At 37.4% G+C, this 72,089-nt stretch overlaps 2 protein-coding genes across 3 annotated transcripts; one reads left to right on the forward strand and one right to left on the reverse strand.

The window, feature by feature from the left end:
• Nucleotides 1-15,624: 15,624 nt before the first annotated feature.
• On the reverse strand, nt 15,625-23,831 carry LOC122006903 (methylthioribose-1-phosphate isomerase-like). Its single transcript, XM_042562594.1, has 9 exons — nt 23,619-23,831; nt 23,459-23,514; nt 22,124-22,279; nt 21,943-22,042; nt 16,951-17,093; nt 16,761-16,866; nt 16,507-16,645; nt 16,113-16,381; nt 15,625-15,935 (listed from the first exon to the last, which is right to left on the reverse strand). The coding sequence occupies exons 1-9, from the start codon at nt 23,712-23,714 to the stop codon at nt 15,870-15,872; spliced, it is 1,131 nt and encodes a 376-aa protein (XP_042418528.1). The 5' UTR covers nt 23,715-23,831; the 3' UTR covers nt 15,625-15,869.
• A 212-nt stretch (nt 23,832-24,043) lies between these two features.
• On the forward strand, nt 24,044-28,677 carry LOC122006905 (uncharacterized protein C57A10.07-like). 2 transcript variants are annotated; one of them, XM_042562596.1, is made up of 4 exons: nt 24,044-24,213; nt 24,314-24,983; nt 26,912-27,036; nt 28,275-28,677. In XM_042562596.1, the coding sequence occupies exons 2-4, from the start codon at nt 24,380-24,382 to the stop codon at nt 28,593-28,595; spliced, it is 1,050 nt and encodes a 349-aa protein (XP_042418530.1). In that variant the 5' UTR covers nt 24,044-24,213; nt 24,314-24,379; the 3' UTR covers nt 28,596-28,677. The 2 variants fall into 2 exon arrangements, with proteins under 2 accessions (XP_042418530.1, XP_042418529.1); XM_042562595.1 differs by having other exon boundaries at nt 24,044-24,983.
• The last annotated feature ends 43,412 nt before the right edge of the window (nt 28,678-72,089 follow it).

Here is a 72,089-nt window from a genome sequence, read left to right on the forward strand (position 1 = left end):
TATCAAGTCTGTGCCAAAGAATCTCACTTGATTGCAGTTAAGAGAATTCTGAGATACCTTAAAGGCACAATTAGAGTAGGTCTTTGGTACCCACGTACTGAGTCTTTTGACTTGATAGGTTATACCGACTTCGATTATGCTGGGTGCAAATTGGATCGAAAAAGTACTAGTGGGGGCTGCCAATTTTTAGGTTCATCTTTAGTTAGTTGGTCGAGTCGGAAGCAACATTGTGCTGCTCTCTCCACGACCGAGGCCGAATATATTGCCATGGGAGAGAGTGTATCACAGTTGTTGTGGATGATACACACCCTAGAGGATTATGGACTTTCTTATAAGGGTGTACAAGTGCTATGTGACAACATTAGCACGATCAACCTAACTAAAAATCCAGTCCATCATTCGAGAACCAAACACATTGAAGTGCGTCATCACTTCATAAGAGATCACGTAGCTAGGGGAGACATTGCACTCACATATGTTGAGTCAAAGTCAAATATAGCTGATATTTTCACCAAACCCCTTCCGGAGAATGAATTTAGTCATTTAAGGAGGGAGTTGGGAATGTGTTTGGCTCCTTAGGTCCTTAGGACTTCATCATGATCAATAAGGACAAATTAAAATGACAAGAGAAATTGGGAATGATTTTGGGCAACTTGGGAACATCTCACACAAACTATAAGGTTTAACAAAATATTTTTGTTTGCTAGAAATGGGGTAAGATGCTAGGATCAACCAAATTATTCAAAATGTATCATGCATCCCTTGAATAATTAGGTTGAAGAGATATAGATTGAGTATGGGGAAGACCTTTACACAATTCATGTGTAATTGGTTCCTAGATCTTACTCATATATTCCAACCAAGGAATCTTGGTTGGACCTATGTCTAGAAATTCTCTAACCTTGTTGTGTTGATTGATACCATTGCTTGATACCTTCCTGTTTGAATTTAGGACAAGTTGGTACAATAAAAAAAAATATATTTTGACAAACTTGGAACTACTCATAACAAGGAGATATTTTGAACCGATAGCCTGAGTACTTGTTTCACTATAAATCATAGTTTCAACAAACAAGCAAACAAAGTAAACTCTTTCAGCACATCTGTTATGATGTGTCTGAAAAAGTTTCGAGCCCTAATAATTCCAAACCATTAGAGCTCATCATTAGAAAATATTCATTGGTATCACTGAATCTGTTCTGTGGGCTCTCCGGATCCTAAGTTCTGAACTTGGAAGCTGTTAAACCAAAATTTCAGAGCTTTTGATAAGAATTTCAGAGGCTGAAATCGCTGACAATCAGACATTGATCGGTCCAGGGACTGATCAGGATGATATCTGATCGGTCTCTACGACCGATCAGGGGCGTATGCTCAGTTACTGATCGACCTCTGATCGGTCCAGGGACCGATCAGGAGGCTCCCTGATCGGTCTCCACGACCAATCAGGAGGATATGGCACGCGAGGCTCCCTGATCGGTCTCAACGACCGATCCGGGAATTCCCTGGCCGATCAGGACGTTCCCTGATCGGTCAGGATTTCTCCTGATCGGACAGCCGTCCGATCTTCTGATCTTCTGATCTTCTGACCCTCTTTTTTAACTTCTCCCCATCCCTCTCCCTATCATTTCACGCCAAAACCCTAGCCGAACCCCTCCTCAGTCCCGACTCTTTTCTTCATCCTCTCCGAAAACCTCAAATGGCGCCCAGGTAACTCTCTTTCTTCCCTAGATTTGTTCATTCTTAGCATTTTAGCTTCTTTTCACAGTTTCTCTATGTGTGTTGTCTCGGTTCTCTCTGTGTGGCTCCCGTGGACTCCCATTTGCCCCGACCGTGTCCAAATCTTTATCTATTTAGGAAGAAAGCAGCCGGTGAGGGTTCTTCTAAGTCCCCAGCTGAGAAATCCAAGTCCCATGCACCCTCTCGACCCCAACCAGCTAGTTCCAGTAGATTCCCAAACCGCCAGTTTGAGCTAGCATTTCAACAGAGGACATTCAAGCTGCTTCCATGTCGATCTGTGGATCGAAAGTGGATGGATGAATTTTGTCCCTCTGTATCAGAAACCCTAGCCTATTATAAACTTGATTCGGTAGTCTACCTAGAAAGGGACATCAATCTTGACCTAATCTCTGAATTCTATAACAACCTTCATCAAAACCATGATGGTGTTTATAACACTCGAGTCGCTAAAAGAAGTATCGATTTCTCCATCAGAGAATTCTTTGGGTATCTAGGTTGCCGTATGTGTTCAGGAGATCCTTTTCCCTTGTATCCTGATTTACCAGAGTCACTACCTCCTCCACTTGATGTATCACCTGACAATATTTATGAGTACTTCTTCAGGCAACCTAGACCGGATGGACTAGATGAGCTAGATGTTGACTTCCCTACTTTTGCAGCCTTGAGATTATCTCCTCAAGACTACATTCTTTTTAAGATTGTCACGAACTGTCTTCTACCTATCACATCTAAACCATTATCTGAGATCCGATCATATCATTGTCTTATGCTTTATGGTTTGCGTCGACGTCTCGATTTTGAAATCATGTCGAGCATCTACTCCTCGATCATATTATATTCTAAGCCTAGCGGCTCCACTATTTATATGCCTTATGGGAATATAATTACTGATTGGCTCGAGACCCTTCAGGTTGATGTCTCTAAGGGTAGAATAGTCAAAATGGTCAGGCAGGATTGCCGACTTGGGAAACGGGCATTTTCCAAGTCTGGCATCATAGGGCAAAATGGGGATGTTCGGTGGAAGGATGGGAGAGCACTGGGTGAGTTACCACGGGGACCTCCACGACAGGTTGCTCCTGTTGCTGCTCCTCCTGCTGCTGACGATGGAGAGGCCGATCCTGATCTGCGCTGGCAGATCGCCGAGCTGGAGAGCCGCTTTGATCGGCACGATGAGATGATATCTGCTGAGCTGGATGGCCTGCGTATTCGGATAGACCAGCGCTACGATGACCTGCGCGGGCATATTGACCAGCGCTTCGATGATATGCGCAGTCATCAGGTGGTGACACAGCAGTTGCTACTCGGATGGATGGCACGCTACCCGCCTCCGCAGTCTTACCCAGGCTATCCATCCTCCAGCGTGCCGCCTCAGGATTTCACCCCTCCTGCCGATGATGATGATGCTCCTCATGTTGAGGACGTTGATTGATATAGTCTGTGTGTCACCTTGTCTGTCTGTATTTTGGATGTTATTTGTTAGTCTTTATGTCTGACCTGGATGTTTGCACTTCTGATGCTACTCATGTATTTATGCTACTCAGTTTTATATTTGCTTGCTCTTTATTATGTTTCATTTTCTATCCGTTATTAATATGCTGTTCACTTGCATGTCTTGTTTGTCCTTTATTTCCTTATTACTGTCTTATAATACACTTAGAGGGAATTCTAAGTGCTTTAAGAAACAGACAGTAAGGGTTAAGGGGGAGTTCTTTAAGTTATCTTACCTTATTCGCACCTTTTCGGTGTTTGACAAAGGGGGAGAGGATACCTAAGTTTAATGTATGAAAGCTTGATTTTAGGGGAGAGGATAACGGGAAGGATCTTGATTCCCGTCATTGACTTGGTGGTGTATCCGTCTTAGGGGGAGGATCCTGATTTCTCTAAAAATTATGGGTATATGGGCATTTCTGATCTAAACTTAAATCGTGTTGTCAAACAACAAAAAGGGGGAGATTGTTGATACAGTCTGACCTGGATGTTGTTTTGCTGTTAACACTGATTTAAGTTTGTATCAGATATTTAACTCAGATTGATTACTAATCTAGGTTGACTTGGTTGACCTGATTGAGAAAGTCCTAGCTGAGATGTTAGGCAGTTGGAAAGTCCTGGTGAGTGAAGCCAGGCAGATTGGAAATCCTGGTGAGTGAAGCCAGGTGAAAACCCTAGTGAGTGAAGCTAGGTGCAAGTCCTGGTGAGTGAAGCCAGGCAAGGGAAAATCCAGATGGATCAAGGGTGATCGGACATCTGGTGTTGAAAAGTCCAAGAAGGAAACTTGGCATGCGAAGTCAGAGAGGGCTCGGTAGCTCGTTCTCTGGACCTGATGGACTCGGAGAGGGCACGGTAGCTCATTCTCCGGATTAGGTCAGAGAGGGTCCTAAGTGGACATTCCATGGCACATTGGATCGGTCGGTAGACCGATCCAATGACACATGAATCAGTGGATCGGTCGGCAGACCGATCCAGTGAAACTGAGTTCCATGGATCGGTCTGATGATCGATCAGATGACACTCAGTAGCACACTGAGTGAAATCTGATCGGTCTACAAACCGATCAGAAAACACTCAGTAGCACACTGAGTGCAATCTGATCGATCAGGGAGACCGATCAGGAGAAGAGCCTGCAGAAGAGAGAAAGGGGTGGATCGGTCTGTGGACCGATCCACACTCAATCTGATCGGTCGCTGCGACCGATCAGAATGGCCTCAGACCGATCAGGCTGTTGCCTGATCGGTCCAAGGCACTGTGATCGGTCTGGTGACCGATCCACACACTCTGATTTGTTCGCTGTATCAGCGATTCCTTCACTGCTTTTGATATACCTCATTCATTTATGTGATATAATCCTCTGTGCTGTTAGCTTTTGAGTTTGCAGATTAACAGGTATCATTCCAAGCCTAATTTCAAATTAAGTTCATAAGAGGAATGCGACAAATGGTCTTTCTGCTGGTTTCAGCGGCGCATGGTGCATTTCAGGCATCAACGGATACTGCTGTGATCTGGCTGCGATCTGCTTGACTCCTGAGGATTGGTTCGAGCTCAGAAGACGCCAGTGATGACTGTGATATCATTGGTGTGAGTTCAGAGAACCAGGTAAGGAGGAAGAGGGATTGGCTGCAGCGCTGATTTGCGCAGTTTTGGACCAGATCGGTGACAGCAGAGATCAGGTTTGAGAAGCAATAAAAACAGCGAGAGGAGAGAACAGAAAAACAACAAGAAAGCTTGAAAGAAAAGTGTGTGCTGTTGTGCGAAGCTCTTGCGCTCTCGGGTGAACTGCGATCTCTGTTCTGCTACTGAAACTCGCGTGGTTGTAAGCATTTTTATTCTCCTTTGCCACCGAGCTTCTGTAAGTCTCGTGCTTTAACTTAGATATTTCTTGAGACGTTGTGGGGAGGTTACTCCACCGAGAAGGAGGATTTGTAGCCGGAAGTTATCCGGGGTGCGATCTACCGAAGATCAAGGAGTCGTCCACCTTACGGACACGCCGAGGAGTAGGGGCAAGTTATCCCCGAACCTCGTAAATCCTAGTGTTAGTGTGCTTGTGTTTTTCTTTCCTTTAGTTGTCTAATTCCGCTGTGCTAACAATTATCTGTGTAGAAGTTTTCTTTAAGTTTTTAAAGGGCTATTCACCCCCCCTCTAGCCATCTAAGATCCCAACAATGTTTAGGTTTCGATATTTGACAATATGTGGATATTGCAGTTGTAATCGTTCGATTGGGGAGATTGTTGGTGCAATTTCCCTCTGGTCAAGGTTTGACCAGTTAGATATGAAGAAGAGTCAAGTAGGTCAAGGTTGACCGAATACTTGACTGAGAAAGTCCTAACTAGATATTAGGCAAAGATAAGTCCTAATGAGTGAAGCCAGACAGTTGGAAATCCTCGTGAGTGAAGCCAGGTGAAAAACCTAGTGAGTGAAGATAGCCAATTGTGAAATCCTGGTGAGTGAAGTCAGGCAAGTGAAAGTCCCGGTATGTGAAGTCGGACAGTGTGAAAATCCTGATGAGTGAAGCTAGGTGAAAATCTTAGTAAGTGAAACTAGGTGAAAGTCCTGGTGAGTGAAGCCAAGCGGATGAAAAGTCCTAGTGAGTGAAACTAGGCAGATGGAAAGTCTTGGTGAGTGAAGCCAGACATGTGGAAATCCAAGTGGATCAAGGTTGATCGGACATCTGATGTTAGGAAGTCCAAGTAGCCCAAAGGAGTGACCGAATACTTGACACAAGAAAATTCAGATGAGTCAAAAGTGATCGAACATCTAGTGAAAAGAAGTATAAGTTGTTGGAACCCCAAGATTGTTTTGGTGTGATCAACAAGTTAAGTTAGGTCATGTGTGTTTTTAACCTTGTGTCTAAGTGTGCAGAAGCTTAGGAGCACAGGTAGTCGAGCGGAAGACGCAACTAGCGAGAAGGACGACACGCGGTGCATCCGAGGGACAAGGCGCTGCGGAAGAGTACACCGGAGGACGAGAAGGAAGCGTGCGGTGGTTCCGAGAGACGAGAAGCCGGAGCGGAAGACTGCTCGAGGAGCAAGAGACGCAACTAGCGAGAAGGTCGGCACGGGATGCGACCGAGGGACGAAGACTGCGGATGAGTACGCTGGCGGACGAGAAGGAATTACGCGGCGATTCCGAGGGACGAGAAGCCGGAGTGGAAGTCTGCTCAAGAAGATCGGAAGTTGGGTTCGGGTGAGCCCTATTCCGGATGGCAGAGATCACCCAAGCGAGCAGAAGACTCGGTCTGAGGCGAACGGAGCTGGAGCAGAAGAACCGGGCTGAAAAAAGTCAACGAGGTTGACTTTCCCAGCCGAGGCGCCCAGAACTGTCCGGGGTGCCCGGAACATTCCGGGACTCCCAGATCCCTCCGAGGCACCCGGAACCCTTCCAGGCGCCCGGAGTTGATTTTTTGAGAAATGAGAAATGAAGTAGATATTATGGTAGATAGTTTGTTAATGGATGAAATAGGAGTGGTTGAGAAGGAAGATTAGATTATAACCCTCAAGACATTGGTAGTAAAAAAACTATTAATGTAATTAGCATATATGCACTTCAAGTAGGATTAAATAAAACATCAAACATCGGATTGGGAAGACTTAGACAAGATAGTACACAATTTTTTTATAAACGAAATAATTTTAATTCGAAGAGATCTAAATAAACAAACATGTAGGAGTAAGAAATAAGGAATATGATAGGGTGCATGAAGGCTATGATTTTGTACTAAGAAATGAAAAAAGAAAAACTATATTAGATTTCACGATTGCATTTAAACTCATAATAGTTAATACGTTTTTTAAGAAAAAAGAAGAACACCTGACTACATTCAAAAGTGAGAACAATAAGTCGCAAATTGATTTTTTTTTATGGTCGGGAAAATGAATAGAAAAATTTATAAAGATTGTAAAGTCATCCTTATAGAAAACTTAATCACTTAACATAAGTTAGTGGTGTTAGATACACTCCTCAAGTATAATATCAATAGAAGTAAAACATGTATGACTCCCAAGATTAAGTAGTAGAAGTTAAAGGATGGGAAACATAATGTTTTTAAGGAGAGGGTAGGAGCACAAGTATTAGGATAAATACATGCCGAGTATATACTTGTAAGAATGAAAAAAAACTTTAAAAAACATGCAGTGGCTAAGAAAGAGGCTAAGAAGCAGTGAGTGAAGCCAAGAATGAGGCTTTCGTACACTTGTATAACAACTTGATATAAGAAGAGGAAAGGGATATCTATAAAATAGTTAAAGTGAGAGCGAGAGTAAAATAAGGGATCTTACTCAAATAAGATGCATAAAAAATGAATTGAAAAAAATATTAGTGAAGGATGAGGAAATAAAAGAGCAATGGAAGAAGTGTTTTTATCAATTTTTTAGTAAAGATTTAGGCAACCAACTTAGTTTAGGAAATTTAAGTAGGTTAGACAAAATGTTATTTCAATAGAGGTATGGAAGTGTCTAGGGAAGTAAAGTTTGAATGACTTATGAAGTTATTTAATCTAATATTGAAAATAACGAAAATGCGTGATGAATAGATGGTAAGTACTCTAATCCCCTTAATAAAAACAAAAGAGATGATTAAAATTGTACGAATTATAGGGGCATTGGCTAATGAGTCATATTATGAAACTTTATAAAAAAGTGATACAAAAATAGTAAGGAGATCAATGTGATCAAAAATTAATTTAGATTTATCCATAAAAGGTTGACTATAAAAGTTATTTATACATCTCCGATAATCGACAATTGATTGAAAAATATTTAATATTCATGGATCTAGAAAAAACTTATGACAGAATTTCGAAGGAAATTATATAGAGAATTCTAGAAAAGAAATAATTAAGAATATGTACAAGGGCATAGACTTCAAGAGGATTAACTGAAGTAATTTCTATAAAGGTAGAGCTAAATCAAAGATCAACTTTAAGTCCATATCGTTTTACGCTAATCATGCATGAACTTATTGGACACATCCAAGGCATGTTACAATGATGTATTATTTTTTTTTTTGACCCCTCGGATGGGTCTAGTAGCTAGCGCATGAGGTGTTGTTACAATGAGGTCTGGGGTTTGAATCTCGGCAAAGTCGAGGTAAATACCTCTCTTATGTGCTAGTCACTATTCCAAAGGCTAGTAGCCGCCCATGATTTACCTTATCCGTGTTGGCCTTGGGACGGGTTGGCGGGGGCGCTGGGGGCAAGTGTATTCGTCTTTTGCCACAATGATGCATTATTTTTGCACATGACATTGTTTTGGTTGATGAGACACATAAATGAGTAAATGTTAAGCTCGAATCTTGATAGGAAATACTAGAAGTAAAAGATTTTAGGCTTAGTAAAGTAAAGACAAAATATATGAAATTTAAGTTTAGTAGTATTAGGCGTAGCAATATAATTATCAAGGTAGAAGATGACGAGTTACTTGTAATTGAGAGTTTTAAGTATTTAAGATTCTTTTTGCAAAAAAATAAAAGGGGTTGATAGAGATGTTTTACGTAAGATACAAATAAGATGGTTGAAATGGAGCATGATGTTAGATGCTCTTTGTGATTGTAAAGTACTTCTAAAGTTTAAAGGGAAGTTTTACAAAATGATGGTTAGACCTTTTATATTATATGAAAATGTTGGTTATGGATGTGATGACTTACAAAGATGGACAAGATCAGAAACGAGAACATTAGAGAGAGTCAGGCTGTGCTTATTATGAGAGAACTCTGAGAAACGTGTTTAAGGTGGTACAACCAAGTACTTAAACGTCCAATAAATATCTCAAATTTGTGATGTGAGACTATCACAAATATACACAGTAATAAAGGAAGAGACATTAATAAAAAGGAAGAGGGACATCAAAGAAAACTTGATTAGCAATGATAAAATAAGATAAAATTCACTTAAATGTAGATGGTGATATAGTAGGGGTCGCGCCCAATGGTGTATGATGATCCATATTAGTTGACCTTACTTGGTGGGATAAATACTTGATTGGTGTTATTGTATCTAGTTCCCTCTGTTAAAACTTCTGTACACTTCAGTTACACCTTAGCACACATTATCGCCTCCCACTCTTGCAAATTCCTCTGACTTTCTTATCAAGGTGTGCCCTTGCACCCACCATTTATTCCTGTTCTTCATGAAAACCTTCATGCTGCAGGCCAACCCTCCCAGTTATTTCCTGCAATCACACATAATCTAATTGCTATTTCAATCTCCTCACATTCAACGGCTGAGATTGTAGAAGGCTCCAAAAGTATACCTATGACAACAAGCTATAGCAGAGCGAGTGATAGTCCTGCTGTGTAACTGGGAACAAGAGGTGGAAGTAGGGTCATGACAAAAGGTTAAATGCAGTGAGTTGGTATTCTAGGAACACCTCTCTTCAACAAGGAGGTTCCTTCAAGTGTCAGTGACAGGTTGAACCAACTGATGATTCCATGCATGCGACATGTGGAGAACAATATAATTTATTGGTGCATAGAGTACTAGACGATAGAACATATATTTTAATAATGGAAAGAAATTCAAAGTTAAGCTGTCTTATGATCTAACAAGTGTGACTAAATTTGTAAGAAAATCCTAAGTGATCTTAGGCAAAGAAAAGTTATAGTTGAGGTTAGGTAGGTGGAAAGTCTTAACTACGGTTAGGCAACGAAATCCTAGTCCAGGGGACTGGGTGAAGTCTTGGCGGGTTGAAGACTTTGGGAGAAATCCTAGTCGAGGACTCTAGGTGAAAATCTTGAGGTCGCGGACACCAGGTGGAAGTCTAGATGAGTCGTGGAGCGAACGTTCAACATGAAGTTCTGGAGTCTCGGACGTTGAGCAAAAGTCCAGACAGTCTGCAAGATCGATCTGACAAAAAGTAATTTTTCCTAAAAGGTGTATGTGAGGACGCGTTCCCTGAAAAGAGAACAGTAGGTGTCGGTTGAACCTAAAGTTTCAGTGAAACTCAAAATCAGGCCAGACAGTCTGAAAGCTGTTAAAACTTATCATTCTTTAAATATTATTTGCCTGAACTAACCTTATTTTGTAGAAACAGAAGTTGGCAAAAAATGATGGTCCGAGCGCCCGGAGCTGCTCGGGCACCAGAGATGCCTTCACCGAGCAGCAGCCCAGGGCGAGGGTCGGGCACCCGGAGGTGCTTTGGGCGCCTGGATTGCCAAAACTCATCTTTTCGTCGAGCTGGAGCGTGAGGGTTGGTCTAGTCTACGTCACGGTCCGGACGCCCGGGGTCCGAGCCCCCAGAAGTGGATAACTTTGCTGGATCGAGTTTCGATAAATGTACACCACGTCAGCACAGTTCATGCGCCAGGAGGGGATCCAAGCACACAGAGTGGGGTATAAAAGGAGTATACGATCAGCACTTCAAACACAACATTCCGAACAACTTTCACTTCGTCGTGCTGCTCATAAAATGCCTCCTTGACGCCAGAAAGCTGCTCTGACGACGATTGCGCTGAAGATCTAATCCTCCAAGTCGTCGGTATTGTTTTTATTCAAATTATTTATGTTCAAATTGTAATCACCTATTGCAACTTTCCGATTGATTAGAATTTGCCTAACGAAAGCACTTCACATGCAGACCTGGGAGTAGGAATCGTCACAAGCTCCGAGCTAAATAAATCTTTGTCGAGTTAGCATTATTTCTATCTCTTTCTTTATTCCACTGTCTCGATCCTACACAACTTCCTACCAACTAAAATAATCTACCTCTCCGATTATTTTAAAATGAACGTGGAAATCACGAGCGCTATTCATCCCCCTTTCTAACGCATCTCGAACCTACACAACTTCCTGCTGTGTCTGTGGAGAAGTGCCACCAGAGACGTGCCGTTCAACTTCGATCAAGGACGTTGGCAGGAAAGTGTGGTAGTTTTGCTACTCCTGAAGCAATAACCAAAGGTACTTGTTGGTGAATGGTAGGGATTAGAGGTGTCAATAACTTGTGCCCAGACTGGATTAGTCCTAGCCTTGACCCAGCACTAGCTGGGGCCTGGCAGAGCCCAGGCTAGCTAAATAAAAAATATTCATCTATGATTTTTTTAAAAACTAATCTTACTTAAAATTTACACATTTTTTTATTAAAGAAGAAGTACATATGCAGGAATGATGGCTCAGGCTTGGATGAGTGCTAAAATAATGCTAGTGCTGCTGTGGATACCCACAGTCTATGGAATTTAATGTTGGAATCATGGAGCATGGCTGGTAGAGATGTAACGACCTTCTATATGTAGCAAAGGGCTATGCCATTTGTTTAGATATATCCTGGTTGTTTATAAAAGATCATTTATTAAAAAAAAAACCTTAATTGAGTAGATGTATCTCCCTCGCAGAGCCATCATCTAGTAGTCGGACATGGTCTAGCTCTAGAATAGGCATGAAAATAATGTCCCTAGAATTGGCATGCAAAGAATGTCCCTAATGTTGATATTTGAGGATACATGTAGACGTGCAACTATAGAGTGTAGTGCAGGTGCAACCTAAGGGCTTCACATGCTACAATTCTTTATGGTCCTCTTATTGTGGCCAATACACTCATAGAGCTGTAAACAAGGAGATAAGTTATGTTATTCAAATTTATTTGATAAGGTAATTCAGTTAAGTTAAGTCGAGCTTAAAATTAATCAAGCTGTTGAAAAGATTATTCAAGCTTGACTTGATTTCTTTTTTAATGATAAATCAAGTTTGGTGTGAACTTGGTTCATTTACCACCCTATATATTCTGAATTAGCAAAATATGAGAGAATAAGGAAGAGGTGAATTAAGGAGTAGAAATGTAAAATATGAGATGGAGAATAAGAACTAGAATCATGAATTGGAATTTGAGTCAGAATGAGAGTGGAAAAATTGGAATTGAAGTTGGAGATTGAGCAGGAGGAGGTATTTAAAGAAGAATTCTATTGATTTTTAAATATCCTTTTGAACCATTTTAGTTATTTTAATGAAAAGGTAGGGCATTTTGGTTTGTTTTAAAGAAAAAGAGTCTAGCTAGACCAGCCTTGCCCAAAGATTGTGCTGGTCTGAGTTTAGATTGACTGATTGAGTATAGCTTGTGTTCTGAGCTAGGATTGATTTTGTGTTGTGCCCGACATGACTTGCTATCATGACGGGCTGAGCTTGCCATATGATACGATGAGTTGCCACCTAGCCTAGGTCTGAGCTGGTATCTTATCGGTCATGGCCCATCCTGCTTAAGAGTGGGGCTGTGTCCAACACGATTTGTTGTGTACCAGTCTAGGCTTTGTTATTGCAATAGGGTTAATTGTGGCTGCAGGTAGTTGTGCGGTTTGGATCAATTTCTGCTGGCTTGATGACCCTCACAGGCTGTATGCCATGAAGCCCCATTCTAGATTTGTTCATAGAAAGGATATTCCATCACCTACTTTTCGACTTCACAACTTCTTTTGTGATATGTTAACCTATAAGAGGAAGAAGCAGCAGCAGCAACGGGAGGAGCAGCAGCTCTCCTCGGCCTAGAGGTAAGTAACCACTTTGTTGCAGGGATTACTCGGGAACACCATGAAAGGTGAATGAGGCTGCTATCTACCTGAGATGCTTTTATGAGGGTTGAGCAATGGTGATGTTCACTTGTCATTCAATCTGATATGTTGTTCACTCTAGATACTTATTCGCGGATCCTATGTAGTTCAGTAGTTGTAACTTTCAGGCAATACTTAGGTGTACTGTTGAAAATGTTCAATAGCAGATTGTAGCAGCCATTTTTCTTTAGCATGAATTGTCGTTATGATGTTGAACCCGTACCCCCACTTGTGTGCCACTCTTTTAAAGTTGTTTTTGGTAATCGGCATCGCTTTGTTTTCATTTTGCCCAAAGCAAGAGGAGCTTGCAGTTGAAGAGATCATATTGTAGTTAGATCATTAAAGTATGGGTTGTTGACATGATGGAAAGAACTAGATGTTGAAGACATGTTTGGGCTTGTTTGCTACAGGGCAAGAAATCCGGATGAAAATAAGGTTGAAAAAAATTTGTCTAATGATTTTCAACTATCCATTAAATTTGATGCCTTGTTCAACAGTTCTATTCCCAATTATGATGTATTTGTAATGATTTTTTTTTTTTTTCCAAATGAGACTTGTAACTAAGGATGTTGAGCTTTTGGACCGTTCGTTGTAAGTGTTTCTCAATTTATTCTGATGACTGATGAGAAATTTTTTATAGGGTCGGATAGGTTATCTTAGGCTCAATGTTATTATTATTATTATAATATATATAGAGAGAAAACTATAGAACAGATTGATCTTGTTTTAGACTTCCAAGAGGCTTAAAAGGAGTACCATGATGTTATTATCTCAAACTCTCTTTGATGAACCATTTGCCCCTATTTTGATTACCAATTGACACTGTTCTTGAAAGGTTAAAGAGTAGTGTTACAACTCTTGTTGCTCAAAGTTTGCCAACAAAGAGATCTTGAGTCTATCAAAACATTTTTTTCTCTCAAAATGTTCAATCTTAAATAACATGTTTTTTTTTTCAGTAACATATTAATGAAACCTTAAGCTTTTGTTCCCCGTATCTTTAAAGGACATGCTACCTCAAGTGATCATTTAACATTTGATACTTAACAAAGAATCTTCTAATTTGCTATGGTCAATTGGCTAGAAAGTGCAATGTACCATAAAAATGAATACGAAGTATAATGAGAAGGATAATAATCGACAAATTTGGGAGACAAAGTCATCGGTTGTAACTTCTAAAGCGGGGAACGTTGGCTCTTGTGATGTCTCCTCTTTTTGAGACAAAGGAAGGATTTTTTTCTCCTTTTAAATTGCATCCAAAGCATATAATGCCCTCCTTGATACATAGATAATTCCTATTTAAGTATCCACTTTTATTGCAACCAAAGCACTTAGATTTTCTTTTTGTTGCTTCGTCCATCCTTGATTTCACAACTCTATGATGTTGGACTTGAGGGTATACATCTTGATCGTTCCTTCTTACGATGATTCAGATAGTATAATTTTGATAGACTCATTACTTGAGGATGAAAATGTGAGGCTTCATTCTCCAAGAATTCAAATGATGAAGATGGTCTCTTATCTTCATTATTAACCATCACATCCACAATTGAGTTTTTGTAGTCCATTACCTATTGAGCCACTGATAATTATTTTAGTTTATACTTAATGTTTTAATCCTCTAGTATATTTAAATTCATATTTATATCATATTTCACTCTTCATTTCAATCTCTCTCTATTCATTTCAATCTCTCTCTAATTGATAACATTATTTCTAAAATTGTTAGTGATCTTGTCTTATAGGATTATTAGAGGAGACGTCAACCAAAGTTCCAATAGCCCACATTGCCTGGCCATGTTCCCTGACACTGCCTGGACATGTTCTTTGGTACAACGTGACCCGAAGAGTCTCCGGCAGTAGTTCGGATCCTCTATCCCAAAACTTCTCTGTCCCCATGTCCCACTATCGATCGGACGGTCCAAATTACATCTCAAAGATGCCTTGCACATCACAAAGATACTGCACACATTTTAAAGATGTCATGATGCCTTAAGATGTAATCTGGACCGTCCGATCGACAGTGGGATATGGGGATAGAGAAGTTTCGGGACAGAGGATCCGAACTATTCCAGCAGGCCACAGGGCCTGGCCGTGTCCCCCCGTGTCTGGGGACACGGCCGTGGCGCGTGTGGCGTTGGGTCAACTTGAGAAGGCCGATTCACAAGCTAAAAAACAGTAGTTCGCATCCTCTGTCCTCGTGTCCCATTGCCGATCGGACGGATCAGATTAAATCTCAAGGCATCATTGCACATCACGAGGATACTGCACATATTTTAAAGATGTCATGATACTTTAAAATTTAATTTGATCCGTCCGATCGATAATGGGATATGGAGACAGAGAGAAATAGAGACAGAGGATCCGAACTAGGAAAACAGGCAGCCATTAGTGAAAAGGGATCTCATCTCCCTCTTTCCCCATCATTCCATCCTTCATCTGCAAGCTCTCAGCCGATTGGGAGAAGCGCTACCATCTCCATCCATCTCCATCACTGGAATCCTCCACCGACAAGCCCTCGATTCGATTGGTAGAGGCGCCAGCATCCACATCCCATGGAGCCACCGTCAATCGATCTCACGAAGAATTACAAACTCCATTAAAGATTGGAATTAAACCATTATTCATATTGTAAATAAGCCCACTATTATAGCCATCTACAAATTTAAATTCACTTGTAAAACAAACAATGATAAACAAATTACGATAAAAAGATGAAAACAATACAATATTCTATTTTCCTTTTCACCCTACATTTTTTTCTCAACATAGATATAAAGGCATGATAAATTTTCTTAAGATATAAAAAATTTATAATAAAGAAGAAAAATTAAAAGTAAGAACATTCACGAAACACTTTTTCTCAATCATACCAGTTCAACCCTCCAAATTCCTTTAATCTCATATTTCATTACATATGTTTGTAACTAACGGTGATTATTATCAGCCATAGATTTCTACAGACCAAACAACTAGAAAAAAAGTGAACAAACATCAAATTTCTAACTCGTTTATTTATTTGATCACACCATGAGAAAAACAAACATACAGTAAGCAAGCGAAGGAATAGGTTTACACTACATTGGTTGATGCATAAAACCAAGACAAGAACCACTCACTTTGCATTTTCTATGAAACCTTGAATATCAAAAGCATCTTCACTAGACTTTTTGATGACACCCTGAAAATTAACCAGCACAGATAAAATATTTATGTTATATTTTCATGGCATAAACTAAAGCATTAAATTTTTAAAAATAAGAAAATGACATCAAGTTGATATGAGTTGATGGTGGTTGTTTTTCTTTTTTACAATCTCTTTTCTTCTGTTGGGGGTGGATGGGATGAAATGAGATACCTTTTCAGTAATAATGGCGGTTATAAGTCTTGCTGGAGTAACATCAAAGGCTGGATTCCAAACTGAAATCCCAGAGGCAGCAACTTGCTTTCCACGTCCTCCGTCAGAATGTAACAACTCCTTTTCTGACCTTTCTTCTATAACTATTTGTTCTCCAGAAGAAATTGAGAGATCAATTGAAGTTATCGGAGCTGCAACATAGAATCGTATCCCATGGTGATATGCTGAAAGAGCAAGACTATAGGTCCCAATTTTGTTGGCAGTATCACCTACAAAAAAATATGCACACTATGAGTAGTAAACTCCACTTTCTCTAGGCAAATATGCACTACATTTGCATTAGAAACTTTAAGATTGGAACCAAAACGGTTCAGATCATATTGAACATTGATACCGTTTGCAGCAATACGATCAGCACCAACAACAACTGCATTCACACGGCCAGCTTTCATTAAAGCTGCCGCAGCAGAGTCAGCAATCAAAGTTGCAGGTATCTGCTCATGAACAAGTTCAAAGGCAGTGAGCCTGGAACCCTGCAACAAACAGAATCATTGATGATCATACTCAAGAGGATTAACAAAAACATTCAAACAAATGACAATAGTTCAACTATTTTGCTGCGATATGGTAAAAGGTTTTGTAACTCGCCTGGTTGAAAGGTCGTGTTTCAGTGCAGAAGGCTTTTTTTAACCATCCTTCAGTCTGAAGGGCACGGATAACACCCAGCGCAGTCCCATATCCAGCAGTAGCAAGACTGAGAGTTCAGAAAAAGAACAAATCTACACGTCACATCCTAGTAATCCCAATTAGCAGAAGAGCAAAGAGAGCACTTATTCACCTTCCTGTATTACAATGCGTTAAAACAGAAATTTTCTGCAAGTTTTCTAGGTGTGATCGGAGATGACTAGCTCCATGGAACCCAATTGCTTCATTAGCAGCAACATCGTCAACAAGCATAGTTTCAGCAGCATCAATATAAGCCTGGCAAGCAGCGTGTCAAGTCGAACTGTCAAAATGATAGCCTAAATTTTGCGTACATGTCAACATATTCAGATAATCATAAAAAAAAACCCAAAGAGTCAGAAACATTTGATCTTATTAAGTTTATAATTGAAAACCACAGTGTTTAAGTGTTAGTTTAACTTATAGAAGTAGTTATTATACAATTTCAAATAAGTTGTCGTTGAGGTATCTTGTAGCCAGTTGCTTCCTTAATTATATAAAACCACCATCAACTTATTTAATATAGTTGAAGATTAGCAACTGTGCCACTGCCTCCTAAATTGGCAATAATAAGTTAAATCATGGACTTTTATCATGAAAGAAGATGATCTTATCATGGTAGAAAAGTCAAAATATATGATAGATTGAATAAAGGTCACTTGAATAGGTGATACGAATACAACAATTTCCAATTGCAGGATGAATAAATATTTGTCTGTGTTTCCCAATACCAATACGAATGAACAAATTATCTATTAAGGAAGAGAAATAGAAGAATAAAGTTATGTTGTGAAGTAACAAAACATTAGCATGTCCAGAAGCTAATATGGATGCCAAATGAAAAAAAGAAGATAAACAACTGTAAGTATGCAGTAGGTTGATGGAAGTAGTTCTAACTATTGTGTGTAGCTTAACACTAGCTCAAACTGACCACATGTTAAAAAGAACATATACCTACATATAGCTCTTGATACATGCACGTCTTATATTCACTTTGTTTCCATTACGATATCCTTGACACAATCAGTCACACATGAGCACATACACTACTAACTTTAAGTTATTTGTGTTCTGTGTGAGGTTGAATCAACCCCTCACCCTGTAGCCAAACTGGCCATCTACATTAATTCACACCATATCACACATGTATCAACTAACAATACTCACAGCATATGTCTAATATGAGTCAGATAAATTAATCAGTCAGCCAATCTTTATATCTCCCATGATCTAGTAGAGTTCCTGCATTTTCTATAAGTTGATAATTTCTAATCAATTGGTGCTCTAGCAGGTTTATAACCAAGTAAAGCTGATCCAGTCGATAGGTCTAACATATACTTCCTCTATAACAAAAAAATGTTAGTGTGATGATCAAGTCACTTCAATTTCCAAGAAATACCTTATTCCACCTAGATCCTTTACCTCAAATATGTTTTTTAACTGATTCTTTAAATAGTTGTAAAGATGAACATTTGTAACACTTTTACCAGACAAGAAAATGATTCATTAGCTGTGTACTTTATATCTACCTGAAAATGGAACAAACGATACAAAAGTGCTTGGAGAAGCAGTCAAATGATTGGATGCATCAAATACAATAATCCGATAATCCAAGAAGTGAACTACATAAGATACTGGGCAATCCAATATGGAATTGAATAATGAAAATGATGTATTGAAGAGGGAGGATTAGGCTGATGTCAGCCAAAGCAATTACAACTTGGATGACAAAAGGGACCAAGTAAAAAGCCACAAAAGTGGTAAGGAATTGGGAAATAAGGATAGTCGATGAGATTAATTGTCAAAAATCACTCACCGAGGTAGAAAAATCACTCACGCTGCTAAGTGTGAAATAACTCACACGACCAAGACACAAGATTAAGGGAAATATGAAAATTTCTATTGCCAAGGAATTGACTTTCTTTTTCTCAGATTGCAGTTCATATAAAGGAGAACAGGAAGCCTAAGCTTCTTACAACGAAGTAAAGTTGGATTAAGCTAGGTAGTTGGAACAAAACATTAACTACTAAGAGGTAAAATATCTTTTAAATTGAAATGCCAACCACCTTTCCCTATCCTTCTTGGATTTTGCTTCTTTTTGCTCACTCCATCTTTTAATTGGGATTTTATCTTATAACTTGAGCTTTTGTGTTGATCCAAGCAAAGTGGGCCAAACTTGAGTTGCATCCTTCTCGAGTTACAAAGAATTCACACTCAAGTTAGACTCCAAATCCTTCAACAGGCTTTCGTTTAGTTTCCAAGTGTTGGTTGGAAACCCATGCATATTCTTCACTAGCAGACTTAATCTTCCAATGGACATTGTATTGGTGATAGGTTCCACACCTTGTAATGATGGTACCAATATCTAGTACATCAATCTCTTCCCTTGAATGCCCTTTTCTTCTAGCAACTTATCACCACGTTAGGAGCCATTTAAGCCTTAGTCATTCTAAGAGATTTTTTTTTTTTCAAAACCTATAGCATGTGAGTAGAAATAGCATTGAAATTTCAAATGAACTACTGATAAAAAGACTTCATGATGGTGAGTTGTTGACAATTCTTCTTAATCATGGTCTTGAGCATATCTGGCACATCGAGGGTTTCATGATGGAGAGTTTGTAAGCTTCCTCCTTGGAAGAGACTCCATCATTTCTTGCATAGTTTGGTTGGGAGTTCCTTAACAACTTGATCTCTATTTGAAGATCTTCATTCTGCACACACTGCCTCCATACTGGTTCACTACAAGGAAACTTTTTCTCTGATACCAATTTGATGTTGGCCAAGCTAATTGCAACTTGGATGAGAAAAGATAGTGGATAACACACCAAGAAAGTGGTAGTGATTAGGGAATTAGGGAATAGGAGGAAGTAGATAAAATATATTGTCAGAATAACTCACTGGGAAAGTGGAATTATCCCTATTACTAAGTGTGAAATCAATTACCCACAATTACCCACCCAAAACAATTGATTAATGGAAAGAAGAAAATTTCTATCGCTACGGAATTATCTTTTTCTCATGTTACATTTATATAGAGGAGCAAAGGAATTTAAGCTAGCTAGTTGGAACAAAACACTTGTTTGTAAGAAGTAAAATGTCTTTTGACTTGAAATGGCCAACCACCTCTCACTATCCTTCTAGGGTTTTACTTCTTTCAACCACTCCATATTTCAATTGAGCTCTCTCATGCAATGTCGGTTTTTAGGTTGATTCAAACAAAAAAGGTCTAACTTGAGTTGCATCAGTAGGGATGAAATGAAGCTCTAGTAGAGATTAGATATAACTTTGTCATAAACTGATTGAGAACTTGTAACCCATCAGGGGACAGAGATTTGGATCATCTTAACTAAATTCTTGTTGTCGATCTACTAGCTTAGCTTCTCCTAGATGAATCTTCTTTTAAGTGCTTGAATTTTCGTATCAAAATCCTAGCCATAAGACAATTTTTTGAAATGTCCACCGGTTCTGCAGAAGAGTTCAGTATCCTTTTAATGGTGGAAAGTTACTCTTCATAATGAGTTTTAGATCCTACTTCTAAATCATCACCAGCAAAGCCCTTGTACTCATAAGGATATCTGCTAGTGTCACCAATCTGAGAGTCAAATGACAGTGAGCACCTCCACAGATTACTATCATCAGATATGGTTTTATACTCCTTTAAAAGTATTATAATGGCTGAGGATTGCTAGTTGCATTGTTGCCGAATGATCCTGATCACCATGGTCTTTGTCTTCTTTGACAGAACACATCAGGAGGGAGAGAGATTCTTAGCCTCATCCTTTGCTGCTGCTCAGGCCTTTGCTGCCTGAGCCTCATCCTTAGTTGCTGCTCCACATATCTCAATACTTGTGCATTGTCTTCCTCTAATTTTGCAACTGAAGCTTCAAATTGACTAGTATAGGCATGTTTCATTAAGGGGAGTTTCAACCCCATTCCAGCAGCCATCATCCTTCGTGCCAGTGTGCCACCCTGGAAATTAGATCTGTCCGGTCTGTTGGTAATCAATGGCTTTGATGCAGCCGTTTTTACCCTCACAGATTGTGGACTCAACGACTCCACCCTTCAATTGGACAATCGACTATGTCATCCTTGACTTCACAAAACCCTAACATGAGAGAGAGAGAGAGAGAGAGAGAGAGAGAGACCGGTTGGCACACTGCATTAGTATTGCTGTAGAGATGGCTCTGCTACCAACTTGTGAATTAGGGATCAGGAAATTTTCCTCATCATCCCATTCTTAAAATCTTCAATTGGTTAGTAGTATATATATAATTGCATTAAAATTTAGTCTCTCGACTTCTTAATATATAAATTACACAGTTAACAAGGGTCACAAATCTGCAAGTTCATAATTCCACTGATCATAAACCAAATGAAATATGAATGATATTGAAATAAAGGTAGAGCCGTGAAAAATAAAGTCATTAAAGAAACTATAAATTGCAACGATAGGCTAAATTTCATTTCCTCACCCAATTGCAAGGACTTCTTCAAGAGAAATAGAAGGCAGTCGAGATGTAGACTAAATAAAAAAAAAAAAGACAGCCCGGTGCACGAAGCTCCCGCCATGCGGGGTCCTGGGGAAGGATCCATTGTATGTAGCCTTACCGTGTTTTTTGCAAGAGGCTGTTTCCAGGATTTGAACCCGTGACCTTTTGGTCACATGGTAACAACTTTACCGTTACGCCAAAGCTCCCCTTCAAGATGTAGACTAAATATCCAACATAAAACTCAAATTGAAGATATTGCCAGTTACTTTTGTAATTATCAAGTACCCATTGGAAGGATTCAAATCTAGTCTCAATAATTGTATTTTTAAGGGCAGCCCGATGCATGAAGCTGGAGTCTCAAGGGTCGGACCACATTGGGTCTATTGTATGCAACCTTACCTTGCATTTTGCAAGAGGTTGTTTCCACAACTAGAACCCGTAACCTCAAGCTCACATGGTAGCAACTTTACCGTTGCACCAAGACTCTTCTTCCTCAATAATTATAATTTTAAAACTGGATAAACACAGTCTAAGCTTGGCGTATACCGATAATCTAATACCATAGCATTATCAGTCATTCAGTGTGATGACTCATAGAAGTGACAACCATGACCTACCTGAAAAATAGTATCTGCTTTATCAGCTGTCTCTGCTGTCTTTAATATGAGGCTTCGAAGCTTTTCTGCAGCATCAGAAAGATTCACAGCAGTTGGTCGGCTGCCATAATCAAATCATGATAATCTAAGCATGACAAGCCGTACACTAGAACTTTATTTAAGTAAAGCACCAAAAAGTTACCTAGAGACAAGGTATTCTAATTTCTTGAAGATGAAAGAAGCAGCATCTTCTGGTTTCCCGCTAAAGGCAAGGTTAAAAATTTCAACTGCTAGGGAAAGTGCAGCTGCTATTGCAATTGCTGGTGCACCACGGACCACCATATCCCTTATTGCATTCCTAAGAATGAGAGCACATTTGTAAATTAAGAGTTAGACGATATCAAGCCTAAAGAGAAAAACAAAGTATAGGATGCCACAATGCCTCTTTGTGGAGTCCTGAAGGAGTTAGAAATTTATTAAAAAAAAAAAATTGGATGGCATCAATTTTATAAACTCATATTCACTATTGGTTATATTTCAAATAGGTATGTGAATAAAGAGTTCAATGCCACAGGACCTCATGTTACTCACAATAATGTAAAATCTTGAAGCACGTAATATAGTCTAATATTGATCTAAGATATTAATTCAAACACCCCAGAATATGATTTGTTTATAAACTCATTGTCATTGAGCATGCCATAAATCAAAGTTACAATCTGCAGATGAAGATAACACATCTCAAAATACATTATAGGTTCATGAATTCAGTGAAGTGTCTGAATTCTCATAAGAGATAAGATATCAAACAGTGAATCATGTCTATTAACTATTACAATCTTCTTGGTTCAACAAAACAAGAGTATTTCTCAAGAAGTAAGCAGGAGGCTTAGTTCCCTTTAGTAGATCAACTTGTATTGGCATCTGAAGTCCTAAATATTGTCTATTCAATAAAACAAATCATTCTATTCTTCAACCAGAGCATCAACAGGCACTTAGGAGGAATTGCAAGCACTTGAACTATAATGGGGAAAAAAACAGAGAGCTAATTTCTCTAACAACTAATTGAAGCATGACTAAATTCGTCTACAAATTCAAGTCCAATAATGAATCAGCTCCAGACAATAAACAAAACTTTCATAAGCACCAAACCTGTTTAAAATTATATTTTACGTTTACAGCGATAAGATTGCACTTCACTGAACTATCGACCTGAAGACAATCAATTTAAAATAGCTCCAATTTGTCAATTAAACTTATGGCAATTTAAAACACAAGTGAGAATCATCAACTAAGAACCACCAAACGCAACATATTACTATGAACCAATGAACGCTACCCGTTCTTTCTATGCTAAAGCGTGAGGCTGAAGACGGAATAATACACTTTAACCTGACAAAATAGCTCTGATTAGTTCACATTCCCTAGTTACTTTATCACTGCGAAAAGTAAAAGAATCAAAGCTACTACCAAAAGGGGGGAGGGATTAGGAACACCATTAAAAAAATAAAAATGAAAGAAAGAAGATCAAACTCACCATCCGTCAGTAGAATCCTTGATATCCAAGTATACGGTTTCAAGGGGAAGCCTTGTCTGAGCAAAACAAATATAGTCGTCTCAAGGAGTGCGCAAGACAACCAAAGATTCCAAATTTAGATAAGATGACAAAGAGGGAAGATAATCTGATGATCTCGAACCTGATCAAGGAGGCGAAGGGACCCCCGCTCGTAGCAGATGGACTGCAGAGTGCCGGCTGGAGCGGCGGTGGAGGAATCATTCAACTCGGCCGCCATCCTCGTAAGGAAGGAAGCACCCGAACGACTTCGGAGTTGGAGACCGAAGGGGCAAAATGGGATTCCGGCGGGGAAACCCGGCCGGAAGTACTCGGTATTTATTTAATCACTTGTTTCCTCAAGATTCGTGTTAGTCGCTTTATGCTCTCTTATTCGTGGCCACGATTACGAATCACTTTTTTCCTCAAGATTCGTGAAAGTGATTCGTGGCCGTCGAATGCTAACTGCGATCGCAGTATGTTATTTTATTAGAATCAATAATAATTTTGTATTTTAAACTTCAAGGGCGTAATACAAAAATAATAACATATGGAGGGCAGAATAAAATTTTCCCTGCCTTCTTCCCTTCGTCCACTGCGATTCTTCTTGCGATTTTAAATCCACCGGCCTTGACCTCGTCGTCACGGGATCTCTCGTTTCCGTCACCAGAGATTCTGAGGGATCATCGTTATTCAAGTCGCATCAATCGTCGATTTTCGCCCTTATTTCTTGTGTTTATGTGAGGCGACGTCAAAGATCCATTTCTTTTTTCTCCTTCATTTCTTTTGATTTCCCTTCAAATTGCTCAAATTTACGGAAAAATTAGATTTTTTTCACAGTCTCCTGTTCGGTAGATGTCTTTCGAGGTTAACTGAAGCCTCCTTGATTGCTTACCGAATGCGATAATGAAAAATCAGTCATTTGGATCAGGAAGTCCAGTATCGTTTCATCCTTACACCAGAGGTGAGTTCGATTTGGAGTCGGGGAACTCCTGGAAGAGTTTGCGTAAACCCAAGAATCCTCCTTTTGTCGATCCCATCAGGATGATTAAGTCTGTCTCAAATCGCATTCGCTACTTCTACAAGCTTCACCCCGTTGCAGTCTTTCTTTCCTCCTTGGTCTTTGGTGTCACTGTTCTGGTAGTGCTTTCTTTGTATGAAAGGAAATTTCAAATAGTGGGTTTCCGGAGAAGTGATGACCTGGCTTTGAGCTCAGGCTCTTATCCATTTCCAAATCTTCACAATCTCGTGATGGTTGCTGGACATTCAATTTACACGAGCACCAGATGTGGTAAGTTTGACAATGAAGATTCTTGGTACCTAGAGCCCTATCAGAAGAACCCGGGGCAGGCTGCTACATTCTTAGCACACATACAAGTGGGTGTTGAGAGTGCAGCAAAGGATGAGGGAGCACTTCTTCTATTTAGTGGTGGGGAAACCCGAAAGGATGGTGGCCCTCGCAGTGAAGCACAGAGTTATTGGTTTGTTGCAGAGTCTGAAGGCTGGTTTGGTATAATCACTTATTCCTTGATTTGTTATGCAACCTTCTTCCGTGCTTAAATTTGTCAATTGGCACTGTGTATTTGTATGGAATTATCTGGTATCCGCTAGAAAAAGAGGATAAATATTCAATAGCGTGAACTAGGTTTAAGCAAACACATTTTACTTTTCTTTCTTAATTTAATTCAAAGTTTCTTGTTTAAGACTCCTTGGTTATCTTTTTAATATTTCTTATAGCTACTATTTTCGCTGTACATGTTCATGGCTGAAAACTAAAATAAAATCTAGAATCCTAATTTAAAGTGCTTGGGCTGGATTTTTAAGTATCTTTTTATATATATTTATCATGACTTGTATGTGTCAAGCACTGTCAATGGATGATGACGCAACGTGTGTGCAATTTGATTTGAATTATACTCAACATTAGCGAACAACATCCTAAGCGTTGACTGTGGGCTGGCCAAACCCACCAAGCTCTTCTTGTCAATCATCCGTTGCATCCACTATGTCACAATGTGTATACAATCTGATTTGAATTATACTCAACATTAGCAAAGTGCCTACTAAGTTCTGGCCATAGGCTGGCCAAATCCACCAAGTTCTTTGTGTCACCAAGCCCCTTGCTAGGAAGTCAAGGATTTGGTTCATACCTTTCCAGGAAAAGTTTGGAAATACCAGACAATGTAACCTCGAAATAAAATTGTTCATGGAACTGGCATTGCAAGTCCCTCCAATTGTTATGGAATCCTCCAGGAATGGAAAATACCTCTTTTAAGAGGATCCTCTGCCTACATCTTTTTATTGAGAGTGATCTTGTTACAAATTGAAAGAGTCTTGTTGGATCCTGCAAAGGCACCTTCATTAGTTGTATTTCTTAATTGCAAATGAATTGACCAAGAAGTTCAATCACACCATCTCTTCTCTTGTATCATTCAACTCTAGCTTTCCCCAATGTAATCAATGTGGCATTCATCATTTCCCAAACTTTTCTGACCATCATGTGTTGTGATAAGAAATTTGGGGTTTAACTTTTACTTAATTTAGCCAAAGTCACAACATATTTTAGCTATCTTCAAGCTAATAGGAGATACATCTTTTAGTCTGTGGCTCTTAGATTTTGTGGTTGACATGAAAAGTTCTTTCAGTGGTTTATGTTACACTGAAGGAACATAGTAAAGCATAATGGCTACCGTTGTTATTAGTCAATATTTCTTTTTATTGCAAGATAGCAAGACATAGTGGAATTGAGGAAATTAAAAGTACTGTTGCATTTCTTGTGAACCTCTTGATTTCAGTTTTAAATTCAGAAAAACATATCAATGTTAAGTTCATGGAACTCAACTCCACTGTCCAAGTACTTTTGTTCCCTCTTTCTGCCTTTGTCTTGTCATGTAACTACGTGATTTTCTGTATATGTTCTCTTGTTGAGTTTTTTATTGTTCAGTTTGAATTTTGTTGCCATATGTGTTGATTAGTTAATATTTTCTTTAGCTGCATATCACTTATCTTATATCTTAATGATGTATGTTTTGTTTCTTTCTTGGTTATCTTGTTATTTAGCTTGTAAATCCATCAGACTCTGTGAATGGTCAAGTAAATTGTGTTTGTTGTTTCTTCCTTCAACATAAGATGGCTCCTTAGTGGTTCTGTCTAGTTGATTAGATATTACAATATTTTTACCTCCTCCATGAATAACATTGGAATTGCAATAGGAGTTTGATAGTGGTAGTACACAAGTGCATTCTGTTGAAGTATAATTATCAAGCAGAGAAACGTTCTCAAAATTTTGAATGTGTTAAATGCCCAATTGGCTTGCATAGTTTCGACATTTGTGTCACCTTCTCCAAAGAGACTAGAAAGATCAAATATCATTTCATTATTTTGTTTCAACTCTATGCACACTCTTTCTGTTGAGTTCATTTAAATCTGCTTCTACAGGACACACAGATAGTATCAGGAGTAGAGCGCTCACAGAGGAGCATGCACGGGATAGCTTTGAGAACCTTCTTTTTAGTGTTTGTCGCTTTCGTGAGCTGACAGGCTCTTACCCTCGGAATATTACTGTAAGCTTCACTTTCCTATCTGTTCAACTGTTAGCTCATTCCTTTTCTAAATTTAATTTCATAATTTAAAATCCAAATAAAAGTTGGGATTGAACTAAAATGTGTCTAGTGTACATGCACTAGTGTAAGTGTTTATTATACTGACTTATTCTGTTTTTATGCTCACAGCTCGCAAATTAACTATCTTATAATAGAAGTGGTTGCCATAGTATGTCATTTCTCTCGTCACTTTTGCCTAAAGAATAATAACACACATGCTTTGATTATACTTTCAATTTTTGAGGCAAATACCTTTATTCTGTTTGATCTTGTGATAGGAATTTCTAATTGCAAAGTTTGTAACAGAAGTAGAACATGATGCTTGATTCGCTCCTTCCAGCTGGTTTTCACAATGTGTAAATGTAGATTCTCTCATATAGATATCATAAGATAAGGTGTCAATGGACTATATCTCATGTGGGCAGTGTGATAAAAAAATCATTCAGGTGTCAATGTGCAAAGTCATTTTTCGCAAGTAGTCAAATCCTAATTTCTCCTAAAACTTTCCCACAAACAAATTCTCTTCTTTGTTTGATGTGGTGTGTTTCGTGTCACTTTTCTCTCTTTTGGTTGATACAATGATCGAAGAAGACATTGATTAAGAATACGGTATTTAACAATGGATGAGGTGTTGGACTTGGTAGATCTATTTTTTCCGTAGAGTATAGCAAAATCAATTTCTCGAGTGAATGAGAACTTTGAAGTTGGGTAGTTGTTATCGATCCACAAAAGGATCTAAGATCCACGTCTGAGTCAAGACAATCCAATGCCAACTCTTTTCTCGTTGCCCGTTTTCATTTCCCATAATTTGTCACTAGAAGTATAGGAAAATAGCAACAAACTAGAATGTGCTAAACAAAGTCCATGCCGAGTCAGTTCAACTAGTCGGGTCTGCAAAATAAAACTATTTGACCATCTATTGCTAAAATTGTAGCTGACATTTTTCTTTTCGATGTCTTGGATATGCCTACTCGTGTGCATGACAAAGTATTTTCTAGTTTCTACATGTCTTAAGGATTTGGATCTATGATTAATCCTTTTCGAGCCATAATGCACGGTCGGAATTCCTAGCTAACTTTCTATCTGGTCCAAATCTCTTATGGTTTACATTCTACCGACTGAATTATGACATTCTCGTTCGCCATTCCTTACTACATTTACAGCTCAAATGATCTTGTTCAGTTTAATTCTGGTATCAGGTCATAAGCTATGATTTCAAGAGAGAAAGATTTGCACAGTTGCACCGGCCAGCGATAGGCTTTCCCGAAGGGAGTTTCTTCTATATCGGTACACCTGCCACTCCAGGTGCACAGGAGGCTGCGGAGAAAGGTGAAGCTCTCGCAATGGCTCAGTTTCAGGAAGACCCATACGGATGTTTTGGTACACTTCACAGGAAGAGACTAACCCGAGATCCTTTTCACCGGTTCGTTCCTTACCCCAACGGATGCCCTGAATTAAAAGGTTTGTTCAGCTACTGTGGTCCAGCTCCATTTCCGGGGTGGCTTCCCTGGACCAGGTAGTTTCATTACTCGACATCGTGTTGCTATCCTTTTCAATGGAGATAAAACAACACAAATCTTAAGTTCTAGATTGATTGAAGCATGGAGAGTGTACCCTGAAGCGTAAACTTATCCTTCCGATTCCATATACGAAACGAAGATGAGACTCGTGGTGTTATAACAGGAAGATCAAGGTTTGTGTCGAAAGGAAAAGGTTCTCTTAAACAGGTGAAAATCTTGTGCTACCTGTTCTAGTTAGCTAACTGGATGGTTTGATGATGGTATCTATCTAACAAACTCACATGGCTGATCGACTCGAGTAGCTTATATGACTTAACTAACTCACCAAGACCGATTGACGGGTTTGACCATCCAATTTGACCAACTCAATTGGTTTGTTTGACCTGTCTGAGCCGCGCACCTTTGCCAATAGATTATCATGCCTACCCGACTCGATAAATTCAGTCTCACTGTCATGTGTGGCTCGACTATAGCCTATCTAATTGCATTTAGTATCAATGCACAAAATGTATCTTCTTGCATTTAGTATTTATCACAGTAACACTATGTGTAAATATGTGGGGCTACATTTAGTATTTATTGATACAATTTCACGGTAAATTTTTTCCCAAAATAGAAGAATAAACAAAAACAAAAAATCTTTGGAGGATTAATTGTAAAAGAAAATCATAAAAAGTAATGAGAGTACGTATGATTATGAAATTTAACTATTAGATTGCAACCATACGTACATATCCCTAAGAGTATCCGAATTGGTGTTAATACTTGAAGTCATGGTTTGTAAAATCGTGATCCTATGATTCGGAAACTTAAAATCGATTCAGGATCATGCAGAATCGATTTTTATAATAGGATCATAGCAGGATCAATAGGATTGAAACAAAATCGGTAGGATCATAATAAGATTGGAGTAGAATCGGAGCAAGATCGGTGGAAGTTTTGAGAGGTCATAATTTTTTATTCGTATTGAATCACGGGATCTATAATATATCAAATCAAAGTTCGTTCAGAGATCTTTAATAAATTTCAAAGTTTATCTTTAATCATCCTATTTTAAATCCAAAAAATAACATTTAAATCTTTTTCAGATGTCCAGAAGATTTTATCTTTTTTTTGTCTTATTAGGGTTTTAAATTATTTAAACATATGTTTAATTATTTTTGAGATAATTTTTTATCAATAATATTCTGTCATTTCTTTTTCTCAAAATGATGAGTTTTTGGATGCATATTATCTAGTATTGTGTGACATCAACTAATCTTTAGAAAATTATTTCAGGCGTTCATATTTGAATCAAAGGATTCAATAGCTTCTGTTATGTACTTTATGTTTCTTGGCCTTTAAATTGAATCATCTTATAAATCAAGAAAATATTTTTTAAGTTGAATGTGTTATTATTATTATGTTAATAGAAATTTTATGATATGAAAATATAAATACTATTAGTATGCGAGAATGGTAATTAAATTACTAGTTAATTTAAATTTTTACATGTATATAAATATATATATATATATATATGGGGTTTTTATATATTTTTTCTAATTATTAATCATGTATGATAAAATTTAAGGGTTTTCGATGGGATCGTACGATTCTACGATCTAATTTTGACCGATCCGATCCTAATTCTAAATTGATTTTATATAGAATCATGATTCTATAAACTATGATTAAATTGTTAATATCAATATGAATATTTTTAGTAGTATTATAGTATTAACACATTCAATTCTTGAACGTGTCAATGTCTATAGATTAAAAAAATAAGAAAAAAACATATTGAGGTTAACGTGTTAGTGTTAATGTAGACTAATGCTACAGACAAAATTCATTTTTAAAATAGCTTGTTTTAATTAAATTAGGATTTAGTTAAATCTCAAATTTCAATTGACCATCAAATTTGACCACACAAGGAATCGTTGTTTTTTTTACTCTCTGTAATTTACTTCAATAAATCAATAATTATTTTATTCTAATTAAAATATTAATAATTGAAGTTTGAAGTTTGAATACATTTTTTATTTCGGGTATCAAAATTTACTTAGTTCATCATCAATAAATTGAGTATTATTAAAATTTATAGAGAGTATTTTTTTTTTTTTTTTTTTTTGCTCTTTTAACATCGAGATGAACCTCCCTCCTTCCATAAAAATTAAAAAATCAAAGTTGAAAGTGATGGTGATTTTTAAATTTTAATAGAAAAGATGGTGTGCGAATAATAAAATAAGTTGTATATTTATAGAGTTTGGAAAATAATAATCATTACATAGTTATTGATTAAACAAATCTCTACCATTTTTTTAAATACAATTAACGGTTCGAACAAGCGATTCCAATGTTCAAATAAAAAAAATAAACCAATGATTCACGATTAATTATAGACATGACGTGTCCCTAGATGAGACTGTTATATGGTTCTAATCCATTTAATTGGGTCAATGGATAATTAACCCATTTATCCGGTACGAATTCGAGTTTGGGCCAATTCGGACCAGGTATGTGTTAGAACATTCCGACAAGTTAGAAGGGGATGATTAACTCAAATCGCTTCGTTGATAATTTGTTGCAGTGGAAACTCGAAGTAAACGCTAACACTCTTGATTTTACTTGGTATCCACCTCCTTGAGATGATTAATTCAAGGGTTCACTCTCCTTACTCACATTACACTATGAAATCCTCCTTCTAGGACATGGAGAAGTCTCGTACAAACTTCAACACGAGAAATACAATAAAAGATACAACAAGAACAATGAAATGAATACTACGATGAGGAACTTTACTCTTGATCTGTTGTTTGCTGTGAATTACCTTTTGATGTTTAGAAATGTAACAACACTTTGCTTTAAGAATCATCAAGAACGGGTAGAAAGAATAAAAGAAGAAAACTTTGTGTTTGAATCTTCGTCATCACCTTTATATCCCGCGGATTAAGGTTTCCAATCGATTGACTTTAATCTTAATCAATTACCACGTCATACACGAGCGCATCCAGCCGTCCAAACCTCACAACAACTCTTTTCTTCGTCTCTTAATTGATTAGCCAATCGATTACGGGTCTACTTAATCAATCACACAATCGATTACAAAGCCCTCTATTAGCTTGCGAGCTTCTCCCAATCGATTACCTAATCAATCAAGCAGCTTCAATCGATCACTTAATCGATTCAAAAGCTCTCTATTCGCTTGCGGCAAAGCTTAATTGATTAACTAATCGATTAAGCTTCTCATGATATCCTCAATCGATTGGGATTCTTCCCAATCGATTCAGCACAGTGCAATGCACTGTACTTCGCGAAAATCAATTTCCAATAAATCACTTGATCGATTGGGTTCAGGATAAATCGATCAGATGATCGATTCGCCATGCACTTCGTGAAGAGATGTGCTTAATTGATCAATTGACATGGGTCTCAATTGATCACCTGATCGATTATCCAATCCTAACTTGCTTAACCCAAGTCTAAGGTTCTCTTGCCCAATCTCCGGTCAACCGTGACCTGTTGGAACTCTCCACCAAGTGATCGGTCAACCTTTTGACCCACTTGGACTTTGCCAACTTTTTATTAGACTTTCGGTCACTAAGTACGGTCCTCCTTAACCTACTTGGATTTTCCTCTTACCTAACCGCAGTTATGACTTTACCTTGCCAACGTGCAATCTCCCTTGACCCACTTGGACTTCCCTTTGCATAATCGCAGTTAGAGCTTTCCTTTATCAATGTGCAATCCTCCTTGATCCACTTAGCTTTGCTTGCCTAACCGTAGTTAGGACTTTCCTTGCTAGCATACGGTCCTCCTTAATCCACTTGGACTTTCTCTGCTAACCTACAATCCTCCCTAATTCACTTGGACTTTTCTTTTGCCTAACCGCAGTTAGGACTTTCCTTGCCAATGTGCAGTCCTTCTTGACCTACTTGGACTTCCCTTTGTCTAACCACAATTAAGGCTTTGCTTTGCCAACGTGTGATCCTCCTTAATCCACTTGAATTTTGCTTGCTAATGTGCATTCTTCTTTGACTCACTTGGACTTTTCTTGCTAATGTGCGATCCTCCCTGACCCACTTGAACTTTCCCTTTACCTAATCCTCGATTTAGGACTTGCCTTGCCTAGCCTCCAGTTAGGATTTTACTAGTCAAGTACTGGTCCTCCTTGACTTATTTGACCTTTCTCAGATATTGTCCAACAACATATTGTTTAAATATCAAAACTCAAGCTCAAATTCATTCGAGCTTAGTTAAACTAGTCAATCTTAACCCAAAAAATAATTGCACCAATAATCTTCCTCCCTACATGGAGTATTATTTTTTACTATAATAAAAATTAATTTTTTTTTTTTTTAAATTTCTATCCATATATAATTTTATACGGTAAAAAATAATAGTGCCCTTAAGGAGTATATCATTTTTTTTAAATGGAAAAAATATCAAAAAGAGTATATATATATATATATATATATATATATATATATATATAATATTGTTAGAGAAATTAATTTAAAATACTATAAAATATTTTTAAAACACAAGTGCCCTTTTTAAAATATTTTTTTTTAATTCAATTTCGCCAACTTAGATGGATAAAGGCTTGTTTTTTATTATGTTGAATTAAAGGCTAATTTAGCACATATATTTTTCATGTATTTATCTAAATCTAAATTTATGATGCATAAATTTGTATGCACACTATATTGTTGTCATATATACCTGAAGGAAGATATGAGGTTAACTGAAATTTATCTGGGTGGTAATTTTTGTAAAATCGGACCGATTACTTCTAGGGATAATCAATAAAAATAATTGAGATTATTATTATTTTTTCTATATACATACTATATTGTTGTCATATATGCTTGTTAATGTTTGTATAAAATGATTAAGAGAATCTAAATTTGTTTGAAACATTTGACATGAGCAATAAGGCAACGTTTGTTTAAAAAAATAAAATTATTTTATAATTTATTTTTATATATATATATTTAGTATTTAGTGTAAGAGAAAAATATGACCAACGAAAATTGAAGATGACTTCCATTGAAAAGGAAGGAAAGTCATTCTTAGCAAGTTAGTTCAAATGAGCCAAGAGGACCAATTAAATTTAGCCAGTTAATTTAAGTGAGTTAAATGAGTTAGTCAATTCAAAGAGTAGGACTAAGACAAGTTACTTAGTCTAATAAGCTAGATGAGTTGATTGGTTTAGATAGGCTAGGTGGGTTGGACAAGCTTGTCGGTTTCAATAAATCAGATAAGCTGTTAGTCCCAGCAAATCAAGATAGGACTAGTCAATTACATCAAGCTAGATCAGATAGCCAACCAAGTAAGCGAATTAGAACTTTTGGTTGGGTCAAATAATTTAGTTCAGATAGTCTCATGGTCCAATCTGTTCGAACGAACCTATTGGTCCAAACCATTCAATCAAGCAAGTCGAGTTAGACGATTGAATGAGCTAGAAGATGTCGAATATCACTAATAACACAAGAACACAGAACAACACAACATGAGCAGGACAATACGACGATCGAGCTACTTAAAGAAGGCTCGGTCGCGAGAGGAAGGGGGGCATCATCCTTGCTGCCTGATCAAGATTGCTTTGCTTCTTCTCCTTCTTCTTCTCTCTTCCTCGCTTCTCCTCCTCCTCCTCTCCCTTGCCCACAATCTTCACATCCTCCTTCTGCTCCGACGCTTGATCAGCTTTCGAAGGCTTCACTTTGCGGCCGATCGCCGGAACACATGAGAAGCCAAAGCCCATCTCTAGCTATCTATACCCTCTTAATTAACACCAAGTTATATAAACTGATTCAAATCTTCTCAGAACTACTCAAGCAGATCAACGTTTTGTTGATGGTGTTGAACTAATGAGTTTGCAAGGAGCATTTGCGTTTATAAAGATAACAAACTTGTCCAGCAAGGAGTCAAACATCTGGTCACCTCACGTTTCCTTGAGAGCAACATCATGACTAAGTCTTTTCGATATATATATATATATATATATATATATAAGAGACAGATAAGTAGATGTATTTAGTCTACTTCGATGGGTGGACAAAAAAAAATCCAATGTCTTAGGAACTTGCTCAGCAAGTAGTCAAGCCAAGCGTCTTGCTTGCAATGGAAGCTTGTGGTCTCAGAGCGGTAAACGAGATAAGTCGTGTCAAGTCAAGTTAAATCGGATTTAAAATGGATCAAATTATATAAAAATAATTGTTCTGAGTTTTACTTGATTTATTTTTGTATGAATTTAATTTTAATTTAATTAAATTTTATCCGGTTGTCCATTCAAATTTATTTGATTGTATGATAATTTTATATTTTAAATTAATTATTAAATTTGATAATATAAATTTATTTTAAAAATTTATTTATTTATTAGAGTTTTATTTATGAACATTACTCACGAATATTATCCATAAATATTGTTCATATAGATATCATAAGACAATATGTCAATGGACTAATTAGATCTCATGTGGCCAGTGTGATAAAAAGATCATTCAGGTGTCAACGTGCAAAGTCATTTTTCGCAAGTAGGCAAATCCTAATTTCTCCTAAAACTTTCCCACGAACAAATTCTCTTCTTTGTTTGATGTGGTGTGTTTTGTGTCACTTCTCTCTCTTTTGGTTGATACAATGATCGAAGAAGACATTGATTAAGAATACGGTATTTAACAATGGATGAGGTGTTGGACTTGGTAGATCTATTTTTTCGTAGAGTATAGCAAAATCAATTTCTCGAGTGAATGAGAACTTTAAAGTCAGGTAGTCGTTGTCGATCCACAAAAGGATCTAAAATCCACTTCTGAGACGAGATACTCCAATGCCGACCCCTTTTTCGTTGTCTGTTTTCATTTCCCATAATTTGTCACTAGAAGTATAGGAAAATAGCAACAAACTAGAATGTGCTAAACAAAGTCCATGCCGAGTCAGTTCAACTAGTCGGGTCTGCAAAATAAAACTATTTGACCATCTATTGCTAAAATTGTAGCTGACTTTTTTCTTTTCGATGTCGTGGATATGCCTACTCGTGTGCTTGACAAAGTATTTTCTAGCTTCTACATGTCTTAAGGATTTGGATCTATGATAAATCCTTTTCGAGCCATAATGCACGGTCGGAATTCCTAGCTAACTTTCTATCTGGTCCAAATCTCTTACGGTTTGCATTCTACCGACTGAATTATGACATTCTCGGTCGCCATTCCTTACTACATTTACAGCTCAAATGATCTTGTTCAGTTTAATTCTGGTATCAGGTCATAAGCTATGATTTCAAGAGAGAAAGATTTGCACAGTTGCACCGGCCAGCGATAGGCTTTCCCGAAGGGAGTTTCTTCTATATCGGTACACCTGCCGCTCCAGGTGCACAGGAGGCTGCGGAGAAAGGTGAAGCTCTCGCAATGGCTCAGTTTCAGGAAGACCCATACGGATGTTTTGGTACACTTCACAGGAAGAGACTAACCCGAGATCCTTTTCACCGGTTCGTTCCTTACCCCAACGGATGCCCTGAATTAAAAGGCTTGTTCAGCTACTGTGGTCCAGCTCCATTTCCGGAGTCGCTTCCCTGGACCAAGTAGTTTCATTACTCGACATCGTGTTGCTATCCTTTTCAATGGAGATAAACAACACAAATCTTAAGTTCTAGATTGATTGAAGCATGGAGAGTGTACCCTGAAGCGTAAACTTATCCTTCCGATTCCATATGCGAAACGAAGATGAGACTCGTGGTGTTATAACTGGAAGATCAAGGTTTGTGTCGAAAGGAAAAGGTTCTCTTAAACAGGCGAAATCTTGTGCTACCTGTTCTAGTTAGCTAACTGGATGGTTTGATGATGGTACCTATCTAACAAACTCACTTGGCTGATCGACTCGAGTAGCTTATATGACTTAACTAACTCACCAAGACCGATTGACGGGTTTGACCATCCAATTTGACCAACTCAATTGGTTTGTTTGACCCGTCTGAGCCGCGCACCTTTGCCAATAGATTATCATGTCTACCCGGCTCGATAAATTCAGTCTCACTGTCATGTGTGGCTCGACTATAGCCCATCTAATTGCATTTAGTATCAATGCACAAAATGTATCTTATTGCATTTAATATTTATCACAGTAACAGAATGCGTAAATATCAACTGTGTCATTCCGTGGGGTTGCATTTAGTATTTATTGATACAATTTCACGGTGATTTTTTTTTTCAAAAATAGAAGAATAAATAAAAACAAAAAATCTTTGGAGGATAAATGGTAAAAGAAAATCATAAAAAGTAATGAGAGTTCTTATGATTATGAAATTTAACTATTAGATTGCAACCGTACGAATATATCCCATTGGTGTTAATGCTTGAAGTCATGGTTGGTAAAATTGTGATCCGGATTGTAGGATCGTACGATCTTATAATCTGAAAATTTAAAATTGATTTAGGATCGTGCAGAATTGATTTTTACAGTAGAATCGATAGGATTGGAATAAAATCGGTAGGATCATAACAAGATCGGAGTAGAATCGGAGCAGGATAGGTGAAAATTTTGAGAGGTCATAACTTTTGACTCGTATTGAACCACGGAGCTTATAATATATCAAATCAAACTTCGTTCAGAGATTTTTAATAAATTTTAAAGTTTATCCTTAACCCTCCTATTTTAAATCCAAAAAATATCATTTAAACCCTTTACATCTAAAAGATTTTATATTTTTTATTATATTTTTTTCATCTTATTAGGGTTTTAAATTATTTAAATACACGTTTAATTATTTTTGAGTTAGTTTTTTATCAATGATATTCTGTCTTTTCTTTTCCCCAAAATGATGAGTTTTTGGATGTCTATTAGCTATTGTCTAATATTGTGTGGCATCAACCAATCTTTAGAAAATTATTTTTGGCATTCATATTTGGATCAAAGGAGTTAATAGCTTTTGTTATGTACTTTAGGTGCTTTGTTGGTCTTTAAATTAGATTATCTTATAAATCAAGGAAATATTTTTGAAGTTGAATGTGTTAGTATTATTGTGTTAATAGAAATTTTATATTATTTCATTTTATAATATGAAAATATAAATATTATTACTATGTGAGAATGATAATTAAATTATTAATTTAAATTTGTACATGCAATAATACAATATGAGATGTTGAGTATATATATATATTCTTTTAGATTTTTTTTTCTAATTATTAATCATATAGGATAGATTTTGATAGGATCATACCGATCCGATCTTGATCATAAATTGATTCTGTATAGTATCATGATTTTATAAATTATACTTGAAGGGTTAATATCAATATGGATACTTTTAGTAGTACTATAGTATTAACGCATTCAATTTGTATAGATTAAAAAAATAAAAAAAATAAGCGTTAACAGGTTAATGTCAACGTAGACTAATGCCGCGGACAAAATTCATTTTCAAAATAGTTTTTTCTAATTAAATTAGGATTTAGTTAAATCTCAAATTTCAATCGACCATCAAATTTGACCACACAAGGAATCATTGTTTTTTTTGTACTCTCTGTAATTTACTTCAATAAATCAATAATTATTTTATATTCTAATTAAAATATTAATAATTGAAGTTTGAAGTTTGATTGAATAAAAATTCATAAAATTTTCTCAGTCATAAATATCCAAAATTAAATAATAAATAAATGGCGTATTACAATTATGCAATAGAAGATTAATTAAATATATAATTTAAAATATATAATATAATTTGCAATGATAAAACTAAAGTTATAAAGGTAAAATTAAAGTAAATTGCAATGATAAAAAATATTAAATTATATAAAAAGAGAATAATTAAGTTGTAGCAAGCAAAACAATTAAGCACTATGATAACACAAGTTTCAATGCGGTTTGAAGCCTCTCATTCCATATACCGTCTTGTTTCTCTAAATCCGATCGGATCTTTCGTTTTAACGTCTCACTTTAATGATCCATTGCTCGATTGAAATTTATAAGAGGCACCATATGAAAGAATGATTTTCTGAAAATATATATAATAAAAATAGATAATTTTAAAGATAGATTATCTCGATCCTTAAACATTTTAATACATTTTTTTATTTTGGGTATCAAAATTTACTTAGTTCATCATTGATAAATTGAGTATTATTAAAATCTATATTTGAAGTGAGTATTTTTTTTTTTCTTTTTTAACATCGAGATATACCTCCCACCTTCCATAAAAATTAAAGAATCAAAGTTGAAAGTGACGGAGATTTCAAAATTTTAATAGAAAAGATGGTGCGTGAATAATAAAATAAGTTGTATATTTATAGAGTTTGGAAAATAATAATCATTATATAGAAGATTGATTCCAATGTTCAAATAAAAAAATGAACCAATGATTCACGATTAATTCTAGACATGACGTGTCCCTAGATGAGACTGTTATATGGTTCTAATCCATTTAATTGGGTCAATCAGTAATTAACCCATTGATCCGGTACGAATTCTAGTTGGGGCCAATTCGGACCAGGTATGAGTTAGAACACTTCGATAAATTAGAGGAGGGTGATTAACTTAAATCGTTTCGTTGGTGATTTGTTGTAGCGAAAACTCAAAGTAAATATTAATAACTTTGATTTTACTTAGTATTCGTCTCCTTGAGGTGACTAATTCAAGGGTTTACTCTCCTCACTCACAATACACTATGAAATCCTCCTTCTAGGATGTGGAGAAGCCTCGTACTTCAACATGAGAATACATGAAAAATACAATAAAAGATATAACAAGAACAATGAAATGAATACTATGATGAGGAACTTTACTCTTGATCTCTTGTTGCTGTGAATTATCTTTTGATGTTTTGAAATACAACAACACTTTACTTTAAGAATCTTCAAAAACTGACGGAAAGAATTAGAGAAGAAAACTTTGCGTTTGAATCTTCGTCGTCACCTTTATATCCCGCGGATTAAGGTTTCCAATCGATTGACCTTAACCTTAATCAATTACCATGACATATACGAGCACACCCAGCCGTCCAAACCTTGCAACAACTCTTTTCTTCGTCTCTTAATCGATTAGCCAATCAATTATGAGCCTACTTAATCGATCACACAATCGATTACAAAGCCCTCTATTAGCTTGCGAGCTTTTCCCAATCGATTACCCAATCAATCAGCAGCTTCAATTGATCATTTAATCAATTCAAAAGCTCTCTATTCACTCACGACAAAGCTTAATCGATTAAGCTTCTCATGATATCCTCAATCAATTGGGATTCTTCCCAATCGATTCAGCACAGTGCAATGCACTGTACTTCGCGAAAACTAGTTCCAATCAATCACTTGATCGATTGGCTTCAGGGTGAATCGATCAGATGATCGATTCACCATGCACTCATGAAGAGATGCGCTCAATTGACATAGGTCTCAATTGATCACCTGATCGATTATCCAATCCTTACTTGCTTAACCCAAGTCTAGGATTCCCTTGCCAAATCTCCGGTCAACCGTGACCTGTTGGAACTCTCCACCAAGTGGTCGGTCAACCTTTAGACCACTTGGACTTTGCCAACTTTCTATTAGACTTTCAGTTACTAAGTACGGTCCTCCTTAATCTACTTGGATTTTCCTCTTACTTAACCGCAGTTAGGACTTTACCTTGCCAACGTGCGATCTCCCTTGACCCACTTGGACTTCCCCTTACATAACCGTAGTTAGGGCTTTCCTTTGTTAATGTGCAATCCTCCTTGATCCACTTAGACTTTGCTTGCCTAACCGCAGTTAGGACTTTCCTTGCTAATATACGGTCCTCCTTAATCCACTTGAACTTTCTTTGCTAACCTACAGTCCTCCCTAATTCACTTGGACTTTCCTTTTGCCTAACCACAATTACGACTTTCCTTGCCAATGTGCAGTCCTTCTTGGACTTCCCTTTGTTTAACCACAATTAGGGCTTTGTGTAGGATCGAAAAGGAAGGGGAGGGGGGGAATAGCGCTCGTAGCTTTCACGTTCGTTTTAAAACAATCGAGTAATACGCAGCAGAAAAATAAAAACAATACTAACACCAAGGTTTTTACTTGGTTCGGAGTCTGTGACGACTCCTACTCTAAGGCCCACACTCGTTGAGTGTTTACTTTGGACAATCACTATCAATTCGGAAAATTACAACTTTGAAGTACAATATAAAGCAATAATGAAAATTATACCGACAACAAAAAATAGGGAATTTTAAGGCTTCTGGTCGTCGGAGTCGAGTTACAGCTTTCTTGGATCCTTCTTTGAGCAACACACGGAAGAAGGGTTGCGATTTCAAGTGTTGTTTAAGCTGCTGCTCGAACCAGGCTTAAATATCCTATTGAGGGCGCATTCAACCTCCATGGAGGGCACCTCCAGCCGGCCGAGTCAGCCGCGTTGATAAGCTCCGCAACACTGGCTGCTTATCCGCCTGAGGGCGCCTCCAAGCTCCATGGAGGGCGCATCGGGACTGTTCATCCAAGACTTTTCTTGTGCAATTTCCGTCCTGCAAGACATGTTAGTCCACACACAAAGTATACCCTACAAAACAAGATTAGTACAATAAAATAAGATAAATAGAAAGTTATTTTGACAGTCTTCGGACTGTCCAGTTCTGATTTTATATTTGACCTCCGGAAATCCTAAGTCGAATCGACGTTTACTGTTCTCTCACCGGGGAACGTGTCCTCGCCTACTCCTCTCAGGAGAGTTTACTTGTTGTCAGATCGGTCCTTTAGACCGATTGGACTTTCTGCCTAGGGTTACCACCCTCTATGACCTAGGGTTACCACCCCCTAGGGTTTTCCTCAGCCTAGGGTTACCATCCCTTAGGGTTTCCTACCTACCTAACCGCAGTTAGGACTTTCAACCACCTAGGATTACCACCCCTTAGGACCTAGGGTTACCACCCCCTGGGGTTTTCCACCTGCCTATAATCTACTAAGACTTTTGTCTAAGACAACTTAGGACTTTCCTACAAACTCAACCAACCTTGTTAGATAATAAGATAACTTAACTTCGGACCCTTTGACATAATCAAAATACAGGTTCGATCGTCGAATGCTTCCCGCACCAACACTTTGCTTTGCCAACGTACGATCTTTCTTAATCCACTTGAACTTTGCTTGTTATTGTGCGGTTTCCTTTGACTCACTTGGACTTTTTTTACCAACGTGTAGTCTTCCTTGATCCACTTGGACTTTCCCTTTACCTAACCCTCGATTTAGGACTTGCCTTACCTAACCTCCCATTAGGATTTTACTAGTCAAGTACTAGTCCTCCTTGACCTATTTGACCTTTCTTAGATATTGTCCAATAACATATTGTTTAAATATCAAAACTCAAGCTTGAATCCATTCAAGCTTAGTTAAACTAGTCGTTCTTGACCAAAAAAATAATTACACCAATAATCTTACTCCCTACATGGAGTATCATTTATAATAAAAATAAAAAAATTATTTTTTAAAATTTCTATCCATATAATTTTATATGGTAAAAAATAATAGTGCCCTTAACGAGTATCTCATTTTTTTAAAGAAAAAATATCAAAAAGAGTATCTCTATTTTGTATATATATATATATATATATATATATATAATAATAATAATAATAATAATAATATTGTTAGAGTAACATTAGGTTAAAATTAATTTAAAATACTATAAAAATATTTTTAAAATACAAGTGCCCTTTTAATATTTTTTAAAAGGGATATTTTTTATTTTTTAATTTAATTTCGCACATCTAAAGGATTTTTTTTATCATGTTGAATTAGAGGCTAATTTAGCACATATATTTTTTATAGAATTATCTAAATATAAATTTATGATGCATAAATTTGTATGCACACTATATTGTTATCATATATGATTAAAGATATGAGGTTAACTAAGATTTATCCTGGTGATGGATGAATATTTTTTATAGAATCATACTGATTATCTTTAGGGATAGTCAATGAAATTAACTGAAATTATTATTATTTTTTCTATATACACACTATATTGTTGTCATATATGCTTGTTAATGTATGTATAAAATCATTAAGAGAATCTAAATTTGTTTTGAAACATTTGACATGAGCAATAAGGGAACGTTTGTTTAACAAATTAAAATAAAATTATTTTATAATTTATTTATATATATATATATATATTTTTTTGATATTTAGTGTAAGAGGAAAATATGATCAAAGAAAATTGAAGATGACTTCCATTGAAAAGGAAGGAAAGTCATTTTTAATAAGTGAGTTCAAGTGAGTCAAGAGGATCAATCAAATTTGGACAGTTAGTCCAAGTGAATTAGTCAATTCAAAGAATAGGACTAAGACAAGTTACTCAGTCCAATAAGCTAGATGAGTTGATTGGTTTAGATAGGCTAGGTGGGTTGGACAAGCTTGTCGGTTTCAATAAATCAGACAAGCTCGTTAGTCCAAGCAATTCAAGATAGGACTAGTCAATTACATCAAGCAAGATCAGATAGCCAACCAAGTAAGCGAATTAGAACTTTTGGTTGGGTCAAATAATTTAGTTCAGATAGTCTCATGGTCCCATCTGTTCGAACGAACCTATTGGTCCAAACGATTCAATCAAGCAAGTCGAGTTAGACGATTGAATAAGCTAGAAGATGTCGAATATCACTAATAACACAAGAACACAGCACAACACAACATGAGCAGGACAATACGACGATCGAGCTACTTAAAGAAGGCTCGGTCGCGAGAGGAAGGGAGGCATCATCCTTGCTGCCTGATCAAGATTGCTTTGCTTCTTCTCCTTCTTCTTCTCTCTTCCTCGCTTCTCCTCCTCCTCCTCTCCCTTGCCCACAATCTTCACATCCTTCTGCTCCGACGTTCGATCAGCTTTCGGAGGCTTCACTTTGCTACCGATGCCAGGCACGCAGGAGAAGCCAAAGCCCATCTCTAGCTATCTGTACTCTCTTAATTAACACCAAGTTATATAAACTGATTCAAATCTTCTCAGAACTACTCGAGCAGATCAACGTTTTGTTGATGGTGTTGAACTAATGAGTTTGCAAGGGGCATTTGCATTTATAAAGATAACAAACTTGCCCAGCAAGTAGTCAAACATCTGGTCACCTCACGTTTCCTTGAGAGCAACATCATGACTAAGCCTTTTCTATATATAGAAATATCTAAAAGAGACAGATAAGTAGATGTATTTAGTCTACTTCGGTGGGTGGGACCAAAAAAAAATCCAATGTCTGAGGAACTTGCTCCGCAAGTAGTCAAGCCACTTGCTTGCAATGGAAGCTTGTGCATGGCCTCAGGGCGGTAAACCAGATAAGTCGTGGGAAGTCCAATTAAATCGGATTTAAAATGAATCAAATTATATAAAAATAATTGTTCTGAGCTTTACTTGATTTATTTTTGTATGAATTTAATTTTAATTCATTTAAATCTTATCCGATTGTCAATTTAAACTATTTGATTGTATGATATTTTTATATTTTAAATTAATTATTTAATTGATTGTTAAATTTGATAATATAAATTTATTTTATTTATTTTAAAAGTTTATTTATTTAGTATATTAATAAAAGTTTTATTTATGAATATTACTCCTGAATAATATTCCTCAGGAATATCGTTCGCAAATATTAATAAGTTTTTGTTCAATTAATTGACCTTGTATATATTGAACGAACATAAATAAATTATTATCAAGTTAAATATTAAATTTATTCATGAATATTCAATTCATTTATAACTCTACTCCTAAGCTCTCAAGTTCGATTACTTAACTAATCTATCCCTCAAGCTATATACATCTAGCTCGAGTATTGTGTATTTAATTTATGTGATAGAACTGTAAATAAGTAATCAAATTTATTGACCCATATATATAATAGTTTATTATACGAGTTATAACAAGTGGACCCAGGAGATGATGTAAAGGTCAAAGTCAAGGTGACATGAAGATCAAAGTCAACGGAGGAGAACATCCCCCCATCTGGCTCTGATTGGCTGCCCGATGCTAAGGCTCGTTGGATGGACCTAGTCGGATTCTGAGCCATGTTGAAAAAAGGCCGACCGACCCTTAAACCAATCAAACATAAGGGTTTCAGTGTTTCACTTTTAAACTAAAGAAATAGCGTGTCTGGCCAGTCAATAACCGATCAAGTTCAAGGATGGTTACCCTTATAGGTCGGCTAGAATAATCGATTTACCTCACATTTGACCAACCATAGACCTGTAGGATCGAAAGAGTGCACCAATAGAGGGGGTGAATATCGCGCTTTTAAAAACTTTTCTTTTAATCGTTTAAATCAAAGTTGTGTAGCAGAAAATAAAGAACATGTTCGGTTACTTGGTTCGGAGCCTAGGTCGACTCCTACTCCAAGGTCCGCGATCCTTGATCGTACCGTTGGGCAAATGACAATCCACTAAAACTCTTCTTTCCGAAAATTTCGGAAAGAAGTAGTGCGTACAATATGCGAATATAAGATAGTGACAACCTACTGTCTTATGTGAGTTTAAGTACAATACAAGCTTCTTAAAATAAAAATATACCAACACTTGTATGGAAGATGATGCTCGGTCGACGCTTGAATGAAGTAGTAGCTTACGCGAGTTGTAGAGCAGTAGCACGAACAGCAGTAGCTAACACAAAGATGAACTTCGAACCCACTAGATTTCATTTTCCAGCCTCGGACCTCGAACTCACTTTTATAAGAGTCGTCGACGTTCGGTCAACTGATCCCTAGGTTCGGTCGACCGAACCAGCTCCCTTCCATCTTCGCTGAGCTTCAATGCTGATTCGATCTTCGGCATTTAATGACATTAAAGTGTTCGGTCGACCAATCACTTTTTTTGGTCGACTGAATAGAGAATTTCCTTGTTCGTCGAGATTCGTACTTAATGTTGTATTGATGAGGTGATCGTTCGATCAATCGATCTGTAGGTTCGTTCGACCGATCAACTTAGTGTCCTTCTCTGCTTCTGATCGAACTGATCTGCGCCACATCGTCAGGGTTTGGTCGACCGATCGAGCTTTGATCGGATTTCGCTCTGCTTTAATCTGAACTGGTGTCTGTTCTGAGTTAGCCTTGTTCGGTCGACCGATCATTGGGTTCGATCGACCGATCAAGCCAAACCTGCAAAACAGTGTTAGACAATAATCCTACAAAACAGATATTAGCACAGTAATAATATATCTAATGCATGTGTTATTATTATTATTGTGTTGATATGAAGTTTATATTATTTTATTATATTATATTATATGAAAATATAAATATTATTTCTATGCTAGAATGGTAATTAAATTACTAGTTAATTTAAATTTATATATATAGTAATGTAATTTAAGTTATTTATGTATCATAAGATTTTAATGATTTTTGATAGGATCGTATGATTCTACGATCCGATCTCGATCGATCTGATTCTGATCTTAAATTGATTCTAAGTAGGATCATGATTTTATAAATTATGCTTGAAATGTTAATGTCAATGGATGCTTTTGAAAACATATTGACGGTAACGCGTTAATGTCAATGTAGACTAATGCCACAGACAAATTCATTTTCAAAATAGCTTTTTCTAATTAAATTAGGATTTAGTTAAATCTCAAATTTCAATTGACCATCAAATTTGACCACACAAGGAATCATTGTTTTTTTTGCACTCTCTGTAATTTACTTCAATAAATCAATAATTATTTTATTCTAATGAAAATATTAATAATTGAAGTTTGAAGTTTGATTGAATAAAAATTCATAAAATTCTCTGTCATAAATACCCAAAATTAAATAATAAATAAATGGCGTATTAAAATTATGCAATAGAAAATTAATTAAATATATAATTTAGAATATATAATTTGCAATGATAAAACTAAAGTTACAACGGTAAAATTAAAGTAAATTGCCATGAAGATGACTTCCATTGAAAAAGAAGGAAAGTCATTCTTAGCAAGTTAGTTCAAGTGAGTGAGTCACGAGTACCAATCAAATTGGGCCAGTTAGTCCAAGTGAGTTAAACGAGTTAGTCAATTCAAAGAGTAGGACTAAGACAAGTTACTCGATCCAATAAGCTAGATGAGTTGATTGGTTTAGATAGGCTAGGTGGGTCGGACAAGCTTGTCGGTTTCAATAAATTAGATAAGCTCGTTAGTCCAAGCAAATTAAGATAATATGACAATAAAATTCATACATATTATTAATAATAATATATGATATATATAAATATTATTACAAGTGAAAATAAAAAAATAAAAAATATTTACTAATAATAATTATTTTCTAATAATTAGGAAACAAATAATTATTTTCTAATAATAATTATTCCCTAATAACTAGGAAATAAATAACTATTTACTTATAATAATTATTTCCTAATATACCCTCTCAAGATGGTGTCCAGAAATGGCACCAATCTTGTTACAAATTGCAAACAATCGAGGTCAAGAAAGCGACTTGGTAAGTGCATCAACCAACTGATTCTCAGCAGAAATATGAGTAACTTGCAGTTCGGAGGCCCAAATTATCAGTGAAAAGCACAGCAGACGTGGTAACCGGAAGAACCAGATATGTCAAAAGTGACTTAATCCATTGGATCTTAGATGCTACAGAGGCAATGACGAGATATTCAGCCTCAGTCAAAAAGCACACAACTGTACGTTGTTTGAAAGATGAATTAGTAGTATTTGTGAGAGATGGTCGGTGAGTGATGTCGTGAGCGACAACCATTGTAGAAGGCGGCTGATGGGTATTCTTTTAGAGCAAAATCTGTTATTCCCGGGTAGCTTCTGAAGTATGCAAACTGATCGTCGAGGCTAGTGTTCGACACTATCTCCGTAAACGATATTGCTCCGCTACGGTGCTTAACGGATTGTTGCAATTCGTTCCCAAGATACAACGACGACGAACGTCTCGGAATCGTAGCACTCCGACTTCCGAGACCAGCGAACCTTCTAGTAGACTTCTTGGACTCTTGAATGCACAAGATGATATGAATGCTTGAGGAAGAGAAGAGAGGATTGAGTGAATTGAGTGTTTATTCCATCATCTGGAGGGTTCTATTTATACTGAAAGAAGAGCTTGAGTGTCCTTTGGGTGAGTGGATGTATTTCTTGGGCTGGATCCATCTAGATCATCCATTCCGAAGGATGAAAAAGTGCAAAGTGCGCCTACAAAGCGCCCATTGCGCATGTGCTCACGTGGCGGGTGGCGGGCTCACAGGTGCGAGCACCTGCTCGCCCTGGGCTAAGGGAGCACCTGTCCTTTTATTTTTGTGTTAACTCCATTAACACATCTTCATTAATAAGTAGAGAATACACATCGAGAATTTCCGATGTGGGACTATTCTCCCATGCACTTTATTAATGAATAATAAATGTTATTTTGGGCCGACTTTAGACATTAATTTCTCATTCACCCCTTAATCAATTTTGAGCAAATTAATAGTCTAAATCTATCTACGCGAATCACAGATTTCAATTTTGAAGTCAATTACGACTTTCAACAATTGATGGCTTCCTTCCTCAAAATCGTTTTGGTCCATTTAAGGCCCCAATATCCAACAATCCCCCACATGAATGGAAATTAATGCAATGCGTGTATGCATGCTGACACTATACAAGAGTCCAATCGATAAGTCACTGCATCGGGAGAGGTAGCTTGTGGCTTTGAACCTTCCTTAGTGAAATGCTATCGAGTATACTAGGCTGCGCAGTGAACGTGATGTCTTGAACTGCTCAGCTGTTGGTGTATACTTAGACAATAACACCCACACAGAGATCTATCTCACCTACTTTAGGTTCTCATGGTTGGTTCCGTTTCGGCCATGGATACTATCTTGGATTCATGAGTGTTTCATTAAAGCGGCCTGTCTTCACACTCACATAGGTGACACTTCTATCAAGAGTATCCTACCATACTCCACCTTATCAGGTATAGAAGTCACTAAAAGCATAAGCTTAACCTCACTACATGAGGTAGGACGGCACAAATTCATCCTAGGATTGGGATAGAGATAAACTATCGAATGTGCTGGACCACAACTTCTGTAACTTCGTTGTCCCATTGAACCAAGATCTTGGGATCTCCAGTCAAGGTTGGGTTACCGCTACAGTCGTTTTCAGTTGTAGATTTTTAATCACATTCCTCTTGATGAGCAGTATACTTGATCTCGACTCAACCCCTTCGTTAGAGGATCTGCCAAATTATCTTTGGACTTAACATAGTCGATTGCAATCACTCCATTCGAGATCAACTGTCTAATGATATTATGTCTATGACGTATATGTCGTGACTTTCCATTATACATATTACTCTGTGCTCTTCCAATCGCCGATTGACTATCACAGTGGATTAGTACGGTAGGCACAGGTTTCATCCAACTTGGAATATCTTCCAAGAAATTCCGCAGCCATTCAGCTTCCTCAGCTGCTTTGTCTAGTGCTATAAACTCGGATTCCATAGTTGACCGAGCAATGCAAGTCTGCTTAGTGGATTTCCAAGATACTGCTCCCCCACCGATCGTGAATACATATCCACTAGTGGATTTGGAGTCTTTTGTATCTGATATCCAATTAGCATCAAAATATCCTTCCAACACAGCGGGATATTTTCCATAATGTAATCCATAGTTCATAGTATATTTCAAATATCTGAGAACTCGCATCAATGCTTTCCAATGGGTGTCGTTTGGATTACTCGTAAAACGACTCAGTTTGTTGACCGTACAGGCAATATCTGGACGTGTGCAGTTTGTGAGATACATCAAACTGCCTATTATCCGAGAATATTCCAACTGCGATATGGTCTCACCATGGTTTTTCGCTAAGTGTTGACTTAGATCCATAGGTGTTTTCACTGTAGAGAGATCGTACGCATTGAATTTTTTCAATACAGATTCTACATAATGGGATTGTGTTAAAACTATCCCTTCTATTATCCTGAGAATTTTAATTCCCAATATACCATCTGCTTGACCCATATCTTTCATATTAAAATTTCTGGTCAACATTTTCTTTGTAGTCATGATTATATCATGATTACTGCCCATTATTAGCATGTCGTCTACGTATAGACAGACAATTACATAGCCTTCAAGTGTGTTTTTGACATAAATACATTTGTCACATTCATTTATTCTGAATTCGTTTGACAGCATTACTTTGTCAAATTTTTCGTGCCATTGTTTAGGCGCTTGCTTAAGTCCGTACAACGACTTAACAAGTCGACACACATTTTTCTCATTTCTAGGAGCCATGAACCCTTCGGGTTGCTCCATATAAATTTCTTCTTCCAACTCACCATTTAAGAACGCAGTCTTAACATCCATTTGATGTATTTCAAGGTCATACAGTGCTGCAATGGCTATTAGCACTCGTATGGACGTAATCCTTGTCACCGGTGAGTATGTATCGAAGTAATTAAGGCCTTTCTCTTGCTTGTACCCCTTGGCTACAAGTCTGGCCTTATACTTGTCAATTGATCCATCAGCTTTATACTTACGTTTTAGTATCCACTTACAACCTAATGGTTTATTACCAGAAGGAAGGTTTACTAATTCTCTAGTATGATTATTCATGATAGACTCAATTTCACTATTGACAGCTTCTTTCCACATTGGAGCATCGGGTCTAGAGAGAGCTTCACTTAATGTTCTTGGTTTCATTTCTGACATGAAAGTCATGAAATCTGGCCCGAACGATTTCTCAACTCTAACCCGTTTGCTACGACGTGGCTCTTCACTTTGATCGTCAATAGTCCTTTTATAACAGCTAAGTCCGGTAACGTCATTTTTGTTTGAACTTCCGTTGTTATCACTTTCAACGTTTCCCTTTTTATTTGGGAATACGTTTTCAAAGAATATCGCATTCCGAAATTCTATGGTTGTTCCCACATGTATATCAGGAATGTCTGATTTGTGAACTAGGAAACGATATGCACTACTATTATGGGCATATCCGACAAATACCGCATCGAACGTTTTAGGTCCGATCTTTACTTGCTTTGGTTTAGATACTTTGACCTTTGCCAAGCACCTCCACACTTTCAGGTATTTGTACGATGGCTCGCGGCCTTTCCATAGTTCATATGGAGTTTTATCATTTTTCTTATGAGGGATTCTGTTGAGAATGTGATTGGCCGATAATATTGCTTCCCCCCACAAGTTTTGAGGTAAGCCTGAATTTATTAACAAGGCATTCATCATTTCTTTTAGTGTCCGATTTTTACGTTCGGCAACACCGTTTGATTGAGGTAAGTAAGGCGCTGTTGTTTGATGGATAATGTCAGATTCTGTACAAAATTCATCAAACGGTGCACCATATTCTCCACCTCTATCGCTTCGAATTATTTTAATTCGTTTGTCAAGTTGGTTTTCAACTTCTGTTTTATAGGTTCTGAACGCCTCTAGGGCTTCGTCTTTACTTCTTAAAAGAAAGACATAACAGAACTTTGTGCAGTCATCGATAAAAGTAATAAAATATTTTTTACCTCCTCTAGTTTGCACAAATTTCAAGTCACATAGATCACTATGTATCAACTCTAGAGGAGTTGTTGTCCTTTCCACCGAATGAAAAGGTAGTTTCGTCATTTTCGCTTCCACGCACACTTCACATTTGTGTGTTCCGTCAACATTGACGTTTGGTAATAATTTTAATTTGACGAGACGTTTGAGAGTATTATTATGCACATGTCCGAGTCGATCATGCCATAAATTAAAACACTCAACAACATAGTTGGAAGTATTTATTTTATTACCATCAAAATTTCGGAGTACAGGCATTACAACCATTTTGAATAGACCCTTTTCTATGTACCCCTTTCCTACGAAGACACCATTCTTCGTAAGTACAAAGTTGTCTGACTGGAACACTAGCCTAAATCCGGCCTTGACCAATGCCGCTCCAGAAACTAGGTTCTTACTGATGTCGGGAACATGGAGTACATCAATGAGTGTTAGCTCCTTTTCGGACGTCATCTTCAGAATAACCTTTCCGAGTCCAACAATTGGCGACGCCGTGGAATTACCCATATAGAGCTTCCTGCCATTTATCGGAGTATACTTGGAGAACATCGCCTTATCGGAACAGATATGACGAGTTGCTCCAGTATCAATGAACCACTGCTTCGGGTTGGTATCCACCAAGTTGGCTTCAAATACAACCGCAGTGAGATCCAAGTCCTCAAGAGAGGTTGCGACATGATTCGCAGCATCCTTTGGCCCCTTGGTTGGCTTCTTTGGGCGTCTGCAGTCCTTGGACAGGTGTCCTGCCTTTCCACAGTTTTAGCAGGAGCCTTTGAACTTCTTTGCTTGAGCCTTCTTTTTGAACTGCTTCGGCTTTTTAGCGTTCGGCTCGACCAGGTTGGACATTTCATCTATAGTCCGCTTGGTTCCTCTGGAGTCAGATAACTTTCGATTATCCTCCTCTATTCGTAGCTTCAGGATCAGGTCTTGCAGCCCTATCTCCTTGTGCTTGTGCTTTAGGTAATTCTTGAAATCCTTCCATGATGGAGGGAGCTTCTCAATTACCGCAGCAACTGCGAATGTTTCGTTCAGCTTCATGCCTTCGACGTCCAAATCATGCAGTATTAATTGCATATCTTGGACTTGAGATGAGATGCTTTTTGAGTCCACCATCTTGAAATCCAGAAACCGACCGACGATGAATTTCTTCAATCCAGCATTTTCGGTCTTGTATTTCTTCTCAAGGGATTCCCACAAAGATTTCGCCGTCTCCAGAGAACAATATACGTTATATAACGTGTTGTTCAAGGCGTTGAGTATATAATTGCGGCACAGAAAATCTCCGTGAGACCATGCATCGCTAGCAGCCTTACTACCTTCCGTAGCGGCTGGCGTGTCTTCGTGCAAAAACCGTACAAGGTTTAGCGTTGTTAGATAAAACAACATCTTCTGTTGCCATCTTTTGAAGTCGGTTCCGGTGAATTTCTCCGGCTTTTCTCCGTGCGGAATGGTTGTCGGAATGGCGGTCGGAACGACCGTCGGTAGCCATATCAGTTTGCACGTAATATCGTTTACGACTGTTATTCCCCGGTAGCTTCTGGAGTATGCAAACTGATCGTCGAGGCTAGTGTTCGACACTATTTCCGTAAACGATATTGCTCCGCTACGGTGCTTAACGGATTGTTGCAATTGTAGGACCGTTAGATTCGATAGAGGGGGGGTGAATATCGATTCGAAAAAATAAGAGTTTAAACGCAGCGGAAAAGTAAAATAGACACAATGGTTTTACTTCGTTCGGAGCCTGTGACGACTCCTACTCGAAGGCCCGTGGTCCTTGACCACTTTCGTTGGGCAATCACTAGCAATTCGGAATAATAATTACAAAAGAACCGTACAGGGAATGCTAATGAAACTGAAAAACAAATACCGACAAAAGGGAAACAAACGGAGCGTAGTGTCGGAGCTTTGTTGGCGTCGCACTGAGCGTCGAGCAGCAAGACCAGCAGTAGAAGAGTTCTCAGCTTGATTGATTTCTGAAGCTTCTATATGTTGTTCCAGGCGCTGGACTTCTGGAGTGTGACGTAACTGCTCAAACCAAGATGCTTCACGTGGCGACGACTTGGCTGGATAAAATTCGCCTTCCGGGCGCCCGGACTACCTTGTTCCAGAAAACTCCCTTTTCCTGCAAAACAAAGTTAGTCCGAGGCAAATGTATATCCTGTAAAACAGATTGTCAGCACAGTTAAAGTTCAACAGATAAATAAAAAGAGTATGACTTAGATTCCGTCTCTCCGAGACCGGAATCTAGTCACGATCTCGACTTAGACATCCGAAATGGATCTAAGCCGGATCGACGCCTAATGTCCCTTCCGGGAACGCGTCCTCCAGTGACTTACCTTGCTTACCTACCAGACGTCCGGTCAGCCCGTAGACCCGTCTGGACTTCTCGCCAAGCGTCCGGTCAGCCCGTCGACCCGCTTGGACTTCTCGCCAGCTATCCGGTCAGCCCGTCGACCTAGCTGGACTTCTCGCCAAGCGTCCGGTCAGCCCGTTGACCCGCTTGGACTTCTCGCCAGCTATCCGGTCAGCCCGTCGACCTAGCTGAACTTTTCCTGCACACTTGATCAAAGTGTCAGACAACAACACAACTAACTTAACCTATTTGTCATTCATCAAAACCTGGGTTAGACCGTTAGTGCTACCCGCACCAACAGCAATTCGTTCCCAAGATACAACGACGACGAACGTCTCGGAATTTTAGCACTCCGACTTCCGAGACCAGTGAACCTTCTAGTAGACTTCTTGGACTCTTGAATGCACAAGATGATATGAATGCTTGAGGAAGAGAAGAGAGGATTGAGTGAATTGAGTGTTTATTCCATCGGATCTGGATCCATTGATTCGATGCTTCAGATCAAATCTCATCCTAAGCCGTCAGATCGTTACTCTTTGCGATCCAACGCTCTAGATCACATCACAAGCGATCCATCATACATATTTGATCAACGTTGATCAACGGTAGCCATCCATTCCCTAAGTTAACTGTCCAGTCATCTCCCTTTGCCCACGAGGATGCCGCATAGGTGCTGCTACGTCCGGTACGATCCTGACACATCACCCGAGTGCCACGTAGGCACTGCAATGTCACATGGAACATAAATTTAAGCTCCTCAATGCGTACGTGCAAAGTGCGCCTACAAAGCGCCCATTGCGCACGTGGCGGGTGGCGGGCTCACAGGTGCGAGCACCTGCTCGCACTGGGCTAAGGGAGCACCTGTCCTTTTATTTTTGTGTTAACTGTTAGGACCAAAAGTAGCTAGAGGGGGGGTGAATAGCTCGTCGCGTGCTCGTTGCTCGGCGTTGCTCGTTTCTTCTAAGATGTGCAGCGGAAAATACAGAAACAAATCACACAACGCTAACAAGGTTGGTTTACTTGGTATCCACCTCACAAGAGGTGACTAGTCCAAGGATCCACACCACGCACGCACCCTCCACTATGAAAACACTCCTTTTCGGTAACTACCGAGGGCGGAGAAGCCCTACAAGACTCTCAGTACAAGAAGAAAGCTTCTCTTGTTGCTAGTGATTGCCTTTGATCCGCCTCTTGACTTGGAAAGCTTACAATGAGTACAGAAAAACCTAACCCTAGCTTCTCTTCTTGCCTTTGATCCGCCTCTTGACTTGGAAAGCTTCCAAGATCCTTCAAGAACTGGCGATCTGATCTTTGAGAGCGCTGTTGAGGAGTTGGCCAGAGATCTGGAGTGAATTGGTGAAGAGAGATGCCGCAGCCATCGCACGCCTACAGCTTTAATCGACGCCAACGGTCGGAACCCGATCGATTCAAATGTTCCCAATCGATCGGGGAGGCTTTGGATCGATCCACGGATCGATCCAGAGCGCCTCTGTGCTCTAGGAAAAACGCCTGGATCGATCCGCGCTTATCGCGCGAAGCAGCCGCGTCCCAATCGATCCACTGATCGATTGGGACATCTGGATCGATCCACGGATCGATCCAGAGGCTTTCTGTTCTCTGGGAAAAGCCTGGATCGATCCAGATCCTGGATCGATCCCCTGATCGATCCAGCACTTGGTTTTTACCCAAAACCAAGTTCCAAGACTCCCAAACCAACATCCGGTCATTCTTGACCTGTTGGTACATCATGCCTAGCATCTGGTCACTCCCTTGACCTGCCAGGACTTCCCACCAAGTGTCCGGTCAATTCCTTTGACCCACTTGGACTTTTCTCGTCATGCCAAGTATCTGGTGACTTCCCACCAAGTGTCCGGTCAATTCCTTTGACCCACTTGGACTTTTCTCGTCATGCCAAGTATCTGGTCACTCCCTTGACCTACTTGGACTTTTCTATTTAGATGTCTGGTCAATCCCTTTGACCTATCTGTATTTCCTCGTGCCAAGTATCCAGTCAATCCTTTGACCTACTTGGACTTCCCAACACCAGATGTCCGATCATCCTTTATCCATCTGGATTTTCCCTTGCCTGGCTTCACTCACCAGGACTTTCACCTAGCTTCACTCACTAGGGTTTTCCATCTGCCTAGCTTCACTCACTAGGTCTTTCACCTGGCTTCACTCACCAGGACTTTCACCTAGCTTCACTCACTAGGGTTTTCCATCTGCCTAGCTTCACTCACTAGGTCTTTCACCTGGCTTCACTCACTAGGGTTTTCAATCTGCCTAGCTTCACTCACTAGGTCTTTCACCTGGCTTCACTCACTAGGGTTTTCCATCTGCCTAGCTTCACTCACTAGGTCTTTCACCTGGCTTCACTCACCAGGACTTTCCTTCTGCCTAACATCCCAGTTAGGACTTCCCAGTCAAGTATTCGGTCAACCTTGACCTACTTGACTCTTCTTCAATTAACATCTTATTGTCAAACATCTAAACTCAAACAAAGACTCAGCTTGGTCAACCAGGTCAACCTTGACCTGAGGGATGTTGCACCAACATTAACTCCATTAACACATCTTCATTAATAAGTAGAGAATGTTGGTTGCTACTCGGAAAGCCTAGAGGTTCCACTGTACAAAAATTTTGTACAAAGGTCTGAACCTTTTCCTAGCTACCATGTGTTCTTTTAAATTAAATTTTGGATCGCCTGCGGAACTTAACATGTTTGATCCAAAACTTAATCTATTCGTTCTTTTAGGTTTTGACTTGGGTCTCCTGCGGAACTTAACACGTTCGACCCAAATCACCTTAAGTTATTAATTCCATTAAATATTAATTTCCATAATTGGTTCCCAGTACTGACGTGGCGAGGCACATGGCCTTCTTGGATATGGGAGCAACCACCACCGACTAGACAAAACCTTTTATGGAAAGCTAATATTTAATTTCCTAAAATAACTTTAGGTTAACCGAAAAGAACAATCAAATCACAAGGAAAAAGAAAACAAAAGAACACAACATCGAAAAACATATTCGAAATACTAGAATCGCATGCCTCTTGTATTTGGTATTATTTCCAAAAATAACTAGTATGATGCGGAAAGAAAAATTACTAGTTATACCTTTTAGAAAGACCTCTTGATCTTCTACCGTATTCCTCTTCTATCCTCGGACGTTGTGTGGGCAACGATCTTCCGAGATGAGAAACCACCAAAGCACCTTCTTCTCCTTTCTTCAAGTTTCGGCCAAGCACTATGCTTCCAAGAGATGAAGATCTTTTTCCACCAATCAAGCTCCAAGGGATGTAAGCTTTCTCTCCTTCTTCTCCAAGCTAAAATCCGGCCACCACTTGATCTTCAATGAGGAAGAGAGCTCCGGCCACAAGATGGGGAGAAGAGAAAGAAAGGAGGTCGGCCACACCAAGGAAGAAAAGAGGGAGAAAATAATAGAGGTTGTTCCACATGAAGCCTTCTCTACCCCCTCTTTTATAATCCTTGGTCTTGGCAAATAAGGAAATTTAATTAAAAACTTCCTTAATTCTTTTGTCATGAAAAGGAAAAATTTATTTTAATTAAAATAATTTTTCTTCTCACTTAAACATGGCCGGCCACTTATTTCCTCAAATCAAGGAGAGTTTTAATTAAACAAGAATTAAAACTTCCTAATTTGTTTCCAGAAATTTATAAAAATTTCTCCAATAATTTTATCCCTTCATGATTGGTTTATAAAAAGGAAATTTAATAAATTAAAATCTTTCTTTTAAACATGTGGATAAAAAGAAAGTTATCTCTAAAAATTAAAATCTCTTTCAATCTACAAATAAGGAAAGATATCAAATCTTTTCTTAATCTTTTGTAGAAACTTATAAAAGAGAATATTTAATTTTAAACTCTCTTTAAATCATGAATATGTTTAAAAGGAAAGTTTTCTTAAAATTTAAAATCCTCCTTTAATCAACAAATAAGGAAAGATTTCAAATTTTAAACTCTCTTTAATCATGTAGATGATTTACAAATAAGGAAAGTTTTACAAAAATTAAAACCATCCTTTTAAACTACAAATAAGGAAAGAGATTAATCTCTTCTCTTAATCTTTGTAGAAAGTTATAAAATGAAATTTTAATTTTTTAACTCTCTTTTAAAATCATGATATCCACATAAGAAATAATTTTAATAAAAATCTTTTTAATATTCTAGTGGTCGACCACCCAAGCTTGGGACCCAAGCTTTGGCCGACCACCTACACATCCACTTGGACTTAGTCGGCCCTAGCTTGGGTTCCAAGCTAGCTTGGCTGGCCCCATTGGATGGGTAAGAAGGTGGGTATGCGGTGGGTATAAATCTCTATATACTAGAGGCTACGATAGGGACCGAGAGGAGGAATTGGTTTTGGTCTCCCGATGAAACTAAGCATCCCGTGTTCGCCCCGAACACACAACTTAATTTCATCAATAATAATTCATTCCACTAAAGAACTATTATTGAACTACCGCACCAAGCCCAAATTACATTTTGGGCACCTCCTTATTATGAGTGTGTTAGTCTCCCGTGTTTAAGATAACAATGTCCACTAATTAAGTAAGTTCGACAACTCACTTAATTAATATCTAGCTCCAAGAGTAGTACCACTCAACTTCATCGTCATGTCGGACTAAGTCCACCTGCAGGTTTAACATGACAATCCTTATGAGCTCCTCTTGGGGACATTCTGAACCTAGTATCACTAGGACACAGTTTCCTTCTATAATCAACAACACACACTATAAGTGATATCATTTCCCAACTTATCGGGCTTATTGATTCATCGAACTAAATCTCACCCATTGATAAATTAAAGAAATAAATATCAAATATATGTGCTTGTTATTATATTAGGATTAAGAGCACACACTTCCATAATAATCGAGGTCTTTGTTTCTTTATAAAGTCAGTATAAAAGAAACGACCTCTAATGGTCCTACTCAATACACTCTAAGTGTACTAGTGTAATTATATAGTTAAGATAAACTAATATCTAATTACACTACGACCTTCCAATGGTTTGTTCCTTTCCATTTATGGTCGTGAGCTACTGTTTATAATTTATAAGGTACTGATAACATGATCCTCTGTGTGTGACACCACACACCATGTTATCTACAATATAAATTAATTGAACAACTACATTTATCATAAATGTAGATATTTAACCAATGTGATTCTTATTTCTAGATAAATGTTTATACCAAAAGCTAGGCTTTTAGTATACACTCTAACAATCTCCCACTTATACTAAAAGACTAAGCTGCCATATCTGCTGCCATATCTGCTGCCATACATCTGATTCCCAACCCTTCAACATGTCCATCAAAAGCTCTCGCCTTAAGGACCTTAGTGAAAAGATCTATAGGTCATCATCTGATGCATTCTAGGCAGCAACAACTTCTCCTCGTTTATACGATTTCTCGTATTGGGTGGTACTTGCGCTCTATTGTGTTTACTTGCCTTTATAGACTTATGGTTTCTTCGAGTTTGCTACTGCACCAATATTATTTTGGACAAACCAGAAATCATATCTAAGTCTATCTTGAGGTTATTGAGTCATTCAGCTTTTATGGCTACCTCAGAGGCTTGCCATATACTAAACTTCTATGGTGGAGTCCCGAAAAACACCTATGCTTATCACTCTTCCATAGTTATGACTTTACCTCCTAAAGTAAACACAAAACCCCGAGGTTGACTTATTATTGTCCCTATCCGATTGGAAGTCAAAATCCATGCAACCCACAAGGACCAAATTAACTGCCTTGTAAGCTAGCATATAATCTCTAGTGCATCTAAGGTACTTCAATATATGCTTTATCGCAGTCCACCGTCCTTGTCCAGGGTTACTTTGATATCTGCCAACTATGCCCTTGGCAAAACAGATTTCTTATCTCGTGCATAGCATTTATTAGGCTTCCGACACGAAGCATAAAGAATCGCCTTTATTTCCTTTATCTCCTTTAATGTCTACAGAGACATATCTTTAGATAAAGTTACTCCATCCCGAAAAGGTAAGAAACCTTTCGAGTTTTGCATGCTTTAAAACGAGCAAGGATTTTTCCGATGTATGAAGCTTGGGATAAGTAAAATATTCTTTTCTTGCGATCCCTTATTACTTTGATCTCAAGAATATATACATTCTCCCAAGTCCTTTATATCTAATTGTTTGGACAACCATACCCTTACTTCGACAACATTTTGATATTGTTTCCAACTACCAAAAATGTTATCTACGATAGTACAAGAAATACCACCACGCCCATCACACCTTTTGATACACAAGACTTATCCGGTTACTAAATAAATCCATAGATCTGAATTACTTTGATAAACCGGATGTTCCAAGACCTTGAAGCTTTGCCTCACTCATTGATTGAGCTTTACACAAGATGCTCTTAGCCCTTTGCAATGAACCCTTCGTTGCTTTATATGGATGCTTTCTTCAAGACTTCCATTAAGGAATGTCGTCTTGACATCCACTTGCCAAATAGATAAAAGAATCCGGATAGACTTAAGTATGGCTACCAAAGAAAAAGTTTCCTTTTCATCAATCCTTGCTTTGAAGGTTTCACCTTCCGTCTATCCTCTTTTCCTATTATAGACCTTTTACACCCAAAGGCTTTTACACCACTTGGTGGTTCTATAAGCTTCAGATTTTATTAGAATACATATATTCTAATTCTATTATTCATTACTCTTTGCCAAGACGTTGATATTTATCTTGGAGTGCTTCGTCATATGTCCGGAGATCAGGTTTATGTCCTTCAGGGATCGAGTCCAAAAACTCTCCCAAAACATGAACCTATTTAGGTTGCCTAACAACCCTCCCACTATGACAAGACACTTTATGCAATTGTGTACGTGTTGCAGTTTTCTTGTGATATCTCATCTTGTACAGTTGGTACTAGGTTAGACATGTCATTTATTATTTCCTTAAGAACAAATTTACTTATGAGCACGTGGTTCATTATATAGTCCTTTTCTAAAAATCAGTCATTGATGCCAACAATGACCTTCTGATTTTAAGACTATAAACCTACTTTTGTTTATCTAGGATAACTTACAAACAAGTGAACTCCTATCCAACTTATCATTGTCTCTCTTTAACATATGTGCTGGATTACCCGAATCCGAATATGCTTCAAAATAGGTTTTCACCTATTCAGCAATTCTATATGAGTAGAGAGTTCTAACTTGGAAGGTACTATGTTCACTTTCGTTTTCAGAGTTTATCCTTAAAACAAATTTGGTAATTTTCTGAATAACTCATCATCTATCTAATTATTCCATAAGAGTCCTTTACCTTCTTTCTACTACACCATTCTGTTGGGGTGTATTAGTTGGGATTGAAATCCAACTTCCGATAAGTGACTCTAAAATCTCTCAAGAGGTACTTGCCACCACGATCTTCCATAGTGACTTTTACTTTAACATTTCTCCGATCAACCTTGTACTCTTTGAACTAATCAAAGTACTTAGTCTCATGTACATTGAGTAAATTTATTTGTATCTTGAATAGTTGTCTATTAAATAGACAAAATATTCAATACTACCTCTTGTCTGGATAGTCATAGGATCACACAAATCAGAATGAACCATTTTCAACATATCTTTGACTCCATACCCCTTGGATTTAAAAGCTTCTTGGTTATTTTCCTTCCAAGTAAGACTCGTAGGTTGGAAAGATTTCCACTACCAATGAACCCAAAAGTTTATCAGCTACCAATGAATCCTACTCAAGTATAACCTAGCTTTAGATGCCAAAGATATAATTGGTTCATTTCCGAAGGTTGCTTTCTCTTAAAATTAGAAGATGTGTTACTAATTTCCATTTGTTGCATCGTGGGAGTTTATTTGATTATAAATTGTCAATCATCATACCAGAATAGATAACTTTCCTATTTTTTCTTGATAACAACTTTGTTATCAAAATAGACATAATATCTATAATAGTTTAGAAACTGAAATCAGGTTCTTTCTAAACTTGGTACGTAAAGACAATTACTTAAAATCCATATTTTATTCTTATCAAAGGATAAACATCTCCCATCGCAATAGCTACCACTTTACAGTAGTGCCCATGTGGATGGTGATTTTACCTTTCATTTAGTTGTCGGGTTTCTCGAACCCTGCAATGAATTGCAGACATGATTAATGGCATCTTGTATCTACACTCCAGGTTCGTAGATAACACCACTAGACATGTTTCAACTAATGAATTAAATACACCTAAATTGTTCTTAGTTCTAAGAACCTACCTTAATGTCCAAGTCCTATTTCCAATCATTACAATTGGGACTACTAACTCTTTTCTATAGTATGACTACTAGGGATTGACAAACATCCTAAGAATCACAAAAACATTTGGTCAAGATCAACTCCTTAAAATCTCCATGAATTTTGTGTATACAAAATCGAAGAGGAGATTTTATTCATTAATTTTATTATCTCGCCAACTTTACTTTATGATGAATAAAATTAATAGTTGATCCGTCTTCGATCAAATATTTGGTCAAAACTCTTTGAATTTAAAATAACATTGATTCCTCAAACAATATTATTTAAATTTACCAACACCTCAAACACCGTGAATTTTGCATGCCACGTTAGTGGGCGATACAAATTCAACATTTGTAAAGGAGGGTTTTACCCATTAACTATCTTGTCAACGTATCTTTATGACAAATAAAATTATCTCAAACACCGTTAATTTTGTATGCCACGTTAGTGTGGACGTATACAAAATCAATCATTTGTAAGAGGGGTTTTAACCCTTTAATTTTATTATCTTGTCAACCTAGTTTTATGACAAATTAATAGTTGGTTTCATTTGGTCACACAAATAACAGCAGTGACTCCGATGGGGAGGATACTATTAGATGTGTCTAAGTGTATACCATTACTTGACACTAAGTCCATTAATAAGATTATGCCCCTTCCGTTGGGGAAGATCACACGCTCTTAATTAACTTCCTATAGTCATCCAAAAATGGAAGTCTGTTCTAGTGATCCACAAAACAAGCTCATCCGTTATGGAGGAAGGCACTCAGAGCCAACGCGCAAGCTTGTTTGCATCACTTACAAACCTGTAATGGAGACTATGGGATTTACTTAAAAATCCCTCTCCCACTTAGTTATTTATAAATGAGGAATTTTAACTATGCTAGCCTACTAAATATGTAAACCAACATGCACACACAGCACAATATAAAAGCAATAAATAGAAAATCTAATTTTCAACTATTATGGCTTTTATCTCTAGTTGTCCTCCGTGTGTTGTCATCCCAAGCTGCTGCTTGACTTGAGTAAAGCTTACAATGAGTACAGAAAAACCTAACCCTAGCTTCTCTTCTTGCCTTTGATCCGCCTCTTGACTTGGAAAGCTTCCAAGATCCTTCAAGAACTGGCGATCTGATCTTTGAGAGCGCTGTTGAGGAGTTGGCCAGAGATCTGGAGTGAATTGGTGAAGAGAGATGCCGCAGCCATCGCACGCCTGCAGCTTTAATCGACGCCAACGGTCGGAACCCGATCGATTCAAATGTTCCCAATCGATCGGGGAGGCTTTGGATCGATCCACGGATCGATCCAGAGCGCCTCTGTGCTCTAGGAAAAACGCCTGGATCGATCCACGGATCGATCCAGCGCTTATCGCGCAACCGCGTCCCAATCGATCCACCGATCGATTGACTGGATCGATCCACGGATCGATCCGGAGGCTTTCTGTTCGCTGGAAAAGCCCGGATCGATCCAGCTCCTGGATCGATCCCGATCGATCCAGCACTTGGTTTTTACCCAAAACCAAGTTCCAAGACTCCCAAACCAACATCCGGTCATTCTTGACCTGTTGGTACATCACGCCTAGCATCCGTCACTCCCTTGACCGGACTTCCCACCAAGTGTCCGGTCAATTCCTTGACCCACTTGGATCTTGTCACCATGACCTGTTGGGACTTCTCGTGCTTACCATCTGGTCAACCTTGACCCACCAGTACTTTTTCACCAAGTGTCCGGTCAATCCTTTGACTCACTTGGACTTTTCTCCTCGTGCTAAGTGTCCGGTCAACCTTGACCGACTTGGACTTACCGTCTCGTGTTAAGTGTCCGGTCCTCCATGACCCACTCGGACTTCCTTCCACCGATGTCCGATCATCCTTAACCTATCTGGATTTTCTTGTGTTAACTATCCAGTTACTCCTTTGGCCTACTTGGACTTCCCAATACCAGGTGTTCGGTCAACCTTGACTCACCTGGATCTCCACGTGTCTGGCTTCACTCACTAGGTTTTTCCTTCTGCCTAACTTCACTCACTAGGACTTTCCTTCCGCCTGGCTTCACTCAGTTAGACTTTCCATCTGCCTAGCTTCACTGACTAGGGTCTTCCACCTGCTCACTCACTGGGTTTTCCATCCGCTTCACCACTGTGCCTTCACCCGCCCACTCACCGTGACTTTCCTTCGCCTAACATCCCAGTTAGGACTTCCCAGTCAAGTATTCGGTCAACCTTGACCTACTTGACTCTTCTTCAATTAACATCTTATTGTCAAACATCTAAACTCAAACAAAGACTCAGCTTGGTCAACCAGGTCAACCTTGACCTGAGGGATGTTGCACCAACATTAACTCCATTAACACATCTTCATTAATAAGTAGAGAATGTTGATTGCTACTCGGAAAGCCTAGAGGTTCCACTGTACTCTAGCCAACCAAGTAAGCGAATTAGAAGTTTTGGTTGGGTCAAATAATTTAGTTCAGAGAGTCTCATGGTCCCATCTGTTCGAACGAACCTATTGGTCCAAACGATTCAATCAAGCAAGTCGAGTTAGACGATTGAATGAGCTAGAAGATGTCGAATATCACTAATAACACAATAACACAGCACAACACAACATGAGCAGGACAATACGACGAGCTACTTAAAGAAGGCTCGGTCGCGAGAGGAAGGGAGGCATCATCCTTGCTGCCTGATCAAGATTGCTTTGCTTCTTCTCCGTCTTCTCTCTTCCTCGCTTCTCCTCCTCCTCCTCTCCCTTGCCCACAATCTTCACATCCTCCTCCTGCTCCGACGCTTGATCAGCTTTCGAAGGCTTCACTTTGCGGCCGATCGCCGGAACACATGAGAAGCCAAAGCCCATCTCTAGCTATCTATACCCTCTTAATTAACACCAAGTTATATAAACTGATTCAAATCTTCTCAGAACTACTCGAGCAGATCAACGTTTTGTTGATGGTGTTGAACTAATGAGCTTGCAAGGAGCATTTGCATTTATAAAGATAACAAACTTGTCCCGCAAGGAGTCAAACATCTGGTTGGCTCACGTTTCCTTGAGGGTAACATCATGACTAAGTCTTTTCTATATATATATATATATATAAACGAGACAGATAACTAGATGTATTTAGTCTACTTCGGTGGGTGGACAAAAAAAATCAATGTCTGAGGAACTTGCTCAGCAAGTAGTCAAGCCAAGCCTCTTGCTTGCAATTAATGGAAGCTTGTGGTCTCAGAGCGGTAAACGAGATAAGTCGTGTCAAGTCAAGTTAAATCGGATTTAAAATGGATCAAATTATATAAAAATAATTGTTCTGAGCTTTAATTGATTTATTTTTGTATGAATTTAATTTTAATTTATTTAAATTTTATCCGGTTGTCCATTCAAATTATTTGATTGTATGATAATTTTATGCTTTAAGTTAATTATTTAATTAATTATTAAATTTGATAATATAAATTTATTTTAAAAATTTATTTATTTATTTAACATATTAATATAAGAGTTTTATTTATGAACATTACTCACGAATATTATTCATACCGATATCATAAGATAATGTGTCAATGGACTAGATCTCATGTGGACAGTGTGATAAAAAAATCATTCAGGTGTCAATGTGCAAAGTCATTTTTCGCAAGTAGGCAAATCCTAATTTCTCCTAAAACTTTCTCATGAACAAATTCTCTTCTTTGTTTGATGTGGTGTGTTTTGTGTCACTTCTCTCTCTCTTTTGGTTGATACAATGATCGAAGAAGACATTGATTAAGAATACGGTATTTAACAATGGATGAGGTGTTGGGCTTGGTAGATCTATTTTTTCTGTAGAGTATAGTAAAATTAATTTCTCGAATGAATAAGAACTTTGAAGTCAAGTAGTCGTTGTCGATCCACAAAAGGATCTAAAATCGACTTCTGAGTCGAGACACTCCAATGCCAACCCTTTTCTCGTTGGCCGTTTTCATTTCCCATAATTTGTCACTAGAAGTATATGTTGAATAAGTGTGAATGGAGAAGAGGAGGAAGAGAAGAACCTCTATTGTGCATGGGACTAGTCTCACATTGGTAGTTTCTTGACATCTTTGTTGGTTTATATTAATTCACATACATTGAGGATGTGAACAAATACATGGGGAGAAACTCTCTCTCACGTCACAACCTATGCACACAAATGCCCAAGCAAAACAACCAACGTAGAGAGAGCCTCTAAATAAATTAATTTAAAATATAAAAATATCTTACATCCAAATAAATTTGAATTGACAACCGGATAAAATTTAAATGAATTAAAATTAAATCCATACAAAAATAAATCAGGTAAAGCTCAGAACAATTAATTTCAAGAGGCTTGGCTTGATTACTTGCTGAGCAAGTTCCTCAGACATTGGATTTTTTTTTTGTCCACCCATCGAAGTAGACTACATACATCTACTTATCTGTCTCTTTTAGATATTTATATATATAGAAAAGACTTAGTCATGATGTTGCTCTCAAGGAAACGTGAGGTGACCAGATGTTTGACTCCTTGCTGGACAAGTTTGTTATCTTTATAAATGCAAATGCCCCTTGCAAACTCATTAATTCAACACCATCAACAAAACGTTGATCTGCTCGAGTAGTTCTGAGAAGATTGAATCAGTTTATATAACTTGGTGTTAATTAAGAGGGTATAGATAGCTAGAGATGGGCTTTGGCTTCTCATGTGTTCCGGCGATCGGCCACAAAGTGAAACCTTCGAAAGCTGATCAAGCGTCGGAGCAGAAGGAGGATGTGAAGATTGTGGGCAAGGGAGAGGAGGAGGAGGAGAAGCGAGGAAGAGAGAAGAAGGAGAAGAAGCAAAGCAATCTTGATCAGGCAGCAAGGATGATGCCTCCCTTCCTCTCGCGACCGAGCCTTCTTTAAGTAGCTAGACCACACACACATGCATGTTTTTTATGCTGCCATCTAGATCGTCTTATTGTTGTGCTCGTGCCGTGTTCTTCAATTGTTTCTTGTGTTCTTAGTGAAATACGACATTTTTTTTTACTTGTGGATTTAAGTCTTGTTCTAGTTATCGTCCTTGCTCAACTAATTTTCTTTGAGATAGATCAGTTGGATGAAGACTATCCGTTGATCTTTAGCGACCAATTTTCAAGACCGGAAGAACTTCGTAGGGATTACCTTGTTAACCTTCTTCGCGCCCGCTGGAACATTCAATAGGACAGGCTTGAACAATTTGTCACACTAGACTTGACCAGTCAAATAGTTTGATTGGCCTAACCAACTTGACCACCCTAACTAGATCATCTAGCTCAATCAACGTGATCGAACCTCCAAATCAATCACCCACCTAGACACTGCTTGCCAACTTTGATTGATTGATTGATTGATTCCATTGGCTCAATTAACTCATTCGACTTGGTAGATCCGGCTAGAACCGGCTAGCTAGTCAGATTGAACAGCCCCAACCTGGTTGAATCATTGTGCCTAATTAAACTATCTAACCCGACCAACTTAACCAAACCATTTGAGTTGATCAATACCAATGGCGTAGTTAGGATTTTCACTTAGGAGAGGCAAAGCGACAGAGTCAACAAATGATGACAGTGATGCTGGCAGCAAACAACGGTGTCGACTAAGCAAAAGAAATTAATTAAGTAAATTTCACCTTAATTAAAAGGTGTTTTTTTTATGGAGCATCAGTGAAGCGATGACGTTAACCAAGTGAAGATAATGACCATGCAACAAATGACAGTGACGATGGTAACAATTGGTGTTCGGTGATAGCGACTTGGGCTATAACGGTAGCGACATGTCGTAAAAGATTTTGTGTTAAAATTAGAGTTAGAAAAAAGAATATGAAAGAAATTATAGGAATAAAAAAATTGAAAAGGGGAAAATAAAAGTTCAAGATTAGAGGAGGAAGAAGAAAAATGGATTAAAAAAAATTGACTTGGGAAAAGAGGAAAATAGGTTAGGTTGAAAGAGTTTTAATTAGAATTTTTTACTAAAAAGATGAGAAAGTTTCAAAATTTATGACTATATATATTTTTTATTTTTTCCTTCACCGTATTAATATTTTCCTTGAATTTCAGGAGATACGACCGCACCTCCTGAGCCTTATATAGCTACGCCCCTGATCAACACAATCAACCTAACCAGTTTGATCAGTCTAGCTAGGCTGGATTGTTTGATTTGTTCATTCTAACCAAATATTCTAGCTCATTCAATCATCTAACTCGACTTGCCTACCGAATCATTTGGACCAATATGTTCGTTTGGACAGATGGGGCCATGAGACTATCGCAATTGTTTTTCCCTATTGAACTAAATTATTTGACCCATCCAACGGCTCTAATTCGCTTGGTTGGCCATATCATCTGGCTAGATGAAATTGACTAATCTTATCTAATCTACTTAGATCTAGACTCGACAGGCTGGGTTGATTTTGGTTCGAGGCTTGAACTACTGTTGAACCGACAGTTAACTACCGGTTCACCGCTCGGTGGTTCTAATTGTTGGAACGTGTTGAGAGTGATTTTTTTTAATGATTGAGATTATTTTCTTATTTTTTATCAATGATTATAATTTAATATCGGCTATTCTTTAATGTTGTACTTAAAAATGTCAATATATCTCTATAATGATATATCTAGGTTCTTATGACTTTACTCTTGAGCTCTCCACAAAAGTTTTCATATTTTATATCTTTTTAAATCCATGATCTTTAGTAAATCTTTCCAATGTGAGATTTTGATTGAACCCTAACAATACTCCCCTCAAACGAAGGACTACAAATACTTTCATGGTTCGGGTTTTCCCATGAGCATCCAGTCACCCTGACCTGCTCTGGGCCTCCCCGCAAGCATCGGCATCCGGACACCTTGACCTGTTCTAGGCCTCCCCGTAAGTATCCGGTCATCCTGACCTACTCCGGGGTCTTCCCACAAGCATCCGGTTACTCTGACCTACTCGTCTCCCCGTAAATATCTGGTCACTCTGACCTACTCCAAGGTCTCCCCACAAACATCCAGTCACCCTGACCTACTCCGGGCCTCTCCACGAGCATCCAGTCACCCTTAATCAACTCTAGGTCTGCCCTCAATTTCGTTTAAGGTCACCCCACATATCATTTGGTCTGAATCATGACTCTGATATCATTTGTTGTGTCCAAAAAATATCCACATATCTCCACAATAACATGATATTGTCCACTTTGGGCTTAAGCCCTCATGACTTTGCTCTTGGGCTTTCCCCAAAACACCTCATACCAATGTGGGACTTTGATTGAACATCAATAATCCTCCTCTCAAATAAAAGACCACAATTATTTTCATAATCTGGACCTCTCCGTGAATATCTAATCATCCTGACATGTTCTGGATCTCTCCACGAGTCAATTCTCCGACTCTAATGAAAGTAGCTTCATCATCTTGGTCTTGGAAGACAAGGAAATAATTCATTTGAATGTTCATCTTAATGAAATTCAATTTACCAATGATGAGTCAAAGCAAGTTTGACATCAACGTATAAGGAAGTATTGATACTTCTAATCTTCAAGATACTCGTTTAGAATTTTCTATTTTTACTAATATTTTGAGAAAGTGAATATTTTGTCCGTATAAATACATGCAAAATATATATATTACAAAAACTCCTACAAATTCCAATTGAATGGTAATTATCGGTCACTGAAATGACATGTCAAAATAAAACAATCGACATTTGAAATTAAACATCTTCAAAAAGTAATTATTTAGATTTTCTTTAACTAATGTAGATACTAAATCAAGTTTAATTAAATATTTTTTGATAATAAATTAAGAAAATTATTAGTTAGATTTTTTTTCCTTGAATATTTTTTATAGTTTTAATCTAAATACAAATTTGAAGTTTTTTTTTTTTGTGTCAAAAATTACTTAATCTATACTAAATGTGTTCCCCTAACAAGTAAAAGCCTAGTAAGGTAAGGAAAAAAAAATAATTTAATAAATTAAATAATAAATTTTTTTATATTCTAATATTTAGAGTGAGCATGCTCAGTCGTATATGGATATGACTTATTATTAGATCCATAACTCCTGACCAATTTAAAAATATTTTTTAATCTATTATTTTTGATGAAATACAAATGCTCATAACATATCTCAATTATTATACATAATTTTAAAAAAATATATAAATTAACTTATAAATATTTTTAATATTATTTGATAATACTAATTCTAATACTATAAGTATTTAAAAAAAACTTAAATTCAACGGCTATTGGTGATTATTTATGTGTTTATGATAGATTCTACAATTTTAGAAAATCAAATTAAGTCAATTAAAATTATTATTTCTTATTTATGTTTGCATCTATTATAATGATAATGATATAGATTTTATAAAATTAATAGAATGAGATTAAAAAAAATTCACTTAATGTATCAATCTGTTGAAATTTAACATATCAATTATTAACAGATTTATTTTAATATAAAAAATTATTATATTATTTTTTATGAAAAATACTAATAATACTAATATATATTTAGTTACACACAAATAAAAATAAATGTAGTATTATTTGTAAAAATTTTAAAGTATTTAATACAATGGAACAATTTTTAATTTTTATTATCATACTTTTCATTTAGGTATAATGAATTTTTTAAGTATAATTTTAGTTTTAAATGAACTAAATTTTTATCTCATTACATATTAGTAATAGAAGCAAAATAAAGAAAATAAATTTTTTTTATTCCTAATATTTATTTAGTTAATTTTAGACTATAGACTTAAATTTGATATTTTATCGGAGAAGGTAGTATTGTATTATTATGATGTTTTCATTTAAAGAATTTTCATCTCCTGTTCCTACTAATATTATATAAAATACTATAAATATTTTTTATGAAATTTATAAAGATTATAATTTAAATTATGAATTAGAAACTAATATATCTAAAATTCAAAATATCAGTACCAATAGAAACTAAACCCTAAAACTTATAAAAACATAATTTTTAATAAGAGAATGGACTAAATGTCTTAAGGGAATACATATATAACTTAAATAAATGTAAGTTTTTTTTTAATTTATAATTTCTTTTTTAAAAAATAATAATGATTTTGAACTATCGCGTTGTGAATTATGAATCACACTGTAATTAACAGTTTCAAATCGTGAATTATAATCATTTTAGATGGTTAATGTTAAAGGTTAACGTTCTAGGAACCGTCGAATTATTAATTTCAAACAGTTGAATCAACAATTTCAAACCGTCAAACTATAATTCCGAACTATGATCGGATCTATGTACTTAGATCTATGGGTTTGTTCGATTTACCTAGACTAATGAGTTTTTTTTATTTATTGGAACCAACTAGCTTGTCCAACCCACCTAGCCAATCTAAACCAACCAATCCATCTAGCCTATTGGACTAACTGACCTATCTTAGTTCCTACTCATTCAAATTGACTAACACTTTAGCTCACTTGGACTAACTTGCTAAGTTCGGTTGGGTCTCTTGATCAACCTATCCACCTGGCCTACTTGATACTATCCACCCACCTAGAATGATCAATCCACTCAAGTCGACTTCAACCGGCTCATCTTGCTTCACTTAGTTTGCCCAAATTGATAGACGTACATCATTGAGGGAAGTGGACGAAGAAAAATTTGCTTATGTTAACTTTAATCTAAATTATTTATGAATCTCAATGATAATTGACAATTAGTGTGTAAAAGAATCATAGAATATTAAAAATCTCAGATAAATATTTGTTCTTATCAATTTATTTCAAATAAATCGTATCTTGTTTAAATCAATGAATAAAGTTAGGGTTATAGTTAAAACAGTTAGTAAAAAAAATGAAATAATCAGTTATAGTAAAGGTGAAAGAGCTAAATTAGGTAGGTTACCTACTTGGCTACATGTGTTGATAAAAGACTCACCTAAATTAGATTAGTAAAAAATGATTATCCTTCATTTTCATTGGAACCCATCTTCTTTAAAAGACCTTTATAACCAAAAGAAAATTTTCATTGGCCATATTTATCTCTTGCACTAAATACCAAAAATTTAAAAATCATTTATTTAGAAAATAATTTTCTTTTTTGTTATACAAACGATGCCTCGAGTCAAATGTTTCAAAACAAGTTTAGATTCTCTTAATCATTGTATACACACATTAATAGACATATATGACCACAATATATAACAGTGACGTCTGCATCATCATAAATTTAGATTTAGGTAATTACTTGAAAAATATGGGTGCTAAATGAGTCTTTAATTCAACATGATTAAAAAACCTTTATTCACCTAAGTTGGTGGTTAAAATTAAATAAAAAATAAAAAATACCCCTCTTAAAAAATATATTAAAAGGGCATTTTAAATTTAAAAAATATCTTTA

Source organism: Zingiber officinale, chromosome 7B, assembly GCF_018446385.1.
Source record: "Zingiber officinale cultivar Zhangliang chromosome 7B, Zo_v1.1, whole genome shotgun sequence".
Classification (NCBI taxonomy): domain Eukaryota; kingdom Viridiplantae; phylum Streptophyta; class Magnoliopsida; order Zingiberales; family Zingiberaceae; genus Zingiber; species Zingiber officinale.

Bases quoted from the DNA above. Each gene is read 5' to 3' on its own strand.
- LOC122006903 (XM_042562594.1), bottom strand. From the start codon at position 23,714: ATGGCGGCCGAGTTGAATGATTCCTCCACCGCCGCTCCAGCCGGCACT. The intron at 22,280-23,458 runs GTGAGTTTGATC...TCTCATTCTTAG, and splicing joins AAGGATTCTACTGACGGATG to GAATGCAATAAGGGATATGG. The intron at 16,867-16,950 runs GTGAATAAGTGC...CTGAACTCTCAG, and splicing joins ACGCATTGTAATACAGGAAG to TCTTGCTACTGCTGGATATG.
- LOC122006905 (XM_042562595.1), top strand. From the start codon at position 24,380: ATGAAAAATCAGTCATTTGGATCAGGAAGTCCAGTATCGTTTCATCCT. The intron at 24,984-26,911 runs GTATAATCACTT...CTGCTTCTACAG, and splicing joins AGAGTCTGAAGGCTGGTTTG to GACACACAGATAGTATCAGG. The intron at 27,037-28,274 runs GTAAGCTTCACT...TTCTGGTATCAG, and splicing joins CTTACCCTCGGAATATTACT to GTCATAAGCTATGATTTCAA.